General features: G+C 41.1%; 1 pseudogene; it reads left to right on the forward strand.

Annotated features, from left to right (window-relative positions):
- Positions 1-27,246: 27,246 nt before the first annotated feature.
- LOC143326171 (uncharacterized) lies at positions 27,247-59,298 on the forward strand (annotated as a pseudogene).
- The last annotated feature ends 12,791 nt before the right edge of the window (positions 59,299-72,089 follow it).

Genomic DNA, 72,089 nt, shown 5'->3' on the forward strand with positions numbered 1-72,089 from the left:
CTATTCAAGACTTGACACATCTGACAAAGAGACATTAAGATCAGATCCTGCTCCAGCATGAATTTGTTGTGCATGTTTTAGAATTTCATTTTCTTATTGCTGAGGTTTTTTGAAGTGTGCTATACACAATAAAGTGAATAATTTGGTCGTACAAAATGTTTGTTTGTACTGTATGATGGTAGTCCCCCCGTTTATCAAGAGCTACGGTAATCACAAATGGAGGTTGATCATCTGACATAATTCTGTCATTACTCAGTATAACTTGTTTGATTTCGTTCAAAAACGCATCTGCATTGTAGTTGCTTCCTGCGTTGAAGATGCCATACACCTCGCTGGACAGTCATTGAGCTCTCAGCACCACATTTAACAAACTGGCAGGGGTTTCTCCCTTGCTAGCAACATCAACATCTGTTGATTTATGCCTTAACAATGCCAGAACTGTAGTCAAATCATTCACTGAAATGCTGCGCACATCCACGTGCTGTCACTGGACAGGAGCGCATATACCTTGCTGGCAGCATTTTTATGACACAACGTGACAAGCGACATCCAACATGCTCACACATTTTCGGCCACTCTGGTGGCAGAAGAGAATGAAAATGACTACATTTACTTCATTTTCTCTAAGAGAGAAAGATAAAATGATATATGTATATCCTGCCTAGTTGTTAAAGTTGAAAGCAGTGTAATATGATTTACAGTTTGTGTGACTGCAGTGTAATGGTAACATGCCTGTCAACATTGTGATTGAAAATAAGGGACATTTTCCGGATGAACTGTACTGAACTGTAATGGTAACATACACATATACACACACATCATGGTGGTGCAGCAGGTAGTGCGCATGCCTCACAGCAAGAAGGTCGCCTTTCTGTGTGAAATTTGCATGTTCTTCAGAAATCAGAAAAAGCTTTATTGCCAAGTATGATTTTACACATACGAGGAATTTGTTGGGGTGCAATTGGTGTATGACACATCTATTAAAAATAAGAGCATGAAATATAACAGTGCCCTGCAATCGGCTGGCGACCAGTTCAGGGTGTACCCCGCCTCTCGCCCATTGCCAGCTGGGATAGGCTCCAGCCCCCCGCAACCCCGAAAGGGATACGCGGGTGTAGAAGATGAATGAATGAATTAATGAATGAATGAAACAGTATAAATATATATACACAAGTCTGTTTTTTGTTTGTTTGTTTTTTCCGGAAACACAGTCTGTTTTTTCAGAAGGAAGTCCAATCTTAGCGTTAACGTATAGAGTTGTATTTATGTCAATGTGGCAAGTAGAGGCAGAGGTGGAGTGTGAAGAGTGTCCGGGGGGTTCTGGGCCTTGTTGATAAGGCTGACAGCAGACGGGAAAAAACTGTTCTTGTGGCGCGAGGTTTTGGTCTTGATGGACCGCAGCCTCCTGCCAGAGGGGGGTGTCTCAAAGAGTTTGTGTCCGGGGTGGGAGGGATCAGCCACAATCTCTTCTGCACGCCTCAGGGTCCTGGAGCCGTACAGGTCCTGAAGAGATGGGAGATTGCAGCCAATCACCTTCTCTGCAGACCGAATGACACGCTGCAGTCTGCCCTTGTCCTTGGCGGTGGCAGCAGTGTACCAGATGGAGATGGAGGAGGTGAGGATGGACTCAATGATGGCTGTGTAGAAGTGCACCATCATTGTCTTTGGCAGACTGAATTTCTTCAGCTGCCGTAGGAAGTACATCCTCTGCTGTGCCTTCTTGATGAGGGAGCTGATGTTCGACTCCCACTTGAGGTCCTGGGAGATGATAGTTCCCAGGAAGCGGAAAGACTCCACAGTGTCAATGGTGGAGTCACAGAGGGTGATGGGGGCAGGTGAGGCTGAGTTCTTCCTGTTGTCCACAACCATCTCCACTGTCTTTAGAGCATTGAGCTACAGGTTGTTCTGGTTGCACCAGGTCACCAGATGGTCAACCTCCCACCTGTAGGCAGACTCGTCGCCATCAGAGATGAGTCCGATGAGGGTGGTGTCGTCCGCAAACTTCAGGAGCTTGACAGACTGGTGACTGGAGGTGCAGCTGTTTGTGTACAGGGAGAAGAGCAGAGGAGAAAGAATGCAGCCCTGGGGGGATCCGGTGCTGATGGTCTTAGTGTTGGAGATGTGTTTCCCCAGCTTCACGCACTGTTTCCTGTCAGACAGGAAGTCTGTAATTCACCTGCAGGTGGAGTCAGGCACGCTCAGCTGGGCGTCGATCATTGATGGAGTGGGGGGCTTTAGGCTTGTAGTTGGTGATTTGCCTGAGCCCTTTCCAGACAGACGCAGGGTCGTTAGCTGAGAACTGGTGTTGGAGCCTCTTTCACTGCCCTGCTAAACTTGTACTTCGACTCTTTGTATCTGTCTTTGTCCCCATTCGTGCATGCGTGAGTTCACTCCAGCTTCCTCCCACAGACCAAAAACATGCTCATTAATTGGTGACTCTAAAATTGTCCTTAGGTGTGGGTGTGAGCGTGAATGGTTGTCTGTCTCTATATGTTGCCCTGCAATCGACTGGCGACCGGTTCAGGGTGTACCCCGCCACTCGCCCCCCGACAACCCCGAAAGGGATAGGCGGTATAGAAGATGAATGAATGAATGAATATATATATCTATATATATACACACACACATATGTGTGTGTGTGTGTGCGTGTGTGTGTGTGTGTGTGTGTATGTGCGTGTGTATATAAAAGTACATATATATATACTTTTTAAATATTTTCAACCCTGTGCTGAGCCTGTTGCAATCAAAATTTTGTTCGGTGTACACTTGCTGTCTACTGAATGACAATAAAGTTTGTCTAAGTCTAAGTCTAAATCCCAATAGGATTGCTTCTTACACTTAACTCTACAAAAACAGGTCTCGATTTGGTAAAACTGAAATATTTCACAAACGCTGACATGAAAGTTACTAAAGATGCTACACTTGTTTTACAAATGTTAAAAAGAGAGAGAGAAAGAGAGAAGATTTTACTTTGAATCAGGAACACTTCAAAGGATTGGTTAAAACAAGTACCATTCATCATACAACACACAAATCTGCCCCTCCATCAGGAAGACATCAGGTGTTTCACACACTCCCCCCAAAACACCTCTTTCCCACTTCCACCCATGACCCCCACTGCTCTGCGTGCACTGGGCCATTCACTTAGCACTGTTATATGCTACTCATACATATGCAGGTATTTTAGAAAACAGAGTTTTTCCTCCCTCATTGTCAAAAAAATGTGTCCACACAAGCACTATTTTTGAAAGAATCTATCCATATGAAAATGCAAAGACACAACTGAAGCACTGTCAAGAGCAAACCAAACCAATGGGCAGCAATATAACCCTAACAATGTTGGCTGTCACAGTATATTCAGTTCTCTTATCTGCTGCCATTGTGTCCTCATCTGCTCACCGGTGCCTTCAGTACTTTTCCATACTCAACCATGCCTACCTGCCTGCTCACCTGATCACACAACTGAGACTCATAGCAATCAGTGCAGTATTTAAGCTGCTCTGCCACACTCACTCTTTGCCAGACTGTCATTGTGCTCATGCAAGACTCTCCTGCTAAATCTCGTGGACTGATCGCCCGTTGCCGAACCTGCCTGTTTCTGACCACATCTGTTCTCTTGTTCCCCGGTAAATACCATAACATTTTGTCCCTGACCACGAGTCTTGCTTTTTGCTTCCTGGATTTTTGTTTGCCTGAGAGTGTTTAGTGTTCGCCACACCAAACACTTAAAAACAGACTCTAAGACTTTGTATCAATTTTCCAATTTCCTGCATATGTAATGATCTCAAAGATGATGACCATGAGTTGGATAAAAGTTACAAAAAGTTAAGGTTTATCTTAGCAAGGAATGTTATCACGTGTGTGTGTGTGTGTGTGTGTGTGTGTGTGTGTGTGTGTGTGTCACACACCAGTACAAGGTGTGGGTACAGTTTGCCCAGGACACGACATATCACACCCAATCTGTGCTGTGATGCCTGTGTTCCAGAGAAAGCTCTCATCAACTTACTCACTGCCTTCTCACCAACACCAGCTAAATCTCTGCCTGCCATGACACTCTTATTGATTTCATGTATTGCAATATTAATTAAAATCACTTCAGCAAAAACACTGTGAAAACAGATTGATTTATATCAGGGATATTAGCCCAGTTGCTAAAAAGCAGCATGCGATGGACGTTTATATGCTCAAGGGGGAAGGTTCGGCCTGATATTAGGCTGTAATGAACATATGCAGTCACCCAGGACATGGAGGCCAGGCTGAGGAGGGATGAAAGCAGGACCTTGGCGTGGAAATGCTCAGAGGTTACAGGAAAAGGAATGGGGGGGGCAGGCAGTTGGAGGAGGTCAGGAGAGCAGTCAGGCCCTAAGATGGGAGCCACACGCCAGGCGGTGAGGAGGGGTAGTGAAGAGAGTCTCCATCCACTTTAGAAAGCCTGAGGCAGCTGCAGCAGTGGAAGGATTTCCCTGAAGTCTGAATAAAACAAGACTTAACACTGACCTTCAGCCAAGGACAGAGGCACCCCAGACCTGCAGACATCGCCTCCACATACTCCTTAGGGCTTAGAGTGGGAGCATGACCGAAAGACAGAGTGACAGAAACATAGGAGAGAGAGAGGAGAGACAGAGGGGAGAGAGTGTAAGGAGTGGGGGGTGGAAAATATAACACTTTGTTTCCTGCACGAATGCACAGCAGTGCAGCCTGCCGTCTTTCCCTCCGCTCAACTTATACACCAAGAGGCAAAGTCAAAGAGAAGGACTCCAGAGCAAAGTCACAGCAGTCTTAAAAGTCAAGTGGTATATGAAGGGCTGCAGAGGCGAAAGTCAAATCAGACCAACTTGCAGGCACATACACATACACAAACACAGAAACACACACACACACACCAATACACACGCACACACTGCTATCCAGAACATTAACACATGGAGAACATAAGAAAAAGAAAGAACAGCATGCAGACGAACCAGCTAATGTGACAAGTGTGACATAAAACAGACCAACACAGCTAACACTGATACATTTTGTAGAAATACGGCACAAACACAGGCTGCCATAGTTAAATGAATGCATCGCTATGGCACAACAGTTTCATGCGTTTTTGTCAGGCTTTCGCCCTCTTCTTTATGTTGAGTACAGTAACACGTCACTGCGCTCTCTCTCCTGTTAGAAGTCATTGTAGCTCACCCAGTACTCTGATTGCTCTGTTTCTCCCTCTCCTTGCAGTAATCCAGTCAGATCAAACAAAAATGAATTAACAGGCATTAAAATGTCTGTTTTTGTAATGAATTGATGTATTGAGCCACTTGATCCATAGTGAAAATATAGATAACTAGATAAGCTGCGTGTGCCACTTGTAATAAATACAAACTCTCACGGTGAAATAATAAGCTATGGCATTGAAAATGTTTCTTAAAAAGATTTTGAACATGTCATAATCAGCTAGACGTACTAGTCGCCCTCCACAGCACGATACCAGTCATTTTTGTTTAAGTGAGACTACCAGTTGGAAACAGTGTTAACTTTTGTAATTAAGAGGCCCACCCAAAGTAACTGTGGTAATTGATGGAATCAATTACTTTGGAACTGCTCACGGGTCAGTGGTGAAAAGTACAGTACTGTGAAAACAGTTTTGAGGTGTGTGTACCTATAATAATTAAAATGTCCATTTTATGATACTTTATACTCAGATTCTTCTAGATGACACTATTTGACAGCTCCAGCTATTTTGCAGAGTAATGTTTTACATAGAAAATATAAGTAAGAAAATTCTGATTTCTGAAAACCATCAAATTTCTATAGCTGTCAGCAGCCCTCTTTGTTTGGGACCACAGGCAGCCCTCCATCCTGCCTAATGGTTAGGTCTACCCCTGAAGAGGAGTTATTTATTGTTTGGTATAGATGTCAGGGTGTACATTTCTGTTATGTTTTGATGTATTTCTCTGTTTGCAATGAATGTAGAGTTGTAAGTGAAATATTTCACAAAGAAGAAAAGACAAGAAAAAGGATGCTAACAGTGCACGATTTTGTCAGTTGGTACAGAATAAATCAATTTACATTACCGTTTTGTAATACAACAGCAGTAAATTAACATGACAAATGACTTTTGACTGTTGCAAAATTCAGTCTTGAAAATATCGAAATAGTCAGCGAGTCTTTCTTCTAATGACTTAACATTGAAGTTATTAATTGAATTTTCCAGACTTTGCACAACCTGAGTTGATTTATGAGACATCAATGTGTCTCATAACATAGATGTCTGCAATACACAGTCAGTGCATGTTTAACAGACAAAGTGTAATAATAGCAGTTTTGAGTCTAGTTTATGGGTTGTGCCACGATTTACTTTCTTTCCACTCTCTTATGAATTTATCTATTTATTTATTTTCAATCCAGCACTCATCAAGAGGAAATCCATGGCTGTGGTCTGAGCCCTTTGCATATGAGCAGTGTCTGTGTAACATGGGGAAACAAAATGCACAACCACACATGACCTGTCCTGGTTAAGGTTTCTGTTGTTTACCGGTAGGCTAGCAAGCCATTGTATTACACATTAACCCTAGGGCCTTGCTGATGAGCTTATGCCCTGCGCCGCTCTCCAGCCTAATTAAGGAAATTAAGGAAGCACTAACCACTGTGGGATGGCACCTGAGACTGTTAATTAACTCTACCTACCTACTGCCATGCATGCAGCCTACCAGCTAACATACACGCTCCTCCTCAATTATTCAATTAAGACAGTGTGCGAAGGTTAATCAAGTATCTGGAGGAGGTCAGGAGGAGATAAAAAAGACAATTTCCAATCCTGGGTTCAATACCCATCAGGACAAGTAGTTTGCTGTGAGGCAGAGGTGTTACAAGTACCGGATAGTGCTCACATTGGCCACTGCTGACATTGTTAATGCATGTTCCTCATGTTGTGGTTCGCAGTTTAGATGTGCTATGTGCCGTTATGTTCTTAGTAGAGCCCTGGCATCTTCTGGCTCTTTCCTCCAAAACAAACAGCTCTGATTTACTTTGCCTGCCGTCATCTACTTGTACCTGTAGTCTTTATTCATACAGCAATCACCATCTATTACAGCTTCTGTGGCTGCCCTGGCTGTGAAAAAGGAGCTCAGTCCAATAGCTCCAGGGGCTCCTTGCAATACCACTCCTGAGATAAGCTAAGCTATATCGACTGCAGGAGACTATTCACAGAATGCACTATGTTAATCTTTTGGACTTTTTCAGTGGAGGGGATCAAGCTAAGCGGCCTTGGAGACGTAAAAAATGAGCCTGGCATTAGAAATGGCATATACTTCAGAGGTAATGTGTTTGGTAGTTAAGGCGACGACAGTAACTTATTCCCCCTCTGTCTTCAGTGAGCCAAGGCATCTTCCCGCACTGCAAATGGACCATCTGGACTGCCTGTTATAGCTCTCGAACAATACGACTTGACCGTAATTTTTTTTAAAGGGCTTTTGTATTTTTATATGGAGAAAAAGGCAATTTGCTCATTAAGGCTGGAGGAGATGGAAAAGTACAGGGTTATAAACAGACGTAATGGGCGAAATTTAATGAACTTTTGTAATCTGTAAAGACAAAAATCCTCAAAGCCAGGCTGGGCAGCTCTGAGACCAGCAGTGAGGAAGAGGTCCTGATAGCTGTATCGTCCTGTGTAGAAAAATTGCAGTGATTTTAGAAATAATTTAAAATTCTGACAGCCCAGTTGTGAAATATAGATGCAGATATTTTGGAGCTGACTTTTTTTTCTCCCTTCCGTTCCCTTTTTCCTTTCACTCTGCTTCCTTTCAAGGTTTTTGGCATACATGGAAGGTATTTGATTTCATTCTGCATAGCTCCAAATGTGTGCCATCTATTATTAGTATTTGTATTAATTATTTTAAATTAACTGTCAAAGTGCTTAATTAGCATTATTAATGTTGTGTGGCATAAGCACTGAGTAGTGGCTAAAAAATGAGCCAAATACATTACATCCAATTTCATAGTAAGTTGTCAAAGAGTTAATTCCACTAATTAATAAAACTTTGGGGGAGAGACTCATTTAACAAAGACGGAGTGAGGCACAAGTCTGAGTCGCCAGCTGTAATATCTCCATTGTATGGAGTGAGAGGATGCGTCATCAGCATCTTGTGTTTTGTCATTTGCAAGATTTAAATTAGCTTACTCTATAAATACGTGACTCATTTCAAAAATGATTGTTTCATTTGCATTACATGAAATCATATCAAGTAATATTTCACTTGTTAATTGTGAGGAGTTGTAAAGGGTGTTCCTGCTGCATCTTTACAAAACGTTTCTCAAAACACATCTTTGTCATTTTCATTTCAAAACAATTTAAAAAATATGTTTATATATATAATGGTGTCTAGTTAAAACAGGTGTCTACTTATTGTGTCTAAATTATTGGCTGGAGAAACTAAAGCCTCAAAGATGAACTGTGCAGCCTAAATCAAACAAAAGCAATGGACAACCCATTCAATGGCCACTTGTATCACAGTCAAACTCTCCTCACCTATCAGGATTTAGCCAATGTCTTTTTGCCTACATTTATCCTATAGTGTGCTTTCTGTAATTTAACCTTTTGCTATGATCATTTTCTATCATATTTGATTGTAATTATATTGATTTACATGTTAGCAGCATAACTCTAGGAATGGCAAAGTCAGCCAGTCAATCACTTGGTCAACTGGTTTGGTTCAGAGTCAGCAAATTATGGACGGATTGACATGAAACTTCATACATATATTCACGATGGCCAGGGGAAGCTAATCCTGCTGATCCTCATGACTTTTTTGATCACATAACTTTTAATGTAGCACCACCATGAGGTTGACAGTTCAAATCAAACTTTATTTATATAGCACTTTTCATACAAATAAAATGCATCACAAAGTGCTTTACAACAGTTAAAAACATTGTAAAGGAAAAACAGAGAAAACCCATCCCCCCCACCCTCAATACACACACACACACACACACACACACACACACGCACACGCACACACACACACACACACACACACACACACACGCACACGCACACACACACACACACACACACACACATTCTCACCACCCTGTTCCCGCATGACTCCAGGAGGCTGAAGAGGTCTTTAAAATCCCTCTTTGTTAACTCAGACTGTTGCTGAGCTGTGTCGTAGCTGGTGGCAGGAGAGGCGGCAGTGCCGGCCCCTTCAGAGGCAGCCTCCCAGGCAGGGCAGCAGTGACTCTCCTCTCAGGACTTCACTGTAATGGTCTAAAATGTTTTATCCTTCAAGATCAGGAGGGGTCTGAGGTGGCCAGGGCCAGTTCAACTGGGATGACGTGAAAGCCGAGAGAAAATTATCTTGGTAAGTCTACATGTACATGATGCCATCTGAATACTGCTGTTGCTACTCTCTTGGGCTAGTTTTGGTTTTGAGTGAAATACCTCAACCACCACGGGATGAATTATCATGAACTTACAGACATCCAAGTTCAACAGAATATGAACTTTTCTGATGCACTGACTTTTAGTCTGGTGCCAGCAGAAGGTAAGTTTTCACTTATCCAGTAAAATATCCCCATATCCTCTGGGATGGATTGGCTCAAAACTTTGTACAGACCCATCCCAGAGGATGACTCCTTATGTCTTTGGTGGTCTTTTGACATTTTCCCGAGCAGGTTGACACATTTGGTTTAAAATGAAATGCCTCCATAACGAGAAGATGAATTGCCATGAAATTTACTTTCAGACATTCATGTTCATCTCAGGATCAATGTAATAAACTTTACTGATCCTGACTTACTTTTTTTTTTAATACTTTGGTTTATTACCTAATACCTGTAAAACTAATAATATTCATATTTACCTTAGCTGTACTTTAGGTTTGGTGAAGAACCTTATACAATATTCTTTGACATATACAGTGTGTGAGACTTTCTGATGTATGATGTTATTCTATTCTATTCTATACACATAATGAAACAAAGGCATGTAATAGTAGTAAAGAAGCTGCCACACACAGTGATAAGCAGGTGAAGCTGGCAGCCACAGTGCAGGAAAATCATGGCAAGGATGACGAGGAATACAGTAAATAAAAGAAAAGTAAAAACAGAGTAAGTAAAAGTTGAAAAGCATATTGAATGTCAGCTTTGCTTTTCTTAATTGCAGATCCGTTCCACTCACCGTCTGCTGTTTGAGCCGCACAGATGCTGTTAGTTCAGCCTCAGAGTAGATGACAGCTCATCAAGATGAGTGTCAGGTGTTGGAATGCATACATGGCGAAATGAGGGAGAAGAGGTCGAGACTGACAATAAGCTTCCTTCTTCAAGGAGAAAAGATGCATATTGTCACTTTATAATAACTTCCCATATTTGCATGTTTATTCCATAAATTATTTGCCACAATACTGATCTCAGAGTGACCACAGAAGCTGCTCACAGCAGGCAAATACAGCATCCTCCAAATCAGTGCTGACATGTTTGTCACTTCTCATGTCATCCTCAGGTTCCTTACATTTGTTCTCCAAGTCCAAACATCTTGACTCCTATTCATTAAAAAGTAATGTTGAGTTGATTAGTTGCTGCAGAGAATAGAGTCAGAACGACATGCTCCCATGAGTTGGACCCCCACATGGTCTGATGAGGTGGGGCAGAGGGGGCCATCACCATTCAGAGGCTGGATTCACTTATTCACTCTCTAAAGCGCTAATAACTTTCTATCTTTAGTTTGAGCGGCAAAACACTCTTAGATAACATTGCTGCAATAATATTCCTAGAGGAAGATTTAAATACTTGACAGCCTATGTTGTATTTGTACTCATTCCTACTGATAGAGCAAAAACAAAAGATAAAACTGAAAAGGATAAGACTAACAAACATCAACTTACATTCTTAGGATGCTGATGCGCTGGGGTACATGTTTTCATAGCTTGCACAAACCCTAAAGAACAATGCTGACATTTTAGCATAGTGGACAGACTTGGCATTGCAGGATCACATTATGCACGCTGGCAAATAAGATTACAAAAGAATGATCTGCTTCACTGTAAATAATGTTTTTTACAAAGTGTGTCACAAAAAACAAAAATTACTCTAATAACAAGAAATTGATCAATCATAGTCTAGAAGAGCCATATCACTAAATTATTTATGCAATATACCACATTCATTTTTTTTTTATCCAAAGTGACAATAAATACATTTAATATGTAGATACAACCCCCAAAGAGGAAGAATCATGCAAGTACATCAACTTTATTAAATATGTTAAACTGCTACTACATTTAGACACAGAGGAAGAGGTTTTTCTCTGGGTCAAAGTGCAGTCTGAACAGATAAGTTTCAATTTCTGCTGTCCAGATATTAATGGAATAGTCGAACAACAACTGGCTGCTGGAGCTGCAGAGGTCACATGGCACATGCAGGCACACAAGCCAGCAGTGAGTTGCAGTCATCTCTGTGGGAGATGACAAAAGCCTGGACCAGAGCCTGTGACAACTCCTAAGGAACAGACACATCCTCCTGGGTGTCACAACCAAATTCCTACAGTCCAAGGGGACACCACAGAGTGCTCAGTGGTAATGGAGAGGTCATGAACAGCAGATTCATCCTGTGGAAGGAAGAGCAGCTCATACTTGCTGAGGCTGAGCTTCATGTGGTGTGCAGACAACCACTGAGAGATATCAGCCAGACAAGCAGAGATTCATGCTGCCACTTGGGTTTCAGACTGGGAAGAAAAGACATAATTAGTTGAGTGTCATCTGTGTGTCTGTGGTAGGAAAAGCTGTGTGAGTGTACAGAGCCAAGTGACAGAGTGCAGAGCTGGAGACTTATACTTCCTTTTGGAATGATTAGGGCACTGTCAGGAGCACAGTTTCCGGTTCAACTTAATACATCCGTGGTTTGTCTCAGCTGTTACTGTTTCTGTCAAGTTTTCAGTGGGATTTTCAGTTGGACTCTAGAGTTGAATCTAATCAATAAATCTGCCACATTTTTCCCTCCAAAAATGTTAGGTACAATTATTGCGACATAATGTGTCTGAAATGCAAAGTGCTGTTTAGCTGTGCAACAAGTGATGATGACAGGTGAGAGGGAGGTATTTTGGGGCGGAGGAGCATACTGTTTTTTTAGGAGCTGAAAATAAACTTTTCCACAAATGCATGCAGGCTGTTGAATAAGACTTAGTACAGTTTACATTTGTTGACAAAAATTGAAATAGAGTTTGTCATGATTTTCATTTTAAAAGACTGCTTTTCATTTATATGGTAACAGTTTACAAGATGCAACACTAAAATGTGAGTAGTTACTCAGGGACAAATAAGGGATGAATCAGAAATGACCTAATAATTAATGAAGCATTACTGAGTAATTCCTGACTACCTGTAATTCAAGGACTACATAGTAGATAATGATGAGTTACTGGAGAAAGGACTTGCAGATGCTGTATTAATGAATCATCAGATAATGATTAGTTCATAAATATCCGTGAATCGCCATACTGACCACCTTCTTCATGAGTAATTCCTGGTTAGCTCTGAACCAGTGGCGCAATCTAGTGACAATTCAATCTACCAGTTACTTACAGATTAATCATGGATGATCGGCAAATCAATAACGACTCAGATTTCCTTGGTCCTCTGTTTTGCTAATACCTCAGTAAAACTGTCCTCCACACAACACATATCCTCATAATGGTTGCCTGCAGACTGTACAAGGGAAGAGAGATTACATTGTGCATTTCAGTTGTCCCTCTAGACTTACTGTACACTACTTGTTGCATTGCACCTTAGGACTTTCACAGTTCACATCATGGAGATGAATTTCATGTAAATTTTTTAAGTGCTTGAAGAAGAAGAAGAAGAAGAAGAAGAAGAAGAAGAAGAAGAAGAAGAAGAAGAAGATCCAATCATCTAAAGTGTGCACCATGCAAGAGAGCCAATACAAACAAATGGAATGGTCAAAGTTTTCATATTGACATTTAAGGTGTATGTATTGATTCACACCATTAAAATCATGCACTGAGTAACGAAAACATCCTTTGCTGTTGGCAGCTGCTGGTGGCCTTTGAGTAGCACAGTGAATTCAATTTTCTCTCTCCAGTCTAAATCTAATATTAATTAGTAAAGATGAAATGACAGAAAAAACATCCTTTCACTTATCATTCACTCTTCTGATGGTTTCTTTATTTGTAGTGCACTTGGAAAGAAAAATTAAAAAACCAGCTTTTCACAGTGCCCGCAGGAAATGAAAGCTTACTTAGCTATGTCACAGCAACATAGAGCAGCTACATAGCCAATTAGATGAGCTTGATCTCTGCCTGCACTGCAACTTTTCCACAGAATGCATACTCAAAAGGACCTCAGTCTCCGAGCAGGTGCAGATGACTTTGGCCCCTCCTGTACAAGGCGTCTGTGTTATATGTCCAGTCCAATTTGTTGTTGAGGTGAACACCTTGGTATTTGTAATCCCCCACGATCTCAATGTCCAAGCCCCGGATGTTCACTGGTGTAGTCTGTGGTACATTCCTTAGGAAATCAATTACCATCGCCTTCGTCTCGCTGGCATTTATGTGCAGGTGGTTCAGTCCACACCAGTTGACGAAGTTGGTTACAACCCCCCTGTATTCCAATTGTTCCCCTGTGATACACATCCAATGATGGCTGTATCATCGGAGAACTTTTGGATGTTGCAGCTGTTGGTGTTGTGTCTGAAGTCCGATGTGTAGAGGGTGAAGAGGACAGGAGAGAGCACTGTCCCCTGTGGAGCACCCTAGCAGCAAATAACCACATTGGACACGCAGTCGTGAAGCCTCACATACTGTGGTCTGTTGGTGAGGTAATCGATGGTCCACGCAGCCAGGTGGCCGTCAACGGCAGCTACTTTCAGCTTTCCCCTGAGCAGTGATGGTTGGATCATGTTGAAAGCATTGGAGAAGTCGAAGAACATGACCCTCACCATGCTTCCAGTATGCTCCAAATGGGAAAGAGATCGATGGAGCAGGTAGATGACTGTGTCCTCCACACCAATGTTTGGATGATATGCAAAGTGTAAGGGGTCAAGCCCACCAGGTGACAGAGGTGGTTCAATATAATCCTCTCCAGGGTCTTCATCAGGTGGGAGGTTAAAGCTACTGGCCTGAAGTGGTTGGGCTCCCTGGGAGGCGCAGTCTTTGGGACAGGAGACACACAGGAAGTTTTCCAAAGGGCTGGAACTCTCTCCAGACTGAGGCTCATATTGAAGATGTGTAGCAGGACGCCACAGAGCTGATCTGCACAGTCCCTGAGCAGTCTGGAGCTGATGTCATCTCCTGTTTCAGCTCCCTCTGCACCCTCCTCAGCTCATCTTTTTCCCCTGATCGAAAAATCCTGTTCTTCACGTTCAGTAGGGCTTTCAGTTCAGGGGACACCCAGGATTTGTTGTTTAGGAAACACCCCACCTTATTTGTAGACACAATGTTTTCCACACAGAGGTTAATGTAGTCCATAATGCAAGTAGTTAAACTGTCAATGTCCTCCTCGTGTGGACTGCACAACGCATCCCAGTCAGTGATGTCAAAACAGTCCCTGAGTGCCATACTGGACTCCTCTGACCATCTTCTCACATGCCTGATGGTTGGTGGCTGTTTGTTCACCAAAGGAATGTATGCAGGGAGCAGATAAACCAGATTGTGGTCGAACATCCCAGCGTGGGGAGAAGTGATGAGCTGTAAGCATCTTTAGTGTTTGCATACAGTAAGTCCAGTGCTCTATTGTCTCTGGTGGAGCACTGTACATATTGTGGGAAAGTGGGGAGAGTGGTGGACAGGGAAGCGTGATTGAAATCTATAAAGACAGGTTGATCATATGTAATAAAGAAGAGCCATTTAAGGATGAAACTTCTTTAAACAGTCAAGTCAGGATGGGGTCAAAAATACAAGTTGATGATTTTGATGACAAAATGATTGAAATTGGTGAAGGTCAACAGGAGTAAACGGTCTAAAAATACGATAGGTTTAATAACCATTGCCATGGTTTTTGTGTTTGAAAATAAATACCTGAATCCTCACCCTTTTATGGCATGGATACAATTGTAGCAGATTTGTCAGCTAAACGTTCATTCTGTGAACTCTTGTCCTGTATAGTGTAACAAAAGTAGGCCCGAAATTGTCCTACCCTACCTGCTTTATTACTTTAAAGACTTTTTTTTTTATGTGGCTGGAGTAAAAATTAGTCAACCTCAACATCTGTTGTGTTGATGATATCACAGTTTCTATCATCATCTATCTATCCTGTCTACCCAAATGATGTAGAGATTTTCAGGCAGTGTATGGATTCAAAAATACTGCATATAGCTGTCATAAACATGAAGAAAAAAAAAAAAAAGCCCATAAATCATGCTGTGAACCATCAAGATTTAGGTTAAGCTTTGAATGTTTACCATGTCTGGCTCCACCCCAGCCTTTCACCTACTGTGCGATGTAAGACTCATCACCAGTTAAACTTATATACCCTTGCTATCATAAGTCTTCATTGTCTACAACTTTAACCGCCATTTCTTTGTATCCATTTAGTTAGGTGTGTGTACAGCAGGGGTGGGGAATTTTCTTCTCTCAAAAGCCATTTCAAGGTTTCCATGCTAAATTTGTCATGATCTGGTGTATTCAGTTTTGTCACTTCCTGTTTTAGTTTGAAGTCTTGCCTTGTGTCAGATTTTACTTGTTATTGTCTGATTCGTTTCACCTGTGTCTAATTAGTTCTCCTCCCGTCTATATAAGTCAGCATGTTCCCCACTGTCTTTGTTGGTTCATCCGTTGGTTTATGTTTCCTTTCTGTTTGTAAGTATTTCCTGATTACCTGCTTGTTGGATCTGTGCCTTGTTGTTCCCCTGTATCTTGCTTTGGTTTTTGGATATTTGGACTCTGTTCCCATTTTCAGTGGTTTTTTCTTTTGTTTTATGGACATCTTGCTTTGTTTTTGACTCTCACCAGCTTTACCTACCTGTAAGTCCTTGGTTGCCTTATTTCGTTATAAATTATTTGCACTGCATCCGCGCTGCCTTTTGTTTAGTCTGCAGTCTCCTGTTTTTCCCTGGTCCCCATTATAATAGAATGAACCGACCACACATGAACCCAGCAGACATTTATCCCCGTTTGGAAGAGATTAAGGACTCAGAATCATTTTTTCAATACTTGTTTTTCTGTATGGACGATTCTCAGGACATTCAGAGGTGGCTACAAGCCTTAACCTTCTTAGAATCCGTCATTTATTCTCAATTTTGGTTTTAGTTTATTCCTGAAGTACAGACAATACTTTGGGCGATACAATCCATACAGCAAAGCTGGAGAAGCAATCAGTTGGTCATCCTTCAGTCCCAGCTCCCCAGCCATCAGACTCACTGTCTGCTAGTCTCCTGTCAGCTCTACCCCCCGAGCTGGCTAGCCTAGCCACAGCTCTGCAAGCCTCCAGTCATGTCCCATCCCTGATTTGACCCCTACAAGAAAGAAGTGGGGCTCCCGACAACGACGTCATGCCACACTGCCGCCCAGCTCTACGTCCTCATCATTGCCCAGCATCCTTGAGGCCAAATAACCCAGACTCTTGCTGTCACTGAGTTTCCACATCAGATTTTTCCTTCATCTCTACTTTCATCTCTACTACTTTACTTTGGCGCTGGCAGTTCTGCAGGTGCAACAAGGCAGTCTTTCACAAATTCTCCTTCTGAATAATGTTTCATCTTCTTAGCTATTGGCTCTCTCACCACAGAACTTGCCTGCATAACACTGTCTCTGTCAGAATGGGCATCCAAACTCCACTGAGAACCTTAGCTTTATCCAAGCTATACATGGCAGCTCATCCAGTTTAGCATGTTTCAAGCTGTAATGGTGCTTGACATTTGCCTTTTTCATCACTGGAGGTACATCTCCACAAACCTGCTTGGGCACACTGGCTTGCCCTTTACTTAAAGAATAACTCTGTCCATTTCTCTTGGAAAGTACAACACTCAACCACTAATTTACATTGAAAAGTTACTCAGAAGGATGCGTTAGTCTATTATTTTGTTATTGTCTTTTATCACTTAAAAGTGAAGTATTATATATAGATATGTAGATATGAATTGCCTCATTGGCCAGAACATGCGGTCCTGCTTATACACACGGCGGAGGTTCCTCGTCTCAAAATTATTTTGAAAACTATTTGTCATTGGGGGGAACAGGGCCTCCTAGGTGGCCCCGTTCAGCTTTTTCCATTATACCCCACAATCCTAACCTCAAGGGATCCAATGATTTCCCTTGATTTCCAGTCCTTTTTTCATATGAGTCTCCAAGAGTCTCTTCTATTTTCCATGAGTCTGACGTGTGAGGACAGGCAGCTCAGCAGCTGTTTGGACCTGTGTGGCACTGAGGAGACAGCAACACAGCCTCTCTGGCTTCATGCCATTTGTCTTATCGCACACATTTTTCTATTTACCTTCAATACATTTCAAGTCAAATTTCATTTCAACATTTTAAAAAAAGAAGAGCAACGTGGAGGCAATCATATTGGGGCACACAACGGCTCTTTCACATGCAACTTATGCTTGGCTCTGTTCTCTGAGTGACTGCAGGCCACAGGTACTGGCTCTGAATGTGTGTGCCTATGTGTATGAATGTATACAAGCGTGTGCCTGTGTGTGTATGTGTGTGTGTGTGTGTGTGTGTGTGTGTGTGTGTGTGTGTGTGTGTGAGAAAACACTCAGTGATACAATGCAAATCTGACATATCCACACACCTTCAAACTTATGATGTCAGTGAGTGTTTTTATTTGTATGTTGGGCTGCCGGGACATGTAGGCAAGAGGTAGAAGGGACTGACAAAGGACTGAAAGCAATCACTTTAACCTTTGCACACACAATGTGGTGTTTTTGAATCAGATGGGAATAATAGGCTTACAAGCTCTAAACCCATGTCCAAATAGATTTAGGTCTATGCCCCTGGGGTTATACATGGCGATCATTTAGCAAACAGCCTTCCCTCACTAATTCCAGACTGCTTAAGCTCTTAATGACAAATATCCAAATGAATGAAAAATAATTTCAAAAAAGCATCAGCTAACAGTTCAGAAATGTGCTGATAACACCACAGAGGAAGCAGAACAATAACACAGGGAGAGGATGAATACTAGAAAGGGCCCGGCTTTGTGTGATTTGTCTGCTTGGCAGGAATCTGACTCTGCATCCCTCCTACAAGGTCCTGTCTCCAGAGACTCAGCTGGTTCAATGACTTGGAATATGCAATTAATATCCAGATAACACTCTCTGCACCCCAAATCAACTCGCCAGTGTTCACCTATTGTGAGAGCAGCTTGTTTGTGCTGGTTAAACAGGAAAAAACTTGTTTTCAACCTCACAGCCTGCGATGCCAATTCAATTGACTTACTCTCAGAGTCTGAGTTTTGAGAACTGAAGTCCTTCCTTGTCATAAAAAGGTAAAAGAAAAGTGCACATCTTTGGAAGCAAAAATAAATAACTCGATAGAAACAAAAATGCTGCTTTCATGACTTCTTTTCAGTTATTTGCTTGGCATAGCTTATATTATTGCATTTCTTTCTTATGATTCGCCTCACATCTTGCATGGTAGTGTCAGGGAACTTCGCCTGGGCATGGACTGTGAGTGAACAAACACAAACAAAACAAAACATTACTTTAATGTTATTTTTATTCACTATCCACAATTAACACACGTCAAAGAGGCATGAAGGATGGTTTATCAGGTACATTTCTGAACTTAAATGCAATCAGCAAAAACTTCTATAGAGGGATTGCACTGCTATAGAGGGTACATTGCACCCCAATCAGCTAGACTGAATAGGACAGAGTGGTAACTGAGAGGCAAAACAATTGGCAGCGTGTCGGCGGTGACATCACGTGCAAACCCTCTATAATTTACGACAACTGAAAACATTATCTACTCTTTATCATCACATAGAAGCATTAATATTTGTTGTTTTTTAGAATTATTTTATTTGTAGAACTGATAGTGTGTGAGTGAGTGAGTGTGTGTCATTATAACTGTATGTTCCATATTAAAAGTGACAGTAATTGAATCAATATGGTCTCCAACATTACAGTGCATGGAACATTACAGTCATTTGCTAATAAAAGAAGGGGGAAAACAATATGTATGGATCTATTTTAGAATGAGTTTTGTCTTAAATTAAATGCACTCACCAAGTATGGCATCAAGCTTTGTGTTATCCAGTTGTGGCTTTGACTCCACATCTTTGTGAGCCCCTGACTGCCTCCCGGTCAAACTTGTATTGGACAGTGTTTCTCTACTGTAGATGAGCACCGCGAGATCCCCAATGTACAATGTTGAACTTGCAGTCCGCAGAGACTTCAGCTTTCGTCTTGGGACTTTTACATCATAGTCTGGCACAAGAGGCACCTACAAAACATTTGAATGTTACTCACCAAATAATGATTAAACAATTACATACAGTATTCTTTGGAAATCTACTGCATCTATTCATCTGTGCAGTGAATATGCATAGGCCTATAGTCTATAGACTAACTCCATAACATGAGAAACCTGGGGGCGTCATCATACCATTTCCTAATCCATCATTAATGGTATACGTCCAGCACAAAGTTGATGAATATGCTTTCTTTCCAGTGTAGGGGAATCAGTTTATTAAACCTCTAAGTTAATGTTGCATTCGTTAATAAGATACAGGGCACCAACCTTCCTCAGCTCAGAAGGATTTTATTTATCATTTTTTGTAATGCTGATGTAATGATAACAAATGAACCAACAGTAGATCAGTCTGATAATCTCAAGCGTAAATTCTCGACACAGGGATACTTATATACGGCTCAAAAGGACACCGTCTGACCATGACTTGTATGAAAAGTATTATTTATTAAGCACAATAATGGGAATGAATATGAATAATGGATAATACGACAAATGATATGGATGACACGTAGTAACACAACTGCAGAGAGAAACTTATGGCAAAACAATGGCAAAATGAGTTTGGCGATAGAAGTAGTTTTAAAGGAAAAATGGGGACGCAAATGTGACGTTAATTTCTTGAATGAATGGTTGAGAGAATTTAAGCAAACTGGAAAAACAAATATCATAACCTCATGGACCAACTCTTATTCAAACCCGCGTAAGCATGCCTACTTTGCCAGCGATGCTCCTGTTGAAGTCTGCTCCGAACTGACACAAAGGACTCCAAACTTTCGTCCATGGCTCCGCTCTGCGCTGCGGTCTGCCGGACGAATCAAGCAAACCACGGTTGAGAGCTGATGTTGGACAGGAATGTTCAGGAGCTGGAAGATCTCCAGTGTCGGTCACAGACATCAAGCTACTCGGCATGACTATGAGCAGCAATAAAACACTGAGAAAACGATGGAACGGGAAAAATAACTGAACAAGACTAAAGACAAAAGAGAAGACTAGAAGGAAACTCAGCGGAAGCAACTGTAAGAGGCAAAAGAAAAATTCAAACTGGACGTCTGCTGGGTTCTACAGACAATATCATTGCTCCAGGCATGTCTAATCAATAGGCCATCACGCATGTGGGATGGTTCGCGGGCGCGCAACGTGGTTTCAGTTTTGTGGTATCGCAGATCATCATTTGTTGTTCATACAGTTACACTGGTTATAGTCGATACTCCCTGCAGAGGTAATTATTAGCCCTTGGGTGTTAATAAGTTGAGTTGACAGCCATGTAAATTATGTTGCAGTACCTGAGAGTCCAGCAGAGGGCGGACTGAGAGTGTTAGAGCTGTTAAGGTCAATGCTTTCGTGCATGCAGAAGTAGTGTGTGTAAGTTAACATGTGAAAGGCTGCAAGATGGTTCAGTAAAAAGACCCCGAAACCCAAGTTCAGCGTGTGGACAGTGAATTATTTTATTAAAGATGCAACAACCTTGTAGAGCGAGAATTAATCAATGATTCATTCGAGGGGCTCATCTGCTTCTCACTATGGTCAATCAGATGTCCGTGTGCTAGAAACTTAATGGCAGCTAACAAGTACTTGTGCTACTTTCAAGACACTCTCCTTGATGTGCTTGCTTGTGTAGCCTTGACCGCTAGCCCTTGGAGTCACACGAACGGTGCACGAGGAGGCACTTCCCTTTACCGCGTGTGGCCAGCAGCTATCTTCGTCCACTGGGAGTCTTCACCGATGCAGAAGTGTTCTACTATGCCACCCATTGATTGGATGCGAGACTCTGGTTCCTTTAACAGATGTTTATTAACACCAACACCGTAGAACTAAATGTTCAAGTAGACAAAATAAAAGACAACATCAGTTATTGCAATTATTACAGAAATAACATGGCTTAGCACCATAGCTAATACCGATAACAATACATGGAGCAATATTAACCACTTTAGACTGCTCCTCAAGTGGCAGTCTTCACGGTCAAAATACATTCTTCATGAGAAACCTCTCATAAACCCCTTTCACGCAGTTCACGAAGCATGGAGTGATAAACAAAAAAGAGGGAGACGAACTGGCGGACATCACCGCTACCGGTGCTCCTCGGTCTCTGTGTGAAGCTTACGGAGCTAACAGACGCTACTTCCTGTTTGTTTTTGTTTTTTTTTTTAAACTAATTTCAGAATAAAAGCATGCATTTCAATATAAATTCAAAAACGACGGCATCTAAAGTGCCTGACCGCACACCCACAGTGTTTGTCTGACCACAGTCTTTAAAAGCTGGTGTTTTATAATTTGCTTTACTTGAATTAATAAACAGAAAATACCTCTCATGGCATCTAGTATCTCTTTCACATGGTCTTCTTTCAGGCTCCTGTTTTCTCTCTGAAGCTCTTTCATTTTCTGCTGTGCCACACTCCAGTTTCTGGGCATCTGCTCCTCGTCTGATGACTCCTCATTTGAGTTAGTTAACTACACCAAACACATGAAATCAAAGAATCAGCCCTCTCTGTGGCAGCAAAATTCACACCATAATTATTGCATCGACTCAAAGTACCACAATTAAAATATAGTCAAATATTTTACCTCTGAAGATGCATTGTTTGCCAGCTGCTTCTTCAGCTCTTCTATCATTTGGTTTGCCGACTCTTTCTGTGCAGGTTGCTCTTTTTCTCTTCTGTCAAAGTTCTAATCCAGTTTTGTATTTTTATATCAGGCATATGTAATAACATGCATGTTAATGATGATTTAGTACTAGTTACAGAATCGACTGCACCACTGATGGATCATACCTACATTCAGAAATGTGTAAATAATCAAAACAAAAATCATTTAACTGTGGACTTGGACAATTGTCAAATGTATTTAATTATCTGCTGATACTAATCAGGCTTAAAGAGACTCAGAGGGTCTTAGCATTTTGCCAAATTTATATAATTGATAACAATATTCTTTAATGAAGGATTTACAAAAAAAAAAAAGAAAAAGAAATAACTAAGATTCACACATTTAAGTAACTGTGGGTAAAAACAGGAGAGGCACTACCGTTTTAAACAAGTGCATTTCTAGACAAGTTTTATGCACACCAGAAATGATAAAGAAATGTCACTTCTGTTCTGAATTACAATCAACTGGTGTCATACGGTGTTATTTATCCAGGCAACTACCTTTTTTGGTGGAACTTCATGATCCTCCTCTTCCACATCTTTCCACTTGCTGTTTGGCTTACTCTTCCTCTTGGGTGCTTCTTGCCAGATGTCTTCACCCTTTATGAATTCGTGTCTCTTCTTGCAGAGATCACTGTAGTTGTCTGTGCAAGAAATGTGATCAAATTAAAAGCTTGACTGTGGGATCTCTTCAGATATATATCCAAACCACATAAGCCTATTAAAACGTGGAAAAACCTGGAGAGAAACTACCACAGTCTAAGCATGTAGGTCAACTATTATTGAAATGGGGTTTAAGAGTGCTAAATTAAATTTACACTTATATGCTGAATTACTTATCTATACTTATTCTGCCAATTTTACTACCTATTTTACTATCTATTTTGCCATGGACTAACCTCTTTTTGAAAAAAGCAGACAGTCAAACTTGCATGAAGCATTGCCATGTGTTGTGAGCTTGTAGATTAGCTTTTTTCCAATATATAGGGTATAGATGTATACCTCCAGGCCCCACTTTGGGCTATGACAAAGTGACAGATTAAATCAATGCTATGAAGGTAACTAGGAAGCAATAAAATCCAATAACTTACCACCAAACATTAAAACTTTTGCTGGGAAAAAGGCTGGACCATCTGACTTGTTTCTGCCTTTAATTTACCTCCATCCATCCATCTTCATCTTCCAGATTAGGGCACTGGGTGATTAGTTTTGGACATTGTTGCTGGTCGTCAGTACTCATCCATGAAATCTTCCCAACTTCCACAGTCTTGTCCTTGAAATAAAAAATTTTTTCTTCTTCTTCTTTTTTGGAGAACAAGACCATTAACTGCATAACTGGGCTGGCTCCCATTGGCAGCCAGGTAGGGAGGTGGGAACATCGGTGGGAAGTGCAATGCGCGACCATACAGTCTACATGCGTGACACTGTGACAGTAGCGAGAGCTGGGAGAAGCCCTCTGAATTAGCTCATTAGAGCTAACATGGCGAAACCTCGTGGACCTTATAAAAGATATTTGGAGGATTATACAGCAGAGATTCCAAGGACTACCAAGTACATATGGAAAGTAAACTCAAGTAACAGATAATGTATTAAGACTGCTATGATTTCATGTTTGATGTCTAAGATCAGAACACAGCAGCTAGCTTGCTGTGCAGCTAGCTTGCTGCTTACAATGCAGGAGAGCTTTATTTTAAATGCAGTTGGCAGAATATTCCATTCCATTACTTTCCACAGGCTGCTGGCGATGTGAGGTTAGCGTTCCAAAATTTTCATGTGTCTAGCTTTACATTAAATGGCCATTTCCAGTTGTATTTATGTTGTGGACTGGTTTGTTATGGTTACAAAAACACTGGTTAAAAAATATCATCGGTTGAAAATGTCAGACTAAAATGCAATGTTTTATTTTAGTTTACCATATTTTCCGCACTATAGGGCACACTGGATTATAAGGCACACTGTCAATGAATGGTCTATTTTCGAACTTTTTTCATATATAAAGCGCTTTGGACTATAAAGCGCATTAAGCGAAACAAAACAGTCAGATAAGTCAGTCAGTCAAACTTTATTAAACGCGTTCACAATAACTCTCAACATTGTTCAAACGTTAATGAGCGTATTCACAATAACTCCAAACCTTGTTCAGTTGTAACACGTAAAAAAAAAACACAGTCTGATACCGCTAAATCAAACGTTAGCGTATTCACAAAAACTCTCAAAATTGTTCAGTTATAACACGTAAAATACAACACAGTCTGATACCGCTAAATCAAACGTTAGCGTATTCACAATAACTCTCAAAATTGTTCAGTTATAACACGTAAAATACAACACAATACACTAATTTTTTCAGTTCATTCCTCGTCCACAAATCCCTCAAATTCTTCATCTTCAGTGTCCGAGTTAAACAGTTGGGCGATTACGGCATCCAGCATTCCCGGATCCCTCTTGCCATTATCCGAGTCAGTGTCGTTGCTGTTACCTGGCAGTTCAGTGATGAACAGTATGTATTACTCCGCGACGCTCCTGACTACAGTAGCCGTAATGCTGCAAGCGGTGCGGCTTTGTAGTTTACCAAAGTCGTACTAAAACATTTTGACAGAGCTCCGTGAGCGCCGTGTACCACACAAAATCGCTTCGAGGTCAGTAAGCACAACCAGAATTAATCCATATATAAGGCGCTCCAGATTATAAGGCGCACTGTGGTTTTTTGAGAAAATTAAAGGCTTTTAAGTGCGCCTTATAGTCCGAAAAATACGGTATATGGGGACTATATAAATTACTAGTGGCATTAAATTATGATACATTTAGTTGAGCAACTTTAGCCCCTTTTAAGCCCCCTTTTGGACAGCCTGTTCAGCGCGGGTTTAATGCGCCAGGGGTTCAGGGCTCCGAGTTGCACCGCCACTGACCCGCCTTTGGAGGTAGTATCAGAGCCGAGTCAGAATTGACCGCGGGACCAGCAACGTCTGTGTGAACGGGGACCCGGTAGCGCAGGTCAGGGTCAGGCATTTACTGACAGAGGAGAGTTAAACTCAAAGGATTAAACAGAATTATGGGCGTTTTTTTTTAACTGTTTTTACACCATGTAATCACTTCTTTAATTGTTTGTGGTCGGGGTTTGTGTTCAGGGGACATCAGAGCATAAACGTTCAGGAGAAACGGAATTTAAGTATGGAGTCCGCAAGTAAAAGAAAATGTAAAAAAAAAAAAAAAAAAAGGTAAAAGTCCGGTACAGACAGCAGCCTGCTGATCTGTGAAAAACTCACCGTCACCGTCTTTGTTCAATCATACAACCCACTGTAAACATGTAACCTAGAGATTTTTGTACACATGACCTTACACACAATTGTGGCGCATATCATGCGATTTTAAGCTTGGGGGAAATCATATTAGATAGATTTAATGACAGTGTTACGTTATTATTGTCAGCGTTTTCTGACCGCTTTTTAGGCAGTTTAATCACTTAATTAACTGTTCGGTGCACATGGCAGGCGGTTTTCTTAACAGAGGAGTGATGCTTTTTTTTATACAAACTTTATTGAAGACATCAGCGTGTAGATTACACGGAACAATACAGAGACAAGAGCAACACATTACAGAGAAGACAGACTAAGAAACAAGGAAAAGAAATAGAAGGTGCAAATAAATAAATAAGTAAATAAAAAATAGTATCCTGCGATCGGCTGGCGACCGGTTCAGGGTGTACCCCGCCTCTCGCCCATTGCTAGCTGGGATAGGCTCCAGCCCCCCGCAACCCCGAAATGGGATGCGCGGGTAAAGAAGATGAATGAATGAATGAATGAAAATAGTATGCGAGAGCATGTTTTATGTAAACAAGTTGAGTGTGTTACAAATGTTAAAGTTATAGTCTTTCAAGCTTTTTTTTTGTTCGGTGAAGAGATTGTCTTTATATATTGTTTTTTCAATACAAAAAAACAGGCTTTTTGCTGGTAAATTTGCATTTATGTATGTGAAACTTTGCCAAGAGTAAGAACAGATTAATAAAGAAGAATGCATCACCATCTTTGTGATTAAAGTGATAGAAGCCAAACACAACATTCTTAAAATAAAAGTGAAAATCAGAATAAACATTGTCCACTATAAATTTGGGGATGTCCCTCCAGAATTCATAGGTGTAACGACACGACCAGAATAAATGGACACACGTTTCAGGATGCTCTTGACAGAAAGAACAATTAACATCTACATCATTTTTAAATTTTGACAGATTTTGGATAAAATCTGTGAATCAGTTTAACTGAGATCTCTTTGACCTTGTTTGTTAAAGTAAATTTTTGCGGTAAGGACCAAACCTTCTTTCAATCAATATCATTCACAAATTTATTCCAATAAGTAGTTGCAGATGGAATGGAAACTAGGCTATCCTGAAACATGGCTCTTATTTTGGGGTTCAGACACTTAACAAAAGAGAAACAAATGGTACCAAGAGGAGAGTTTGACACGTCAGGAAGACTGGCTGATAAAGGAGGAGAGCTGTTAGAGCCTCTGAATAACATGCACAAGCCAGAAGGAATAGCATCAAATACCACTGAAAATTCATTAGGTGTTATTGGTACATTATATCTTAAAAGAAATTCTGAGTAATTGTATAGCAATCCGTCTTTTTTGAACAATTGAGTGACTAAAACAAGTCTGTTGTTAAACCATTTATCCAAAAACAAAGTTTTGTTTTTATAAACAATATTACAATTGTTCCGGATGAAGCATCTCTGCAGAGAAAAATTATGCTTGTAAATTAAAATCCAGGCTAAGAGAACCTGCTGATGAAAGTGAGAAAGTTTCAGTGGTAATTTTGGAATGCTATAATTACAGAGCAACAAGAAATTAAGGCCGCCTAATTTTGAGAACACATGATCTGAGATGAAGTTCCAGATGGAAGTGTTTTTTTTTTTAAATAGCTTTTGATCCAATTTATCTTGAAGGTATTATTGAGTGAGCCAAAATCAATAAAATTCAAACCACCTTTGTCATAGGTATTCAAACAGGAAAGTGACACTGATGCTGTTAAATGTCACACCGGTGACATCTCCTTTGAATCTGCAAGAAACTCCTCCACACCTAGGCTTTTGGTTACTGCCCTTCAACAGGTAAATATGCAATGACACAGTTTTAGTCTAAGTGGAATTGTTTTATGTTCAAGTTATAACAGGCATCAAATCTTGAAATATGCCAGGACATCTTCTGTTGCCAGGATACATTCCCCCCTGTATCTGGGTAACTTTCTTATCCTGCTTGATTCAATTTTAAGAATCTTCCCTAAACTGTGGTATCAGCTCCCCAAGTAGGCATAATCATTAGCACATGTCATATGCCACGTCACTGATTTATTTTTCTCCCATTACACTACAAGCAGTTGAGGTCTAAATCACTTTTAAGTTGTCTGAAAATGACAGTGTACACCTACTCTGTTTATGATTTGGTGATTGGACTTGACATAAAGGGAGTTCATTCATTCAATTGTTAATTGTCTTTCTCTTGTTAACCTGTAGAATGCCAATCATGATGGCGACGTCATCACAGATGGTCACATGAGTTACACTTCGACCCATGGAGAGGAAGAACTCAACAATTCCAGCAGTGAAGACGAACTCAATAATGAGAACTCTTCCACAGCCAGCCTGTTGGATATGGACATTCAAGAGGTACACTTGTAATAACAGTTTTAGCCTCATTTGCATGTTTTGTTTTGGGCGGGGGGGGGGCGGATACACTAGGCCAACTTTGTTAGCATAGTAATACTCATCAGAGGGCTTCCAGTGACACCCTCACCAAAGTGTCAACAGTGCACACATTTTACAGTACATGTAGTTAGAGGTTTGCTGTAATAGTTGAGTGCATTCATACCACCTGATGGACAATTTAGCTTAATTGTGCTACATTTTGACATATCCTCTAGCCTAACTTAAGCGTAGACGAAGGACAACATTGTCAGCAAAAACCAAAAGCTACAGCAAACTGCCTGCACAATTTCAATCATTGTTTTATTAACGACATTTTTTCATTGTCTTGCCTTTGTTCACATGTAGAATGATAATAAAGAAAACCAAACCAACACAGAAGAACACTGGGGTAACACTTCCAACAGTGAAGATGAACCCTACCACAAGCCAATTGGATTTCAGAGGTAAATGCACCATTCCATGTGGTAGCTTATATACGTTGTCTTTATATAAGTGTCTGCTCTTTTAATTAATTACTTCAAGTAATCTTTTTCCCTTGTCAACCTGTAGAATGAGGAAGCCCTGTCACATTCTGAAGAGGACTTGATTGATGCTGCCAGTAATGAAGGTGAAAACCATGCTGACGATGAAGACGTGATGGAGGGGAATAGTACTAGAGAAAGGACACCTGAATTTCCAGTGGTATGTAGACAGTGGTTCAGTAACACATTGCTAGTAGTTACTGTAAGCCCATTACATAAAATTAGAGAGAACGTTTCTCACACAGACAACTACAGTGACCTCTGCAAGATGAGACAGGAAACAATAGTACGTAATAATAATAATACATATACTGTATGTGCTAACTGTAGCAGTTGTTCCCATCCAGTCAGCAGATATATTTCTACTGTGCCTAGATCACCTGGGGAAGCTGCAGTGTGTTGCCTAAGAATGTTAGTTTTTGTCAAGGCGTGACATTTTATAATTGCATGATGTGGAGTTGAGGAAGCACATAGTGAGGCAGGCTGTTTCCAAAATAACAGCATCTGTAGAAGTAAAAAATAGACAATCAAGCTATTTAGACCTGAGGCTGATTCTAAAAACGCTTTCTACATCTAATGCCTGGTTTATACTTCACCGTGTGATGTATCCTATGCTGGGAATAGCAAGTCTGCAAGCTTGCAGATTTACTGTTTTCACTATCCATCTCCATCATGTTGAAGTATAAATGGGGTGTAAGATTTTCAAGGATTGAATTCTCACAATTGTGTGTTGGGCTGCCGGGTCAGCAGCCCAACACACAATTGTGAGAATTTCTGAGTACACTATTTAGTGCACAAATATCGCATTTTGAAGTTGGACACAATTATGGGCATTTACCAGGCATAAGTGGTCTAACCAAACATGCCATTAAATAGTACTATGGGTTGTTGGGTTGGCAGTTGTTTTTGAGGTTTGACCCATGCAAGGGACAAAAAGTCAGGATTTCTCAAACGCAGTTTCAAGAAGTTGTTTTTTTTCCCCATAGAAAATTTCACATTTATTGGCAGTTGCCTGGCAGCATAATTGCTCACTAATGTAGAAACTCATCTTGTACCATCTGAAATGTCCTAAGGGTAGGGAAGGGATTGACAACTTTGTAATCTTAAAATTAGTTAGTCCCTGTTGTGCTATTGTCATTATGTTGAAATGGTGTCCAGGAAAATCAGAATTTGAACCCAAAATGCAGACCAAACAAAAAGGTGGAGCTGGAGCAGACACAGAGTGACATAGACTTAAAAGGCAAAGTGAAACAAATTAAACATTTAAGTCATTTATCAAGCAACAATGCACAACATCTCTATTTTCTCTAATGTAAAGATGGGATGCTTTACCACTTTTTATTCCACAGTTTATTTATCACAACGTCCTGCAACGTCCCAACCAGCAGGGTCCACAAACGTTAAATCTCCATCCTTCAAATGCCACTATGATGGACATGCCAGCAGCTCAGTCCACAGTACAATATAGATGATATATCGATCTCAAAAAAATGTTCTGTCATCTTTCTTAGCAGTTCAGAAACATCTTGCCAACATCACACCGTACAAATTGCCAAGCTTCAAAATGTTTGTTTAGGTGCAGCTGAATGACTAATCAATCTACAGCTCTCTCTATCATCAAAAGTATTCACTGCAAAGCTGTGTGGAAAATCCCCCTCAGACATGATTTGCTCCGCTGGAGCACAGGTCACATATTCAATGCATCACATTACTTATCCCGTGATGTTGTGATTTCCTTTTTTATAGTTTACGTATCTTCCTTTAACTAACCTCATGTACAATATTTAATGACCTCCTGTATGTCCCTGAATGTGTTTTGACAATTCCCAGAGAATAAGCATGTGCTTGTTACTGTCAAAACATTTGGATGTGTGTGTATTTACAATAAAAAAGATACATTAGCCAACAGGTAAATATTCAAAATGTCAAGGAAACAAGGTAATTTATTTCTCATTTTGCGCAACAGAGTTTGTCAAGGTGACATAAATTGTATCATGGAGTGGATGTGACTTAATTTAAAATAGAATAAAATAAAATCAAACTAGACACAGTTATTTAAATACATATACAAATACACACTCAGAAAGTAATAATTCTGTTGTGATTTTTTTTTTTTATTTGAATCTGGGGAACATAAAAAAGCAGCAACAAGACTCTGTTGATAGTATGTTTGGTATCTTAACATTAAATTCATATCTGAGAAGCACTGTCCATCAACTTTGTCTCAGTTTGAGCACCAAGCATCATTGACGTAAATACACTCCTCCCCTTGTCTTGCTGGAGACTTGTGCTCTGTCGATATCCAACATGGTTTGCCTATTGAGTGCAGCAACTTGATGCTGGGATGTTGAAATGGATCTCTGTAAAGAAGTGGACACAACAGTTTCTAATTTCTGGGACAGCCAGACTTTCATTTCATCCTTTCGTTTTTCCTTTGACAGGATATTCACAATCACCACCACGGTTATTATTATAGTCATGACAGACATATTGTTCATCCCAACTGTTTTTGCGTCACAGTGCCGCGGATACCCATCATGCAGCCTAATGACGAGGACGCAATAAGGTTGTGGATTGCATGTTGGACAGAAAACACGATCTGGAGTTGGAGGTCTTATGAATGGAGCTGCTTTTTCAATGCTCATGGAGAGTGGTTACTTGTTCTATTGTTTTTTCTGCACATCTACCTATAAATACACATTTGCATTGCAAGAACGCTGTGTTAGTGTTTTGTTGTGTGTTGATCTGTGCTATATGCCATATGTTTGCTTTGGGAGATGTCTGTTTGAGGGCTTATGATGACTGCAACTGCTGCCACACAGCTGTCATTTACCTTCCTACACTCATCTCGTTTTCTTTACATTTAATTATTCATTAAGTTGATCCCATAACCTCCACATCGCACATACAGTCAGCAAACATATAAAGGATGACACATAGCTTTTGTAGCGCGCACATTTAGTTATCTTTTGTATAGTCAAACTGAACTGCCGGTTTTCTTCAGTTCTAATAGTTTTTTTTTTTTTTTTTTTTTTTGAGTTACCAATGTGAGGGTAGTGATTTGTCGTACCGTGCCGACGCGTCTATGCTTCGGAGCGTGTGTCGAGAAATCCCGGAAGTGTTTAGTGAAGCGCGTATCGATGCTTGTGTCGTTTAGGGAGAATGACGTCAGTGATGACTTTCGAAGCCTCGCTGGTTCAGGAATTGGTTCGAGTATCGGCGCAATTTATATACCGCAATGGATCCGCTCACACTTTGTGGGTTAGTGTTGGCGATTTGTAGGTTTATGTATGACATAGAGGTGCATTTTGTTACACTGCTGCTTATTTTGATGGAGCCTGTGAGAAAGAGAAAGTTTTCTCATGTGTGGGATTTTGATCTGATGTCTCCCAATAAAATAAATACACTTTCAGTAACAGTATTATGTGTTTTATGTTTGTTATGCAACAAACTATATTTTTCCACTCTCTTTTCTTTTAATCCAACGTGAAGTGTTTGTTGTGTGCAAAAGAGTTGGGGTGCAACAACAACAACACCTCATCCATGCTGAGGCATTTTCGCGCTTTGCATGAAAATAATGAGGGGAATGTGGCTGGACCCAGCCCATATTTAGTTTCTGAATAAAAATGAAGTCCTTAAGTTGCACAATCAAATTCACGGCCCTCTTCATGTTCACAAGCTCGTCCACCGCCCCTTACCTTGTTAAAACAATTGTTCCCCTGTCATTATGAGTTATTCATATGTTGACAAATTATTAATTGACATTAACATTTGACAAGTAATATTAGATTCCATTGTACTGTCATGTTACATACCCATAATACACTAAACAAAAACATACATTTTTTTGTATGAATGAATGCATGAACGATACATGAAATGCATTTATTAAAATGAATTGATTTCTTTTACTTGGCAGCCATTCCCATGGCTTCACTGTTGCAGGACAGTCTTCAGTGCATTGCAAATTGATAAAATTACAATTACAGTTACCTATAATTTATAGGTTCCGCTCCAAAGTGTCGGCACGGTATGACCCATCACCACCTATAATATGTCTGGCTGTTTAAGAGTCTTTGACCAGCAAGGGGGTTTGTGTGCACATGAAGCCTCTAGAAATGAACGTTTTTGTGAACCATTTGGCTGGAAAGCTTCAAGGCTTCAAAAAGCTTCATCTCGCCATTACTAATTGGGGGTTCGGCTGCTGCTGAAGGACATCTTGCCAGGCCTGCGCAAAGGATGCGGCTGAGGAAACACAGCTGTTAAATACAGGAAATGGCCAATTGGGCTATGCCAAGTGCCTGCAGCATCAGGGGGATTAGTCTTTATTATTGAAATATTCCTTCTGACCAACTAGTTGTCTTGTTTTGGGTTATTTGTCGTTCAGTTGGTAATGTTTGTTTTGTTATTCCCTTTGTTGTCCAAATGGTCTGATCAGCCAGTATATATGTACCCCTTTGTGTGTAGTTTGTTGGGTAGGTTTTGTCTTTGTTAAGTTTGTTTTGTTTTGTCTTGGATTGGTCAGTTCAGTTCAGTTCAGCCTGTTTAAGTTATAATTGCCTGACTTCAGTTCTGTTTAGTTGACCTCTTTCATGAGCCCAGAACTTTTATGTATTGATTAATTTTTGTCCAAATAAATCTCTTTTTGTTAAAATCCACCCTGACTCCTCATGCCTGTTTGCTTGGTCCCTCACAGGGTTCAAGGTAAGAGTGTGTTTTTTCACTGTTATATGCATGTGTCCTGTGTGTAGTTGACTATGACCATGTGACTCACAAATTGTTAGGCACTGACCTAACTGGCACCCCAAGCATCCAGTCATACCATTACAACATGTCTGTTTTGGAGGTGCCTTCTGACTCTATGCTTATCCAGGTGAATACAACTTACACAGTGGCTGCATGTCATCAATGACATGATACATCAATACTGCCAAGAACAGAAAAGTACATGTGGAATATCATGCTTCCAAAGACAAATGGATAAACAATTATCTTTTTGCTGAAGAAAAAGGTAGGCCAGTGTGCCTCGTTTGTTGCGATTTGTTTGCAGTGATGAAAAAGGCCAATCTCTAGTGTCATTAGAACTTGAAATATGCTAAATTGGATGAGTTTCAGGGACAAATGCACTTGGATAAAGTTTCAGCTGAATTTGGGTACATGCATCACAACTTAAAATATGAAGTAACAAAGGTGCTAAGCAATGACAAACTCAAAGCTAGGTACAACAACCTCTCTCTACTTGAGTTCTATAAAGCTGTACAATTGCATGAAACAGCTTGAGCACTCCTGGGGGGTATTCCAGAAAGCAGGTTATGTGAAAACTCAGAGTAACCCTGAGATGAAGAAAACTCTGAGTTATCCGTTCCAGAAAGAGAAACTCTGAGTCAGTCACCATGGTAACAGACTCTGTGAACATAACCTGCTCGCTGGCAGGTTTACGATAAGAAAGCCTGAGTTTCTACCTGTCTCCTCCCAAATGAAGAAAGCTGTCAGACATGGATTGCCCATTCATTCCCAATCTGACTGATATCGAAGCCCATCTGATGCTTTACGTCGCAAGGGAATCTTTCGACGCAGATTAGATGTCCTGTCATTTCCAGAGGAATATCTATTTGAACGCTACCACTTTTCATCAAACAGTATAATTTATCTCCATAGCATTCTCCGGCCATACATCACCAACCTCACACATCACGGACATGCACTCATATCACAGCAAATTTCATGCATAGCGCTACGTTTTATTGCAAACGGTAGCTTTTGTACAACATTGGGGATGCAGAGCACTTCAGAAAGGCAACAGTGTGTAGAGCTGTGAGGAAAGTAACCCTCACACTGAAACGCCTGTTACCAATGATGGTAGTGTTCTCCGGACACAAACCTGTTAGAAACATCAAAGAGGAATTCCACAGGATTTCAGGTGACTGATGTAGAAATCATATATTCTATTATTTTAAATTATGATATACATTCTGCTGCGACCTCAGAGTGGGTTCAGTAGCTTAATTAGCTGTCATTTTGCAGGGCTTCCAAATGTGACAGGATGCATAGATGGGACACAAATTCCTATTACTGCAGAAAACGAAGGGGACTATGTGAATAGAAAATCCTTTCACAGCATCAATGTCCAGGTTTATGACCTACCATCTTAAAAATTATGTACATGAAAATGTATACATTACAATACACTATAACTCATGTCATTCTCTGCGCTGTGAAGATCATATGTGCTGCAGCCTACATCATTACAAATGTAGAAGCCAAGTGACCTGGCTCTGTACATGATTCCCGGATCACCGGGAGTGTAGTCTGAGCAACAGATTTGCTCGTGGTAAGGAAGCTAAAACTTTGTACAAATGTTCTTTGTCTCCCTTTTAATGCACTCTAATGTGTCCTCTATAATTACAGGAGAGTTTGATGGCTACTTACTGGGGGATTGAGGCTATCCATGCCAGCCCACTCTGTTGACCCCTTACCCTGACCCTGAGCTGGGGCCCCAACAACGTTTTAATGTGGCCCACTGCAGGACTAGAGCCTAGGTTGAGATGGCCATAGACATACTCAAGTCCTGGTTCCAGTGCCTGTGTAAGCTCAGGGTCACCCCAGAGAGGGGATGTGACATCATTGTGGCATGTGTTGTTCTCCATAATATTGCAACTATTAGAGGAGAGCAACACCCTGCCGTACAAATGAATGACCCTGAGGATGACCATCCCATCCACCCTGCAGACATCCAGGATGATTTTGATTGAAACAGTCAAATAAAGACAAATTCACATGTGATTTGGTCTTCTTTATTCCCTAAAAGTACAAAAGCAGTAGTTAGGATTTGTAATATAGTTCCAACCATTAACATATTTCACCTGTGAAGTGCACCCACCTCAACTGGCATTCCAGTAATAGAATTTCAAGGTCTGTTTTTCTAATCTGGTGATCCAGATAGACCATTTCCTCTTTCACTTTTCTCTATACTCTTAATGAGGTGGACTGTACACAACTCCTTCACTGGTAACTGGGAAACATATGAACGACATTTAAATCCTACAGTTCTACATACAGATTTAACATAGTAAAAAAAGATTAAAATCAAAGTGAGGTACAATCATAGCCTAGCAAAATATGCCTGACCTCTTTGAATGATGTTTTTATATTTCATTTTTAGCTGCTTCCAAGTTCATTTCTCCCCTGTTGGATTGCACCTAAATGAAAATCAGATTTTATTCCTATTTATATTCATAACTGTATGCTATGATCTTAAGTACGGTTAAATGTTAACTCAATGGAATAGTACATTCAAACTTACGCGTTGACTTGGGTAGCAATTTTCTCCCAAGGCCTTTCTCTCTCCTTTGCTGCTGTAGCGGTGTTACATTTACGCCAAAATATGTGCTCATACTCCGCATAGGACTGCAATAAGACCTCCAACTCCATCGGGGTAAAATGGAGTGTCATTCAAAAGTTTGGGCACCTCAAGACATTTAAGGTATCTTTTACCAAGGTCTCTGACCTCAATTAACTTGTGAGAGCTATGGCTTGATCACAGGCATCATTAAGTAAAACCAAGTATGCAAATAAGTAGTGACTCCTAAAACCATTTCCAAAGAAAAAGCAACTACAGCCTCCTCAAAGCAGCTACCTAGCTCTCTGAAAAATAAAATAATTGATGCTCACAATGCAGGAGAAGGCTATAAGAAGCATTTTCATGTAGCTGTTTCCCAAGTTCGAAGTGTAATTTAGAGATTGCAGTTACCACGAACAGTGGAGGTCAAGTTGAAGTCTGGAAGACCTCAACCGAAATTTTCAGAGTTGACTGCTTGTAAGATAGAAAGGTGGATCACGACCTCTGTTTGTCATCACCGCGAGGATTGAGCAGACACTGGAAAGGTGGTGTACTGTTGTACTATGCAGCAACATCTGCACAAATGTGACCTTCATGGAACAGTCATCAGAAGAAAACATTTCTTCCGCCCTCACTACACAAGTCAATATCAGAAGTTTGGCTGATGTGGAATGATGAACTGTGGACCAGGGTACCAGGGGTACCCAAACTTTTGCATGCCTTTGTGTGTATATCCTGAGTAATTTCCCATTCTGAGGAGATGTGCACTGAAGTTTGCATCTCTGTTTGGGACAACCTACTACAATTTTTTTTATTTATTTTTACTTTTTTTTTGTAAATCTCACCCTTGTAGAGATTCGGTTCTACTAAAGTCTTACTGCAAGTAGTATCATTATCACTACCATTTGATATCAGACAACACAAGTCTACATTCACCCATTCACACACACTCACACAGTGATGGCACGGCATCAGGGGCAATTTGGAGTTCAGAATCAGTATTCTAAGGATACTTTCACATGCAGACCACTGAGACCAGGGATCAAACTACCGACCTTTTAATAAATAATAAATGATAAACCCCTTTACCTCCTGAGCTCAGCCACCCTATGGTGACAATGTAATAAACAAGTTAACATTTTCACAAAATGGGTTGGCATGAAGTCAAAATTGTTTCATCATTTAATCTTAAGGAAGTAGGTTAATAACAATAATAATAATGCATTATACTTATATAGTGCTCCTCAGGGCACTCAAAGACACTTCACAAAAATAAATAAAAAAGACAATAAAATAATAAGGACAAAAAAAGAATAAATAGGACATGAGTAGAAGAGACTGTCAGAGATGGAAAGCAGTGTTGAACAGGTGAGTCTTCAGTGATTTTTTGAAAATGGAGAGTGAGGAGGTGTCTCTGATGGCTTTAGTAAGTGAGTTCCAGAAGGTAGGAGCAGGAGAATATTGAGGTTTCCGGCATCAGAAGAGAGGAGGAGGTCATTGGTGATTTTAAGGAGGGCAGTTACAGTTACAGTTACATGGCGGCATGGTGGCGCAGCAGGTAGTGCGTGTGCCTCACAGCAAGAAGATCGCTGGTTCGATCCCCGGGTCGAGGAGGGCCTTTCTGTGTGAAGTTTGCATGTTCTTCCTGTGCATGCATGGGTTCTCTCGGGGCTAAAAAATGCTTTGTATGTTCTTAAAACACTTGGCCACTGTAGTTTTTAACAAACATTACTCAAACTAAATAGTAATTGTTGGGGATTACTTTCACAGGATGATTAATACACATTTTTCTCTCTAATGAGTATTTGGGGCAGCAGAATGGTGTATGAGGGTAAGCCAAAAAACTACAATCTGTGTGTTCATTGAAGGAACATGTGACCTACTGCAACAGTGTGCCTCACTGATGTGTTTTGAATAGTTGTTGGACAACAATGGAGCTCTATGAGAGAAAAGGATAAGACATACAGTATCGGTCACAAATCCCTCCAGATCTCTTTTATTCTGCCTGCTTTTTCGAAGTTACGAACTCTTCTGCCATTACAGACCCAGCCACATCCTCCTGCTCTAAGTTAACCCCAGTCCTGCCATTTTCATCATCTGACTTGTTCCACCCACTCTTTCACCTGCTCCCCATTCCCTCCAATTATCTCAGTAATCTATACTAGCTTTCCTCCACTAGTCCTCTGGCAGACTGTCTTTTATATTTTGCAGGCATACCAGCATTCATTGTTTCCTGTTTCCCTGCCTGATTGCCAGACTGACTTTTCACCTGCCCCTTACCTAGTTAAGTTTGCCTTCCTGTTTGTCTACTATGTTTTGACCTATGCGTGTTTAGGATTCAAATGTTGGAAATCAGACATTGCTTTTAACCTGTATTGTGTCATGCTTTTTGGTTCCTGCTCGTTGTGGGCCAGCGGCGTTCCAGTACAATGGTAAATGACCATGGACTGTATTTAAATAATGCTTTTTCTAATCTGACGACAACTCAAAGTGCTCTTTACAACATAAGTCTGCATTCACTAAGTGGACAGACGCTCTACCTCCTGAGCCACAGTAGCCACCCTGGCCACAATCTGGCCAGAGTGAACCCATTTGACTGAGTTAATCAGACAAGAGCTTTCTTCCTAAAATGGAGCCATTCAGCAACACAGGCAGCAACTCACCTAACTCACAGGGGTTCTCTAAGGGATGGTTGCTCAACAAGCCAAATGTGTGGATGCCATTTGTGAAAAACTTCAGCTGCAGTCATTTGCCAGCTAGCCACCAGCAGCACCAGTGCAACTCAGCAGTCCTTTGAGCTACTTCCATGTTCCAGCACTACAGCTCAGATAACCAGAGGGATTCTCCGGGGTTCCAAGTACCTGTTGAACACCCAGGGTTCCCTGATCTCTGAACCTCAGCCTCTCTCTTTCCTTTCCAAGAGATCCCAGATGGTGTAGCTAATCATCCAACATAAGCAAGATGGGGGAACCACTGAAATGGAGAAGCTGTTACCCATCAACTCCTCAGCATTCCAACTATCATGATTTCCTGTTTACTTTTTTTTTTCTTTTTTTTTGCCTGCTCCTTACCTGGTTAAATTTGCCTTCCTGCCTACGAAGTTTTGACTTTTGCTCAGTTTGGATTAAAGAATTTGGATTTTTCTCTTAATCTGTACTGTCTTGTGTTGAACTTGTTGGTTTCTGTCTGTTCTGAGCAAGCACCATTATAATATCAGGCTTTGAGTACACACACAGTACTTGTTTTTTTAGTAGAATGGCTGACTCTACAATATTTTATGAATGGATAAATAATAATAATAATAATAATAATAATAATAATAATAATAATAATAATAATAATAATAATAATAAATAAAGATGACTTGACTAATCACTAGGCTGAGCTACTACATCAAATTATTCATATAAATTTGAAAGAAAAAACAAGCACTGCTAAATATAGATTTTAATCAAATGATCCTAATTGACACAATGTACAGTAAAGTATAAACTTCTGGTAAGAAAATATCATAAAAGACAGTATTCATGTTGTTAAAAGGCTGGATGCTGCTGGCTGAGTTATTTTAAACAGACGAGAGTCATGTTAAATAGACAAACTTTCAACTAATAGCTGAAATAGAGAAAACACATGTACACAGTATTGGGAATGCACTTTATTGAGAAATAATTAATTAGATGTATAAGATATATAAGTGTGTGTGTGTGTGTGTGTGTGTGTGTGTGTGTGTGTGTGTGTGTTCGTGTGTGTGTGTGTGTGTGTGTGTGTGTGTGTGTGTGTGTGTATGACATATAAATCTTTGTGTTACTGAATAGAAAAGCTCAGATCTAAATAGCCTGCAGTTCAGCATAAGAGTAAACTGTAAAAAGGATGAGAAAGTCGATATCCAAAATGCTTCATGTCTGATAAGGTCAGAGTTAATATGATTTAGCTGCTAGATTTTGTGTCATATCTCCCGGCGTTACTTCTAGATCAAGAAAGTGGTATGTGTGGATGCAACAGCCTATTTCTGTCCCGACCATAATGTTTTTACATGTGTAAATCGTTGTGTTAGTCTTAGTCAAGACAGTTTCTGCTAGACAGCAGAATGACATATGACAACTTTGAAATCACACAAGCTGAGAAACTTTGGGGCCTTAGATTGCTTCACCCGCCCACAGCATCATCGGCTTTAACTGTTGTTCCCCATCTGGAGAGGAGGCAACACAAGCAGAATGAGAGGAAGCAAAAGAAGGGTGAGCATAAAGGTATCAGGCTAGGCTAGCAGGCAATCCAAACAGGTCGGCTATCGCAACCATTCTCCTTGCAAATGTATGCTCCATGGATGATATTTATCCTGACACTTTTTTGTATGTCTTAGTACTTTCCAGTAATTTTGTACCCCTGTATTTATTTTTAAACACCTGTTTTAACTTTTTTGTTGTGTTGTTGTTGTTTGTGTGTCTACACACACTGTGGGACTATGAGAAACAATATTTTGATCCATCTGTATGTTCTGTACATATGGCGTAATTGACAATATAGTTGACTTTGACTTGAATTTGACTGTGACTGTGTTTTCACTTGGAATTTGAACCCTCAACGATTCAGCCCACCTTGTGAAACTGAGAACTACTGCATTCAGCAGTCTTGCATGCTGTTCCTTTCTGCCTCGTAAATACCCACCTCTGCTGTGTGACTCATGTGTGGTGTTTAATTACCATGAGAGCTGAATCAGTAACTGTAGCTTTCACTGACTCACTTATTGACACTATCATGTATGCGCAACAAGTGTGCAGATGAATATATAAATGTCTCTGGCTTGAAGACAGTGTTTCATCTATGTTTCAATTCAGTATGTCTGTTCAATGTTCAGAATGCTTCATACACAACATTGGAGGGGCAGGAATAGTATTTTTTAAGCCTATCAGAGTTGAAAGAGAGTCCTAATTTGCAACTGAAATCACATTTAGTCATCCTTTTTTGTAGCCAAAAATAATGTTATGTCAACATGTGTTTTTTTAAAGGTAATATTTTTTAATTTTAGCTGTAGCTTACATGTCATGGATAGTCAGCATGATGGACTTGAAGAAATCAGATGTACTGTAGTTGACAAAACAATTTCACCACAGGGTCCATTTGGTAGTTATTTGGGAACTGCCAAAGTTTTCTTGAGCTCCGTAACAGGTGTCTTTTGGTGAGATTGCTTTGTCAACTTCTGTTTTCAAGGTCAAGAATGAACTTTTAATCTCAACATATTCAACTATTTTTCCTTTTCAATTTGTAGCAACATATACCTAAGATCAATTAGGCTGCCACTAATACATTAATGTTCCTGTATTCTGGGGCAATAAATGGACATTGGGGATCTATCTTGAATATTTGAGTTTTGTTAATCAGTTTAGTTACCTCTAAATGCTAAAAGCAATACCAAGTTAGAAAATTATGATTCTATTAGTGGATTTGATACAATGCTATTAAACTCCATTCATAGATGGACACCCAACCTAGCACGATTCCTCAGAGTGATTCAGAGACATTTCATACATGCTGGCACAGGCCTTTGTATACGGTGACTTTTTGTACTGTATTCATGTTTTCTTGTCAATTCTTGAAAAATTGTTCATCAATTGCTGGCAGTATGTTGCCACTCCGGGCTAACTGCCTTCATCCACTGCTGAGCACTAAGTGCCAAATGTCCCATGTGTTGGATGTTCCAGCCGTGCCATGTTCCAACTCACAAATAACCAATAATAATCCACTGATTTACACATAGTACAAACACAATCTGCACAGTTCAACTGTCACAACCATTTTGTCACACACTGACTGGGATTGCCAGTGGTCAGGGTATGTTGTTCTGTAGTTTTAGTCTCCTTTATGCCTGAATGTATTATAGGCAGGGTTGCAGTCAGATCTCAGCAGATATGAGTGGTTGAGGCCCATTAGTGATGCCTTAGAACTTAAGTCACCAGTAATTGGATCTATACCTCAAAAGGCATTAGAAATTTTAGTGTATCATATTGAGGGAAAAGTGATGTGAGCCAGGATGACAAATCTGACAAGCATAAGTATGACAAGGATGTGCAGAACCATGCTCCACCAATACTGCATTTATAGTATTTCTGCTGTCCATTTTCATAATCACCTCTCCTACCAATTGTCACTCTTGCTAGTAGCCTCCCCAAAAATCATAACTGAAGCATAATGTTTCAGTGATGTGTACATATCCTTCAAGTGATACATAAAGAAATTAAGTGCTTAAGTGTTTTCATTTAATAATGGAGAGATGCTCACAATCACTTTCAACCAGGTACCTGAGTTTGACCACCTCACTGTAGTCTCTTACTTAATATAGGAACAAGTTAACCTAATCCTTGTTACTCTGATACATTAAAGCAACTGGTTATCTAGTGGCAAGTATTACAAAGAGCAAGCACAGTGGCATAAAGAGGCCAAAATAAAAAGTACTACAGTGCTACATTGCATGATGCTGGAGTTAAACAGTCTGACACCCGTTGGGATGAAGGAACTGTGGTAACATTCTTTCTTACAGATTGGATGCAGCAGTCTGTTACTGAAGGAGCTGCTTAAGCCCCCTACTGTCTTATGCAGTGGGTGGGATGGGTTGTCCATGATCGATGTCAGCCTGGTTAACATCCTCCTCTGACCCACCTCCTCGATGGTGTCCAGAGGGCAGTCCAGGACAGAGCCAGCTCTCTTGATTAGTTTGTTTAGTCTTTTTCTGTCCCTCTCTGAGCTTCCATAGCCTCAGCAGACCACTGCATAGAAAACTGCAGATGCCACCACAGACTCCTAAAAAACGTCCTATGTATTCACCTCAGTCTTCTTAGCCGGTGGAGACGACTTTGGACCCTCCTATACGGGGCATTTGTGTTATTTGTTTCATCCAATTTGCTGTTGAGGTGAACACCTTAGAATTTACTGTGTGTACCCGTGTCTAAAGATGAGGGGTATGTGGACAGTGGTAAAGGTGGTAGGATGGCCTAGGGCAGGGAGCCGGAAAATTTCCATCTTCAAATCTTAAAATGCAAGTGTTGGCAGCTATATATAAAAGTGCAATGCTAAACTGATAGCAATGCACAATAAAATTTTAATGGTTTTAACCCATTAGTATATTTATTGTGTATTACTGTCATACTGTATTGCTGGTGGAAACCCCTTTTTTCTTTGTCTCTGTTTGTAGCGACTTCAAAACACAAATAGTCATTTGAGAGGCTGAGGCCGGGGCCTTCCTTTGTCTGACACGCTTAACGGAAAAAATCACTGAGATACGGAAAAATAGTTTTAACCTGTTATTAACGAAAAACAATAACCAACTCATTGTTCTGTGCACAAACTCAAATAATCAAAGTGATCAAAAAGAAAACGGCGTTTCAAAACAGAGTTCAACACAGCAGTCAACAAAATTACGGCAACCCCACTCACCCTCTCTCTCTCCCTCACCACACAGGCAAGCAGGTGCCTATATTAACCTATATCAATGTCACCACCCACATTCATGTGACCTATCACAATCATCATAATTATCAAATAAACAATCACAAATAACCAAAATAGCAAATATATAAACCATAACAAAATTATCTATTTACACTCATCCATTCATGGCTCCTACACTGTTTGTCTAATTCACTTTTTTTAACTGCTAAAAAGAATGTCAGACATTTGACGAGAGAGGTGTTTCCGAGATTTCCTGTTAAGAAAGAGCAACTGCTTTCACATTACATAAGCTTTCTGATGCAAAAAAAAAAAAAAAAACTTCCTTTGTAGAAAGACAGCCACTGTTATGTTGAAAAGCTGCCAGCCAGCCTTTAGGCACTTAAAGACAATTCAGTGAGTTCACGTCTTTCTGCTGTCACTGTTTAAAAGAGCATCAGCTGCTCCAGCTGTAATCAATTCCAACTATGACCCCATTCATCACTTTTTCAGCCAAAAAGGTTTTCTTTCTCTCTCCTTCCTTCATTTCTCATAGAGGAGTCTTACGCACAGTACTATTTTCAATACTTTTGTTTGCTGCACATTAAACACACTTCATAGGAACTTTTTTGTCATTAAATCTGAGTCAGAGAAGATTTAATTATTAGCAGATATTAAGACAGTTATTGGTATCAATAACTATATTAATATAAAAAAATATATAAATAAAAGTAACAGAGCACCACCTGGAGATGAGAGACCAATAACCAAACCATGGATGCAATCTCACAAAAGGGCTGCTCATTAAAATTTGCACTCAAAGCAAAACAAAAAGAGATCTAAATTGCTGTCTGATAATTTTAATAACCGTCTCTTTATCACACATACAACTCAGTAAGGCTTATACAACAGTGAAGCTTATAGCAACACACCAGCATTAACTGTCTCTGCACAGACAAAAACATCTCACTTGAGATCAGCGATTAACGTGTGTTTCATTCTGTCCTATGCATCAGGCATTTCCTCAAGATCAGATGGTGATGAGGCTGATGTCACTTCTGTGGTTTAATGGCAGGCTGGCCCTCGTTGGCATTTGAGGAAACAGCAGACAGTTGATTTTGTTGAAAGAAAGTGGGGCTTAGAAGTTATCCTTCTTTTTCTTGACGAAAACAGTTAATCCATGTCTTCCTTCTGCAGGTATAGTGAAATGACCGGATAGGCGAACAGTCATTGTATTTGAGGATCCAAATGTGTTCAGTGTGCACTAACTCACTGGACAAGTAACAGACTTTTTCAGGACCACTGACTAGGCTAATTACAGTACAAAGATTTGATTAGGAAGGATACACCTACTGTAGCAACTTGATGTTATGGTAGAAAGGTGAGGTGAGGTGGGCACATTGATTCTTATATACTTGAGGATGTCATGGTCATGTCTTGAGGACTTCCTTGAGTCCCAATGGATCTCATCCAATGGGAAACTGATGAGTCTGTGTGATTTGCAAGGCCTGATGGGATTTTAGGGGTAATCCCTTGTTCTTGTACATCCAAAACCTTTCCTTTGCTCCTTATATTTTGTTTGTATAGTGTTGCATAGTATTTTGGCTGTGTTGTTTTGGAAGACATTTGGACAGCCTCTTTCCTCGATAAAACACAAAATTTCAAATGATGTCAACCAAGAGCACCACTTTTTTTTAGCATAAATAAGGCTACTCTGAAATGCTTATTATGTCATGCTCGGATTTAAGAACTGAACCATGTTGATGAGATAAACAATTTGAAAGAAATTACATGGTTTGGAAGACCATTAATGTTTTTTTTTTGTTGTTTGTTTTTTGTTTTTTTCATATTTTGGGTACTCCAAACAGATTGTATAATTTGTGCATGAAAGTTAATTCTTGAGTTCAGAGAGCTGATGATCTGTTTCTGGTGTTCTTTCAGACTCTTGTCTGGTGTCCTTGTAGTGCTTCCAACCACTGACACATGTTATGATGATGTTATACGCTACTCCAATCTCTGGCAGCAGAGGTCTTAAGGTTTTGAACGATTTGTGGTAAATGTAGCCATGGAGTCATTTAGCTGCAGAATACAAGAGTCAAGTTATTCGTCACCTATACTGTTCACATTTTGCTGAATAAGCACTATTAAAACTCCTGTTACAGTAGCTTATAGCTGTTTGTGATTGCATTGTAACTATGGATTTCACCAGACTTATGAAGAAAAACATTAACAAAATGCAACAAGTGCAGCATGTTTAGCATATCTCTGTGTTTAATGTTTTGGAGCAAATTTGTGCCAATTGAATTCCAAGGGAGAATGTTGGCATAATACAAATAGCTGAAGAAGAACTTTTGCCTTCTTAAAAATAAGATATAAATGAGGAAATATCCCAGATTAAATATTGGGAACTTTTCACAAGTGGCTGCTAAAACAAAATCCAGTCAAGACTCAGAGAATATGAGGTTTCATACATTTGATAAGGAATCTAGACCGAGCATCTGAAATCATGTTCCCCCTTCTTGTCCCCATTTAGACTCTGTATAAACGTATTGTCCTGGTGATTGATAACAGCCACTGCAGAGCAGGCCCCTTTTGTTTCCACATGGAGAATTTCCCTAACTACCAATTTTAATATGTAAACGTCAGCAAGGATGGATTTTTAATCCAGAGATGGTGGGGTGGCTGATCAGAAAGGAGGGAGGTCCAAGCATCAATCATGTCAAGACTTGGAGCAGAGCAAGCGTGACAAATGACCAGGCCTGCCATCAGCTTTCAAGCTCTGAATCTTCCATTACAGAATGAGAGGAGCCAGTCATTTATATACTGCAAGCTAGCAGGGAAGGGACAGGGCCCCACACATCCATCCCTCTTATTATGAATGCTTCTGTGAATTATTTTTGCTGAGCTGTGTATACATTTGAAGATTGTGACACACATGAAACTCAGTCTGTAACTTACATCAGCATGCTGTGCTAGCTTGTCTCCTGAAGCCACCAATAAATGCATCAATGTTCCATTTATTTTTACGTTTCTGTTTCTGCAGCTACTGCAAGATAGTGTTTTCTATATCTAAAGGGAGGGTGGAAAACACAGAAAACAAGAAAATAAAAAGCTCTTTCAGAACAGATGATGTACAGGTGGTAGATATTTTCTAGTCAAACTGTTATCAGTGTCTTCAAATGCAGATCCACGCTCCCTGCATGAAAACAGAGAAAAGTTTCTCCAGTATGAAAGGATAACACAAAGGGAGCCTGACTAGACACAGGTGATGCTCTGATATTCAACAGCAGGTTGGTGAGGACATGGCATTGTCTGAGAGGTACATACAGTATAACAAGGGAGCCAGGGGTGTGTCCTCCACCATGCCTTCGGTGCCTGCTGCTCGAGGAAAAGGGCCTCTCTGTGTGGAGTTTGCATGTTCTCCCCGTGTTCACCTGGGGTATCCTCCATTAAATACCCCCACTAAAAACATGCAAGAAGATCACCACCTGACCAATGGTGACAAAAAAGAACTGGGTCCCCGGGCGCTGCTTGGATGGCAGCCCACCGCTCCTGGTCTGCCACGGAGGAAGGATGACCAGGATGGGTTAAAGGCGGAAGACAAATTTCACCAGTGCATGGCGTGTGTGTGCATGAATGTATCTGTGTGACAAATAAAGGGGATTGTCCCTCTGATTCTTCTTTTTCTTCTTTAAGAATTTTACTATGATGTGTGGGTGTCAGGAGTGTTTTCTTATTTAAACGTACCCTGTTTTTGACTACTAGTAGCACTATGTAGTAATGTGTTAATGAGTGATGTACATGGGAACAGAGCACTACGCATTCGTGCACTGGTTATTCTGCTTATTAACAGTTGGTTCCACCTGCACACAAAGAAATGTAGCCCTTTTTTTAAATTTATTTATTTTTTAAGTCAGCTTGCAAGTCTTTTTTGAGTAATGAAATGCATTCAGCATGTCTATTAGACATCAAGGATGCATAAAATTACTTCTGGTAAGAAACACTGAGTGTGAATATATGTAAATATGCTCTACAGGCCACTATGAACATATGCACACAAATTAGCAATTTGTATTTTCAAATTTATAGGTTGTATGAACAAATTAGTTATGCGTGTTCTTAAACTAACTAACTAACTTGTGTTTCAAATTAGAAATGTGTCCTCTTGAATTTGTACTAATCGCTTAGTACATGCTTTGTTAAAAACATATATAAACAATTTTAATCTCTAATTATCATCTGTTTATATGTGTGAAAAATGTAGTTATTTAGGTGTTAATTACTGATTTGAAAGCATTAATCAATTCATGCACTGCTAATATGCTCCATCCAAAAACACAACTGTCACAAAATTTAAATCCACAATATGTCCTCAAGTTTCTTTAAGTAAAGATCTCAAATTTACTGCTGCAGAAAAATAGTACAGACTGAAGTAGGCAGCTTTCTATGTATAAAGGGTGGCCTGTATTTTCACACTAAACACCTGCACATTATCTTTATTGTGGCCACTGAAGAAAACCTTGCATTACCATTAGCCTGTTTTTTTTTTTTTTAAGCTTGGCATTAGGATGGAATAGAGACTGCAGTTTCTAAACTATTATTTTGAAATTCATAGCTATTCCCTTTGCGCCTCTACAGTACATACCTGCCTGTCCAGAGTCCTAAACAAACACTCACTCAGCACACCACACCAACACAATCACTGTGACGAGAATTTTGTTTTTAGTTATGCAGAGTTAATACTATAACCAACTAGGTTCATTGCAACCATATTGCACAGTAGGTATACCAACCACTCCAACTGCTACAGTATTTATAGTAATATAATACTGTATGTTGTTGTGTTTATTATAATGCAGACATGATTGTGTTTACTGTTGATGTACAGCTACCTGCTATCCAGTACTAGTCCGCACTCTACCAATGACCAAGGGAATAATGTTAATCTTCCTGGTTGAATTTAAGCTGAATTTCATTTTCGAATAAGGAGACAAAATGATCAAGCAATAAGTGAGGTAAGTAAGTGTGCTTCAAGAATCTAGACCATGACTTGAGATTGCTTTGTCATCTGCGTAAAGCATCACGCTCAACCAATACACAGCATTTACTCTTTTTGATCAGTGAAAAGAGGCTGTTGTGTTGTGCATTATTTCTATAACCACACAGCTCATCATGGACTATGCATTAAACAACTTCCTCATGAACTTATTTGAAAAATACACCAAAAAAATCATATCAATCTCAAACCTACCTAAAGAACTTGCACATGTGTATGTTTTTAATAAATCCTTTATTACACACTGTAAATCTGTGTTAAGCAATAACATGGATTTGTGAAAGAAATATCACCACAACACCATTTATTAGATGTTCTGGAAGTTGTGATCATACCAGATGGTCTTCATCAGCTGTCATGGCATCGTATATATTCAAATTTCCATTTTTTCTGTGCACTGTGAGGACTTATTAGCCATATTTGCTGAAAAGATGAAAGTGAAAAAAACAAAATAAATGTTTTTTAGTAAACACTCTCAATTCTAGGTCCATTTATTTATTCATGTATTAGTAGAGCTTTTCAGTCATATTAGATGATGTGGTATTATGATGCTGTTGCCAAGATCAAGAATGAACTTTGAACCTAAACTCTATTTTTATTGAGATAGAAGCAATCCAAACCCCAAAAAGGCATGTGAAAATGATGTATTATCCATTTGGTAATGATTTCCAACTTGCTATGAAGTCAATGTAAACAAAAATCAGGACCTAAATCTCAATACAGCCAAACAAATAAACATCAAAAAAGTACACAGTAGAATAAAAGCTATATTTGGAGTACGGAATTTAACTCAAGTGGAAACAGAAAGCCAAGTCTGTGCTGTCTGATCATCAGTGTGTTTGTCCTGCTGAGGGTCATTTGCGGACCACAACATATCATGCACAGGTGGAGCCTCTCCTGGGGCCCACACAACATCTCATTACGTCATATCCATACCATGCTGTCCATAGACACACACACACACACACACACACACACACACACTGTTATTTGAGAACACAATGATATGAAGCTCCCATCCTGTTTCGTTTATCTCTGTGTGAAACCAAGCTGAGGGCATCTATCTCCACGTCTGTCCTTCTGTCTGTAGCACTAAGTTTAATTCTGCACAATGCTGCCAAAATTACTTTTACTGGTTTCAGCTGGGTCAACCTTTTGTCTTTGAAAGGAAAATTGATGCACAAATGCCTGAGTAATTACCAATTTTTTACTTTTATTTGTTTTTCCCTCCCTGTTTTCTCAAGACCAATCAACTCTGTGGTGGCTTGCTTTGAGAATGAGGCCAAGTGTTCTGGCAGCTAAAAAGAGGCTCAGCACATACACACACACAAGCAAAGTCTTTGGATGTGTCGGTGAATTGAAAGCAGGAGACCTAAAGGACAAGAAAGCTGCCATAACCTATTTGCAAGGTAAATGCAGACTTATTACAAGGGGAAGCATGAAAAGTAGTGCCTCCACCACACATCACATGAAAAGCCTCCACTGCTCTGCCACTACATGAAGACACTCTGTCTTTCCATTGTGGAAATAATAGAGAACCCTTGTTCTCTGAGCCTTTCATTTCAACAAAAGACAAACAGTGTCTGATTCAATGTCTTTTTCATCCAAGCCATTCCACACAAAGGGAAAGAGTAGAGAAACACATCACCTGCTGAAATATGTGATGCAGCTTTGAACTGATCCGGTAAAGGAAATCTTTTGAATTTGGCGCATCATGCGATACGCTTTTCACAGGGAACAACGTGTCAGACAAATTCATACAGCAGATAGTACCAGAGCTGCCTTGAAGAGGGATGAGATAGATAAAGCACTTCTTTATTATTTTGACATTATGTTTGGCTTGTACGGGTAATTATCTACATTATAGACCTGTGTTGCCGTCTGTCAGAGAGTGCCATGGTAATTATAGACCTTCCATCAGCCAACTGAGTAAGTAAGACATGGGAATCTGAAGTTTTAAGGTCTTTTATTTATGTGACAAACAGAAATGCAAAAGTTGGATCAGCCACTAACTCCTGGCTGATGATGTTTGACCACTTCCCTGTGGATGCTGTTAGTGGTTTTGGTCTGGTGACACCAGACACCAGACAACCACACCACTCTGTTTACACTGGACCAAAACTGGTCACAGCATCAAGGAAGATAATGAAACTATTACAACCAGGGCAACAACTCCTTTACTGATGAATCATGAGATGAGGTATAAGGATGAGGATGAGATAAGGCAGAAAAAAGCTGGTAGGTGGACCTTAAATTAATATCATTATAACAAAAAAAAAAAAAAGAAAAGAAAACATAAAAAGCATACACTACCACAGAATATGGAATAATTCACCACTTACCAAATCAAAGTCAAAGAAATACTTCTTCTAGCTCTTCAAAATGCTACACACAAGAGCACATATGGAGGATTTTTAAGGGCTAGAAGCTGTGACATTTTGCATGACTTCTATTTTTATGAACTTTGAATATACTGTCACTAGCAATAGATTGTGCTCACTTAGAATGACGCTTGATGCAGCTGTTTGTCCTATTTTGCTTGTGCAACAATAAGCCAGCAGGCCATCAATAGAATACTAATGACAAACATACCAGATACCAGACATTGTGGCTATATGTGATTGCAGTGACTGCACTCCACTCTTCTGGTTTCAGACTTTCCACTAGATTTTAGAATGTGGGTGCAGTGACATGGTCCCATTCAGCCACATAAGCATTAGCGAGGTCCATGTTGGGTCATAGGGTCTGGCACGGAGCCAGCATTTCATCTGAGGTTGAGATCAGGGCTCTGTACAGGCCAGTCAGTTCATCCACACAGAACTGGTATTGTCATGGTGAAACTTTAAAAAGAAAATTACAAACTTTTGACACAGTCGTTGCCTAAAATATCAATGTTCCGCAACACAAAGATACATTGTTTTTATTGGGACAAAGTGGATGAGACCAAACCAGAGAAAAAAAAGAAAACACAGACTAAGAACAGATGTTTTGACCAATCGATCTATCCAAAGGTGTGTCTGGATTAATCAATTCAAGATGAATCATTTCATGTCACTGTCTTGTGATGGGTCTATCAATATTATTTTGCTTATAGGCATGTGTGGCGAGTGCGACTACTTGGCAGCCTAATGATGTGACAACACCACCTGGGGGAATTTCGCCCCCAGGAAATTATTAGACTCAACCCTTTAAACACAAGGATCCACAGATTCAACTAAACAATGACAGAGACTGATCCACAGTATACAAAAAGTTTATTAAATAATTGTTATGTTCTTTTTTTCTTTTAAAAAATGACAGTCACAAAAGGACTAGCGACTGTAATTAAATGTCACTGTGTGAGTTACCTAGAGGCATGTGGAGCCAGGCTGGGGGTCTACCAGGGAGGACTCACCAAACCAAAAGGGGGCGGGGCAGGGTCCAAAACAAAACAAACTCCACACCACACGTGAGGTAAAAGAAATCAAGAAAAACACGGCACACAAAGGGATGAGTGAAGGGACACCACCACCAGGAGGTCCGCCTACCACCGGCTCGCACCCCACCGCTCCTGCCCAGAAAGAGACTCAGTTCATACAAAAGAAAATATACAAAATACGAAATGATATAATAAGGAAAATAAAATCAGAACTAAACTCATCAGATATAGTAAAATAACGGGAAACCAAACTGTCAAAAGACTACAAAGGAAACACTTACATTAATCCTATAAACCAGCAAAATATTACAATGAACAGTGCGCGAGTAAATGTCAATTATAGTCAGCTTGATCGATAAAATCAGACACTAGGCTCCAGGCATCCCAATGCTATAGAAACGGAACGGTCTTGTTCTGGTCACAGGGTCCGGAGCGGTCACAGAACAGCAGCGCGCACCAGAGGCTGATCACTCACACTCTCACACACACACACACACACACCTTGGCCCAACATCCTACGAAGTAAAATATAAAAACAATATTATTTACAATTTGGAGAAAAGTACAGAAATACACTGTGGTGTCGCCGCAGGTATACGTACCACAAAGCGAGCACGGATTCCACCCAGCGTGGATGAGAAGAGGGAAGACACACGGCCGCTGCGCATGTTGCCAGCTCAACACAGGGTTTTGGTGAAGCGCAGGCTTGGAGCGAGCCCTGCCACCATATGGCTCAGCGTTCAAAGCCGCCAGAGAAAGTCGGCGCTACAGAGCGAGGAAACCAGCAGGTAAAGCAACAATAACGCATAACCTGAAGCACCAAGAAATAACCAAGTGCCCACCTTGTGCTACAGGGAGATCAGCAAACGTCACATGCCAAACCGCCGCACGCTAGATACCAGGACACCAGGCTCTGGAGGAGGTCAAGGAGAGTGCTCAGAGCAGCAGCACTCCACCTGAATATAAGAGTGACGGTGCCGCCCCGCAATCAAAGAGCAGCGGGATAATTGAACACAGCCTGCGGACAATTAAGCAGGCTGGAGGAGGGGAGAGTGAAACTCAACCTGCCACACATGATTACGAGGATTAGGTGATTAGAGGATGAGTATTCAAATACCTTGAAGGATGGTGGCACTTTTCCATGATTAAATATACAACAGGATTTGATTGACTGACTAGAATGGGGACAGTTTCATGTCACAGGTCATAAACCATGGCAAGACTGAGTACAGCGACAAGACACAAGGGAGTTATCCTGACTCACCAACATCTCTCCCAGACAAAGATTTCACAGCAGACCGGGGTTTCAAGATACGCTGTTCAAGCTCTTCTGAAGAAGCACACGGAAACAGGCAATGTTGAGGATTGTAGACGTGGTGGTTGGCCAAGGAAACTTCGTGCGATTTGGAAATTTGGTCAGGATGAATGATGTCCTCAGTGCTGAGAAATACAGGTAGTGTTATGATCAGCTAACTGTGTGCCTGGCACTCACCTGGCTCCACACTGTCAGCAGCGCACCTGGCGCACATCAGCCTGGTTAGGGCACAGGATAAAAGGGAGATGCTCCTTGTTACCTGTTGCCAGATTGTCCTGAATCGTTTGCGGCTTCCTTGTTTGTTCCCATGTGTGAGTACTTAGTCCTAGTCATTTTTCTCCTTGATCTTTCAACAGTTGTTGGTGTTCTTTTGTTTGGACTGCCACTTAATGTGTGCTTTTTCTTTCAGTGCCTACCTGCCTCGTCAGTGTTTGTGCCTTGCCTCAACCCGTGTTACAGAGCTCCTTTTGTTTGTTAGTTTCCCACTTGGTTTTGAATGCATTTTATTTTCACATTCGCGCTTTGTGTTTATTTATTATTATACCAAACCTTAACAGATATTTATCTATCGTGCAATACCTTCAGGGAGGCATATGATTGGCCCCAAATGTATAGTCACACCAAATATTGATTTGATTTAGATTTCTCTTCTATCATTCACTAAATTTTGGTAATTGATGAAAATAAACTATTAACACTTACATTTTTGAAAGCATTCTTAGTTTACAGCATTTTTTCACACTTGCCTAAAACTTTTGCACAGTACTGTATGTGTATACTACTTATGAAGATGACATTTATATAAGACAGTTTAATTAGACAATTTTTTCAAAACTATTTCCATATTTTTGTTATAGTGAGATATTTTCTTCTTATATTTTGTCCCATTGTGTTTTTGTCATGTTAAACATGAAAGTTTTGTTGGTCTAATGACAAAATTGAGAAATGTTCTTAAGAACAATGTAGACCTGCTCTAGGCCTGTCCTATAGGTCAATTCTGTTCCTGTGATTAATGTGATGGAGGCTCAAGACAGGCTGCTGTATGTTCTCTAACATGTTTTTTGGTCCATCTTTTTACTCGGGCCAACTGCCAACGCTGGCGATCATTTTTGTGTGTGTGTGACAGCTGCTCCTTGCGTTCCATACTTGATGTTCACAATGTTATTGTAAACTGTGTGGGTGTGTTTGTGTATGTGTCCTCTATCCCACACATGCACACATTGTATAGTCAACTCGGGAGGGAAATATAACTAAAGGCATACCAGCATGGACATTGCCCAGATTAACAAGGTCTATGTCAGTTGTTGGGGGACCAGGACATGCTAATGAGAAGTGGGCTGCTGGAGCAAAACATACTTGTCCAGATGCCACCATAAAAGTAGGGTCAAGGAGTGGTGTTACATGCAATGTATGTGGGAACTAGGGATGAGCACAAGATCAACATCCACACTGACCAAGAAGCAGCCGGTAGCTCAGGGTTCTAACATCAACAGAAGGGAGTCACAGCTGGAGAGTGAGAGGCTCTAACAAAATGGGAACACCAGTGAACAGTATGGAGAGAGAGAGAGAAGGAGCTGACCCCAATAAAGGGGAGCAGTGTTAAAGAACCAGATGATACCCCACCATCAGTAATGGCAGCTGAATCCACTGAGCTGACGATGAAGGTTGTGGCCAGAGTGAACTTAGCCAATCCCCAGATGCGACTCCCCCATCCCAAAGTCTACCTTGCAGATGTCAACACAGCTCTACTTACTATCCCTACCACCACCATCATGGATCCAACGAACTGCATGCCACTGCAACAGCAGTCCTAGAGATACTTGAGTGTAAGATCAAGAACACAACTTGCAAACAGAGAAATGAAGAAGAAGGTTTGAAGCCCTCGGCTGATCTTGGCTTCCAGTACAACAATATGTTTATAAGTGAAGCTCTAGAGACACACAAAGACTCACAGCTCTGGCTGAAAAGCTGAGACTAAGAGAATAAATGGTCTGCTCTCTGAAGATCCATTCAGGGTGTACTCCCAGCTGCAAGGGAATAACAGCACAAGGAAAGACCCACCCATAAGTAAGACAGAAATATTGGAACAGCATATAGGAGAAAGAAGCATCACACCAAGTGGCTGGTGGACCTAAGAGCAGACCACAGCAACTTCCCAGAACAAGAACCAGTCAACATCACAAAGGCAGACATCCAATAGAGTCTCAGGCATGAATGAAAAAATAATTTGTTATTTGTTTTACAACAAATGTCTTTGAATTCATGTGACTAGCAGTAAAATGTTGATATCTCTTGCCTTGGGACAGCCCTGTGTAATCTTCATGGGTGTGATTTCAATGCACCGAAGGTCCTGAAAGTGTGTGGATGCAAGGCCAGTTTGCCAGGAGGTAATGTTTCAGTAGAGCAGCTTCACTGGCTTGGATGAAGCTGCAGAATTTGTGCTACATTCATTAACCTTATGTTTAAGACACAGGTCTTAAAGGGGATTTATTAGGTACAGAAGTTTAAAGTGTGCAGTTGTTGGGCACCCACTGTTGTTCTTGAGAGTTTGGGTCGAGCTATGCTGACTAGTTGCTCCTCAGGAGTTGTGGATCAACATCCCTCAAAACTTTACAAGGGGAGGGTTCTGCATTTCATTCGGAGAAATGCTGGGGATGAAGATAGGTTTGTTCTAAAATGTAAGTTTTTGCGTGTGTATGTGTATGTGTTTGTGTTTGTGTTTGTGTTCGTGTTGGGATGGAGGAGAGTCACCTGCACCATCTTTATTATTTTGTTATTTCTACAGTTTAGGAATTCAATGGTATTGACATGAATGTTTATGGAGAGTCATAAGGAAGGTTTAGATACTAAAGTTGTGAGCTGGAATGTCAGAGGAATGAGAAAATTGGCTAAAGTGAAACAGGTATTTAACAGGATAAGATACCTCAAATCTAAAATAGTCTTTCTAGAGGAGACCCATTTGGTCACTTCAGATATACAATTTGAGTAAGAGATGGCCTGGCCAAGTACTTTATGTTTCACACAGCATTCACGCTAGAGGTGTAGCTATCCTTGTACACAAAACAATACAATTCCAACTTGTAAAAACTATCCAAGATCAAACTGGAAGGTATATTATTGTTCAGGGCAATATTTTATCTCAAAAGATAAACCTTATAAGTATCTATGGCCCTAATGAAGATAACCCATTGTTTTTTGAGAGATTTTTCTTGACCTTGTCTGCTTTGGAAGGGCTTAATATTATAGGTGGGACTTTAACTGTGTTCCTGACCCACACTTGGATAGATCTACTCAAGTTGATGTAACTCATGTACAAACTAGGAAAACCGTCTCCAAATACATAGACGATTTAAGATTAAGTGAAGTTTGGAGGTACCAGAACCCAAATAAAAAGGAATTTTCATGTTACTCCTGTTACAACCCCCAAAGAAATGGCTCACAAAAGAGATCTAACATAAAATGAGTAGTTTTTCAGTAGAAAAGGATTAAGTTTATTAATACAAATGAACCAATCAACCTAAAAAAGGGAAGGGGGAAGGAAAGAGCTCCAGACCAGCCCACACAGGGCCGTAGAATCTGGCATCTTTCCTCTGCCCTGAAAATATCACAACTAAACCCTAAAGGAAATAAAGCCACAAAAACAAGACTACTGGATCCATTAGAGAAAACCAACAGAAACACAACATAAGCAGTACAACAGAAACAAACTGCTGCAGCTCCTGTTGCTTCCCAGGAAGGAGAGAGAGAGAGAGAGAGAGAGCAGTCCATCAGTGCCCTTAAGACCTGCCCGATCAGGAACCCACCGTCTCCATCTTAAAAGGGGCAGTGTCACAGGGCGTGTGTGTGTGTGTGTGCGCGTGTGTGCGTGCGTGCCGGTGGCTGGGTTGCGGGTCTGCTCCTGCTCCCCAGTTGTTACTAAGGGCACCGATTGAATTGCAGTGATTAGGTGCACCTGTCCACAAAAACGGCAGCGACTGCGATTGGTGCACGGGGGGTGGTTAGTTTTTCCCTTAAAAGACACAGGTGTGTTGCATTAAAAGGAAGGGAGTCAGACCACAGGGCGATAGGCAGCCGCGGAGTCAAGAAGGAGCGCACCGGGGCGAGAGAAACGGAGCTGAACGGTGGCAGCGGGAGGACACAGTGACGACACACCGCAGGTAGAGGGACCAGCGCGTGGTGGACCCAAAAGATCCGTGCGGCAGGACCCGAAAGAGGAACCGGCGAGAGAGAGAGGGAGAGAGAGAAAGGAGGCGCCGTAAGAATGGTGGAGGAGTGAGGCTCCTTGCTGCCATACCTGTGGATGCAGCCACAGGGCTAGCTGTCTTGCAAGACGAGGCTCCCCAGGACCCTGAACTCCTAGCGGCCGGTGAACTGTGGGCTTTTCGGGAGGCTCTAGCCCTGGACTATTTTAACAATTTTTTTATGTGTTTTAATTTAAATAAATGTTCCTACTAAGGCTTCCTCTGTGTGCTGATTAGCAGATTGCTCCCCAGTAGAGCTGTAAAGAAAACAATTAGGGGTTTCAACCCCGTTACAGCAGAGCTAGTAAGAAGGGTCAGTCACATCACAGAGCACCACCAGCAGGCTGAGGAGCACTTAACATTCTAGCTCTAACAAAACACATTGATTACTTCTTGATTTCTGTGGAACATCTATCTAAAGTCAAAACTTGTGGATATAGTAGTATAGTAATCAGTGACCATGCAACAGTATTCATGGAAATCAATTTGGGAAGATTTGAACATTGCTTGAGATGGAGATTACAGGTGTATTTGTTTCAAGATCCGAACTTTGTCAAATTTGTGGAAAATTGCATTAACAAATATTTTGAACTAAACAAATATGAAACCACAGCAAGCATTAGATGGGAGGCATGTAAAGCTTATATAAGAGGAGAAGTTATCAGTTATACAAGTTCTAAAACTAAACAGCACAACCGCGAATTACAGTCATTAGAGAGTCAAATTAAGAAAGCAGAGATGGAACTTTACAGTCACAATGACCCTAAAAAATTGTAGGATCTACTAACTATAAGAGCCAGTTACGATAAGCTGACAACTGACAAAGTGGCTAAGAGTCTAATGTGGACCAAACAAGCATACTATGACCAAGGGGAAAAAGCGGGTAAATTATTGGCATGGAGGGTTAAGAAACTGCAACCAGAAAGAACAATCAATAGTGTTAAATTGATATCTGGCAATCTCGTTGCTGACCTAAAAGAGATAAATAATACTTTCAGGGATTTCTATGAATTGGTATACAAGTCAGAACACAAAATATGGAGGCTCAGAATATTTTTCTTGACCTCCTGAAGTCCTACACTGTCGAATGATGGAAAGCTACAACTGAATAGCTCACTGACAATAGAAGATCTTTGTGATGCTATGAAAGATATCAATGGTGGTAAAGCACCCGGACCAGATGGGTTACTAATTGAATTTTATAAAACTTTTAAAAAACAACTTGTAAGACCACTCCTTGATATGTATGAAGACCCATTTATTAAGGGACTGCTCCCAGATTCATTAAGATTAGCTTTAATAACTCTAATATTAAAACCAAATAAAACACCAACAGAATGCTCATCCTGTAGACTTATAGTTTAATGGGATGTGATATCAAAATACTTTGCAAATTACTCTCTAAATGATTGGACAGATACCTTCCATAATTGATAGGAGGTGATCAACAAGGTTTTGTACAGAAAAGAGTTTATTTGGTGAGTTCGAGGCGAGGCTTAGTGAATTGGAAGCACGGCTCCGCACCATGGAAACCAAACCAAACCATTAGCAGTAGTTAGCCAGGCTCCCGTAGCCGGTGTGGACCAACGAAGTGCAGCTCCGGCTAGCCGTCCCTCAACAGCTCCCGAGCAGCTGGGCAACGAGGGAGGCTGGGTGACTGTTTGAAGGAAGCATAGTCCCGGGCTGAAGCCCATGGGTCACCACCAACCACTTCATGTTTCAAACAGGTTCTCCCCACTTAGTGACACACCCGCCGAGAAACCAACTCTGATTATTGGCAGTTCCATTTTGAGAAACGTCAAGTTAGCCACACCAGCAACGATAGTCAAATGCCAGAGCAGGCGACATCAAATCAAATTTGAAACTGCTGGCTAAGGATAAGCGTAAATATAGTAAGATTGTTATTCACGTCGGCGGTAATGACACCTGGTTACACCAATCAGAGGTCACCAAAATTAATGTGGAATCCTTGTGTACATATGCAAAGACGATGTCGAACTTCGTAGTTTTCTCTGGACCCCTGCGAAATCTCACCAGTGATTACATGTTTAGCTGCATGTCATCATTCAATCGCTGGCTGTTGAGGTGGTGCCCAGCAAACGGTGTGGGCTTCATTGATAATTGGCAGACGTTCTGGGGAACACCTGGACAACATCCATCCCACTTCGGATGAAGCAGCTCTCATCTCTAGAAATCTGACCGATTTTATTTATGAACCTAACCCCTGACAACTCAGAGTTGAGACCATGAGGCAGAGCTGTGGTCCTACATGCTTCTCTGTACTTCCATTAGAGCAGTGACCCCCAACACTGCATAGTGTCCAGTGGCTTTGCCAGAGTCTCTTGGGGCTCCAAGCAAGAAATGCCTGGGGCCCCCAGCCCACCCCTGCACGCTACAAAAATGTGTTTTTTGCACGCATAAATGCACAACTTCTGGGACGTTTGAGATGAATACTGACAAAATGTGATGGGATCTGGGAAAACCCGTCAGATGTTGCGCTGGCACTTTTCCAGGAAAACGTGAAAATAGGTCAAAAGTCAAAATATTGGTGAAATTGGGTTTTCATTAAATTATTATTTTACAACATCTTGGCTATCATTCCTGAAAATATCTCATTATATTTCACTTGTTTAATATGTTAAAAACGTTATTTAAATCAGGCACGCTGTTTGTTGTTACGTCCTACGAATGAAAAACGAACAGCGCATGAAATCCACCCCTAACGTGTCTACATAGCCTACGAAGTCGGTTTATCTATCATAGTTAAGGTGACTAGATGTCCCACTATTATTGACAGTGTCGCTAACAATTCGCGACAGCGTCACAATTTGTGGGACGTGTGAAAAGTAATGGAAATGCGTGACTGTCTCGCACAAAGTGGGACATCTGGTCACCTTAATCATCAAAACATTATTTTGTCACCTCAGTCAGATGCTACAAGATACACAGAGAGAGATGTCAAATCTTCAGAGATGGAGAGAGTTCAAGGTAGCTGGTCGTGTTCTGATTTAGAATGCTGGCAACTACCAGTGACAGAATTGTATAAATGTTAACTGGGACGGGATATATAACAATTTTTATGACTGCATAGGATAACTATGTTAATGTAGTCTATAAATGGTAGATACAACACCCTATCCCACCGGTCACAATTATGACTGAACATAAAACACACTTTTTCACCTACTTAAACCGGTTAATGTTGGCCAACGTGAACATTAATTTAAACAGTACTATACTCCCGAACACTGTATGGAAGTGACCACAATTTCACAAGTTAGCAATTAATAGCTTAAGAATTAGTGTAGGTGCCAGCTAATGCCATTTGTAGTTTTTGTGGTATTTATATGGGTGCATGCTCTTATGAGTTTATTATTAGTCACATACAGGGATATGCGTCACGTGGTGTGGGTGGTACATCAGAAGTAGTAATATCAGCTGTTCTTCACCTGGCGGGTTCTTTTGAATGAACTGAGAGGGTGAGAGGGGAACGTCCTACTTTGCTGACCGCTTTGCTACGCTTGGCTTTTGATCCCATTATTTGTGTTTGATCTACAATAAATATAGCCTACAAACGTAACATATTTTTGGAGCCATGACTTATCATCAACCAGTGCGTCTGGCAGGTAAAAGTTTTTCCCTTTCTTAGCCTCTCTGTGACTATATACTTTTTGATCCTTTGGATAGTCGCCCAACATTGTCAGCCAATCAAGACAAAATAGAGGAGCCACGGCTTTGAACGCGGAGTAAATGAATGGAATCTGACTTATGGATCTCACGCAAGGACGCCTCACAGCGCAGCAGCCGGGTAACATCGCATATGTGCCTTCACCAGCGGTATGTAAACTGATTTAGTTCTGTTGTTATGTTGGTATGTTAGAAACAGTTTGAGCTGGTTGCTACCGAGTGGAAATTGGCGTGTTGTCTCGGAGTCATGCTCGTTGCTGATGAGTGGTGTTTTGATGCTGTGTTTGGAGGTTTGGACTGCTGCGTTAGCGTCTGTTACGATCCTCTGATTGATAAAGCTAGGGATAAAGGGAAGCAACACGGTGCCGTGATGTTAAAAAGCAGAATGCCATTTATTGTTTAATGAATCAAACCACAACAAAAAAATAACACCAACAACAAACAAACCAAATATAGGAATAACCAAGGGAGAGGGCAGCGGGTGGCAGCAAATCATAAAACAAACAAAAACAAACAAAACCCAGCTACGCCTATCCCCAATTCCACCCCAAAATTAACTACCTTACAAAGAACAACAAAAGAAGAAATTTACTTGCCTACTCTGTTTCTTACCTCAACAAAAAATACACAGGAACCACCACCCATAAACCTAATGTGCGAACAGAAAAGTTGCTGGTGGTGTGGTGCACGGTGACGTGTGAAAAACAAAATAAACTAACTACAGCCCAGCTCCCCAAACCTAGTGCCTCAGTGCAATTAACCGAACAGAACTAACTGGTAGACCTACAAACCAACACGGATCTACACAGGACTCGCTAGCAATAGCAATATTAATACTCTTTCGAAGAGGCACGACGAGGCGAACTGACCAATGAAAATAACAGCCGCGCCGGGCGTCGACGGCACACACTTTTTATAATGTGCGTGCGTGCCCGGATTGGAGAGAGTGCTGATGAATGGAGGGAGGAGAGACCAGCTGGAGCCACCGGATTGGTCGGGTACACTCATCGAGGGGACGGTTCTGGGACTGGTGAGAGGCATCTCCAAATCAGGAGCCCCCGCGAAAGGGAATCCCCGATGATGTCATGGTTCCCACGCTGCTGAACTGGAGATGCTCATGAATGAACAAGTTACAAGGATCAAACATGTAACGCCCGTAACATGTCTGACAACTGTTTGATTTACTGCAGCGCTGGATTTCATGAATTATGATGTCGCGCGACTCTTGTGGCTCTTGTTACTGTTAGCTTTGCATTGGATTCTCATTGTGAATTTTTGTGTACATGCAAAATGAGTACTGCACATGCTGGTACAACTGTTGGCAAATCTGAGGAGAAAAGAAAAATAACTCACGGAAAAGGCCATGGTGAATAAAATTGAATCAATTTAAAAGGAGCGTAAAAGGAAAGTGGATGAAATAAACCCCCCGATTTCATCTCTCAAAGAGCTCATGGGGATGAGAAAAATGTTTTACTGGTCAAATCACAGCTGGATGATTTAATGCAACAGTCTGAGAGTGCTATTGCTTTACATGAATCTCTGATGCCATTAATTTCCAATGAGGAACAAAAAAGACAAAATCAATGGTTTGCAAAGGTTAATAAACATACAGAAGGATGCATTAAGGATGCTGAAGCATGGTTTAAAATAACCAACATACCTGTATTGGAAAGTCACCTACCTGGAAGGCCCCAGCAGGAGGATGTGGAAAAGGAAACACAGGAGGATGTGGGAAAAGGAAAAGAGCCTCAATTTTACCAAAATCTTCAAAATGATGATCAGGATGAAATAGCACCATTTGACAGCATTTCAAATCAAGGCAGTGTCAAATATGGCACAAAGTCTAATGTGTCATCCACTTCATCTGCGCATCTCAGGGCTGAGGCTGATGTGGCTGCTTTGCAGGCTCGTCAAAGGTTGCCCAAGGAAAAACATGCTCTTGAAGAGCAGGAAGAGAACATAAGAAAACGAAAGGAAAAGCTCCAACTTGAAGCAGAGATAGCTGCATCTGTGGCAAAAATAAACGTTTTGAGAAAGATCAAATGTGATGAGTGCTGCTTTTAAGAAACTGGATGGCATGGAGTCTTATTTTGAAAAGGGACTTAATTTTCATCCAGAGAATTTTTTACCACATAAAGTTGGAAAGGATGGAGGAGGACCACTTGAAGCTGAGACTTTAAATCCACACTTTGGTGGTGCAAGGTCAAAGCAACAGGTTGGGGTTAAATATCTCCAGCAGAGGTCCTCGGTGCCAACAAAACCACAGAGCACAACTCCAAATGATGCAACACCACCAGTGTCTCATCTTTTAGGAAATCAGCAGTGAAAATTACAGGATGTCTGTGATGGAAAAACAAAATGAAATAACATCAATACTGGTGCACCAACAATGTCTATCATCACTGCCAAAAAGAGACATTCACATATTTGACGGCAACCCACTGCAATATCATGCCTTCATACAGTCATTTGTACAAACAATAGAACAAAAGGCCAACAATGAGATGGACTGCCTTCATTACCTGGAGCAATACACCAGAGGGCAGCCTCAACAGCTAGTTAGAAGCTATCAACACGTGACTGATGGAAATGGATATGCTACAGCAAAGACTTTTTTTTTTAGAAGAAGAATCAGAGGGACAATCCCCTTTATTCGTCACACAGATACACAGATACATGCATCATGCCCACACACGCCATGCACTGGTGAAATTTATCTTCCGCCTTTAACCCATCCTGGTCGTCCTTCCTCCGCGGCAGACCAGGAGCGGTGGGCTGCCATCCAACCGGCGCCCGGGGACCCAGTTCCTTGCGTCACCATTGGTCAGGTGGTGATCTTCTTGCATGTTTTTAGTGGGGGTATATTTTATGGAGGATACCCCAGGTGAACACGGGGAGAACATGCAAACTCCACACAGAAAGGCCTTTTTTCCTCAAGCAGCAGGCACCGAAGGCATGGTGGAGGACACACCCCCGGTGCCCGCAGCGAGAATCGAACCCGGGACCTTCTTGCTGTGAGGCGACAGTGTTGCCACCGTCCCACCGTGTTGCTCCATGAACATTTTGGAAATGATCATGTAATCGCATCTACTTACATGGATAAAATATTTTCATGGCCATCAATTAAATCAGAAGATACAAAGGCTTTACAAGCGTACAGTTTGTTCTTACGTGGATTTTGTAATGCCATGAAGGATGTATATAATCTATGTGATCTGAATACAGCAGCAAACATGCTTAATGTGATCAGAAAGTTACCATACAAGCTAAGGGACAAGTGGCATACAACAGCTTGTGACAGACAAGAAAGGTGTGGGCGCAGAGCTATGTTTGTTGATACTGTAAACTTCATTGAATGGCAAGTAAAAATTGAAATGGACCCTGTATTTGCAGGCATACAAGATGCTCCAACACTGGTGACAATCAAGGAAGGTGCCTGAACAAAATCCATGCCTCGTTCAAAGGTTAGGGGGAGCAGTTTCGCCACAAATGTTACAACGTTTAAAAGATGGACGCAACCAGACAACAAAAAGGATGGATCTGAGAAGTCTTGCCTGTACTGTAAGAACTATGGACACAGGATGGAGTCGTGTACTCTATTGGAGAGGAAAGCACACAATGAAAAGAAGAATTTCCTGCACTTTGGCTGCTTGTGCACTGGGCACATCAGCAAGGAGTGCAGGACGCGTCTTTCTTCTAAAATATGTAGCTCACAACACCCTAGCATGCTGTACATACATCAAAAAGAAAATGAAGTGGAAATGGAGAAGGACAGGAGCATTTCAGAAAATTCAGCAGACAGTGGTATGGTTGAAGTGTGAACTAGTGGTCTCACTGTGGCCGGTGATCAAGATTGTAAACTTGCCATCGTACCAGTCAGGATCAAATCAAGTAAGGGGCAAAGGGCAGTGGAAAGGTACGCCTTTTTGGATCCAGGGAGTACTGCATCTTTCTGCACAGTGGGTCTAATGGACAAGCTGGGTCTCCCAGAGAGAAAAACATGAATTCTTTTGCACACCATGGGACAACAGAAAGTTGTTGACAGCTGTGTTACATCTCATTTGGAAGTTGCTGGATTGGAAAGTGATGTGTATTGTGAAATACCAAAGCTCTTTGTACAACAAAGGATGCCTGTTGACAGAAGCAACATCCCACGGCAGGAAATGGCCTCACTTGAATATGTTTGCTTGCCAGAAATTGATGCAAATGTGGAGATTCTGATAGGCACAAATGTTCCTCGTGCTTTGGAGCCTCTGGAAGTTATTAGGAGCATGGATGGAGGGCCATATACTGTCAAGACAGTGTTGGTTTGGACAGTAAATGGACCACTTGGTGGATGTGATGATAGTTCTGGGTGTCAGTCAACAGTTTTCTATCAACAGAATTTCGGCTGTCGTTCTTGATGAGCTCTGGAATAAGCAGTTTCAGAGACTTTCCTTAGAACAACTAAGATGAATTGGTGGGGATGTCAGGGGAGGACTGCAAGTTTCTGGAAATGGCTGATAGATCTGCAAAACTGGTTGATGGACATTACAGCATTGCTCTGCCTCTTAAAGACAGAAACTCCAGCATGCCTAACAGCCCCATAATTGCTGAGCAACGTGTTCTTAACTTGAAGAGGAGGTTGGTTAAGTAGTCATCATTCCACAAAGACTATGTTGAATTCATAAATAACCTCATAGAGAGTGGATTTGCAGAGAGAGTGCCAGACACAGATTTGGAGCGTAGTGATGGCAAGGTTTGGTATATCCCACATCATGGGGTGTACCATCCTCAAAAAAGGAAGATGTGTATTGTTTTTGATTGTGGAGCATCATTCAAAGAGGCCTCACTCAATGCACATCTCCTGCAAGGACCGGACCTCACAAGTATGTTAATTGGGGTTTTAACTAGGTTCAGAGAGGAGCCTATTGTTCTGATGTCTGACATTGAGGCAATGTTTCATCAGGTTCAAGTGCCTGAGGAAGATGCGGACCTGTTACGATTCCTGTGGTGGCCCAATGGAGGCCTTAGCCAGCGTATGGTGGAGTACAGGATGGTTGTCCATAAGTTTGGGTCTACATCTTCCCCAAGCTGTGCTAATGCTAAGAGTTCTGTAGCCAGCATGTGTTTGAAACCATCATGCACAGTTTTTATTTTGATAACCTCCTTGCCTCTGTGGCCTCAGAACAGGAAGCCATTTGTTTGTATGAGGACATAAAGAAGATATGTGCTAAGGGAGGCTTCGATTTAACCAAGTGGATAAGTAATAGCCACAGTATGCTGGCAGCAATACCAGAGGAGGAAAGAGCAATGGAAGTTAAGGATCTGGATTTGGATTAGGATATCCTTCCAGTGGAGAGAGCAATGGGAGTGTGATGGTGTGCGCAGTCTGATACCTTTGGGTTCAGTATAACCTTTCCAGACAGGCCGTTGACCCGTAGAGGAATCCTCTCAACTGTTGGCTCATTTTATGATCCTCATGGAATCTTGTCTCCTGTGATTTTCACAGGTAAAATGATGCTTTAAGACCTCTGCCACAAAGGGCTGGGATGGGATGACACTATACCTGAATCTGCAGCCCAGGAATGGAGAGGCTGGGTTAAAGAGCTACAAACATTGGATGGCTTCAGGAGCAGCAGATGTTTAAAAGCTCCCAATTTTGGAGAAATAACCTCTGCCCAGTTACATCACTTTGCGGATGCAAGGGAAGAGGGATATGGGACTGTCACTTATGCTTCATTGCAAGACGAGGACAAGTTAGGAAGCTCCGCTCAGACAATGGCACAAATTTTATTGGTGCAGAGCGTGAGTTGAAACAAGCCATTGAAGGATGGAACCTGGAACAGATCAATGACACACTCTCACTGAAAGGAATTAAGTGGATCTTTAATCCTCCTGCTGGATCACATCATGGCGGAGCATGGGAGAGGTTAATTCGTTCCATCAGAGGGGTTCTTAATTCTACTTTGACAGCACAAAGTTTGGATGAGGATCCATTCTTAATAGCAAACCTCTCACCAAGGAATCCACAGACCTAAATGACTTGGAAGCACTTACACCCAACCATCTGTTGCTTCTCCAAGCCCAACCCTATTGCACAATGAGAACAGTTATGTTCCAATACATTTCTGATTTGTTTTGGAAAAGGTGGATTAAGGAGTATTTGCCACAACTGCAGGAACGCCAGAAGTGGACAAAGGTCAAGAGGAATTTTGTTCCTGGGGACATTGTGCTAATAGTGGACAATTCTGCACCTAGGAATTCCTGGATCATTGGAAGGATCACTGAGACACTTCCAGGCAGAAAAAGACTAATGCGGCAGGTCCAGATTAAGACCCAGACCAGTACTCTCTGCAGACCCGTGATCAAGATCTGCCTTCTTCAGGAGTCTGCACAGTCTTGAAGACTGTTTTGACTTGTTTTTGACTCAGACTTGACGTCAGTGGTGATTCACACAGGACAATTGCTAGCAACCTCTGTCCTAGACATGACTTGACTTCGTTCAAGAGGACTGAAATCAAGATCTATCATGAACTTTATACATGATGGACTATGGACTCTTATCTCGTGAGAAAAAAAAAACACAAAGATGTAAAGGTGTTAAGCATATTTGTTATAGGGCAAAGCCATGTTAAGCAGCATCCAATTAGAAGTGTGTGGCGTGGTGACGTCAGTGCCCACGCGCACCACCACTACGCAGTTTGTTTATTTTGAATAAAACGGCTGAGAGAGTGTTGTGCCAGCCAACGGAGAAGATGGTTGTCGAGTGTTTCTCTTAGCAACGCTAGTTCATAAAGTTGTTCACTGTGTAACCTAAGTAAAACGCAAGTACTGCTGCGCAGGGATGTCGAATATCCCCACAAAAGGGCCCAAGAAATTGCATGATTTTTTACGTATGTTATGTATTTGTAATTATTACTGTGGTAATTGTAATAATTATGGGGCTGATATGTAGGTGCCAGCTAATGCCATTTGTAGTTTTTGTGGTATTTATATGGATGCATGCTCTTATGAATTTATTATTAGTCACATACAGGGATATGCGTCACATGATGTGGGTGGTACGTCAGAAGTAGTGTAGCCGGAGGCTGTCTCCCTCCTGGCCACTGTTTGGCACTGTGCCAACCGGCCAGCCACTGATTGCTGGGCGGCACCATGCGCACCCTTATATACAGGTGTGTGTGGCCACGCCCGGTCTCTGTTCCGCTCCTCGCTGCTCCCGTGGTGGCTGTGGCCTGTCGAGCCAGCATTGTGTGTTCAGCGTGGCAGCTTGATCCCTCGCTGCAACCGTTATCGGTGTGCCTGTCTGGTGTCTGCAACAGCCGTTGAGGCACCCAGATCTCCCTTACCCCGGTAAGCGCTAAGCGGTCTTCCCCATTTGATTAGCTGTGTGCGTAAAAGCACCATTGGTAACGGTCTCCGCTCCTTGCAGCGCGCCTGACTGCTTGGTCCAGGGGAGGCGAGAGTGGCCTGCTGGAGCCCTGCGGTGTCCAGCTTACCTGTCCGCTCTGGTACGTTTGTCCGCACGTTGTCTACCTGTTTTGTTTATTTGCTGCTCAGCGCCCAACTGATTTGCCCGTAATGCGTAATTTTCAGGCGGTGCATTAGAGCCGCGCCTGTGAGGCTTGCATCCTGTCCTCCGGGTTGCTGCATAGGCTGAACTATTGTGGTATGTATTAATCTACTTTCTCAAGTTGGCATCAATTCATTTAATTAATTTATTTAACATCAGGTTTTGATTTTTTCCTTTTTTGTTTAGCGGCCCTGTAAGCGGCCGGCCACAGTCATCACACCTGGAGGCGGTGCTGCTGTTATGAGTTTCTTTTCTTTGTTTTGGTTTTGCGTTATCTGTTTTGGTTTCCGTTCCTTTGTGTTAGTTTTCGTTCTTTTGTGTTGGTTTCCGTTTCTTCGTTTTGGTTTTCTTTTCTTGGCTTTGGTTTTCTTTATTTCGGTTCTTTTCCCTTTTGTTTATTTTGCATTGTCCGGCGGAGCAGACTACGTTTTGGGGCCTGACGCTGACCGTCGCCTTGTCCTGCTCCGAGACTGAGTTCCCGGGCTGTTATGGGGCCTAATTGATGACCCAAGCCACGTGATGGATATATTTTAAATCCTTTATTCATTTGTCTCTTTTGTTTTCTGTAGTTGCTATTGTTTGATTAGTTTAAGTAATCTCTTTTCTTGTGTCCTTTATTGTGTTAGATTGATTTAGTTATTTCTGTTTCTTTCCAGATTGTTTAATTACTCATTAAATTCATTCTTTGTCATTTCTTTCATTCTGTTGCACCTACACCACTGTTGTGAAGCCCCTGGGCATGTTTTATTAATTCTGTCTTGTTTTGTTTCAGGTGCTGGCTGCTGACAGCGGCAGTTTAACCCCTGGTGGTGGTGCGTTCCTCACAGTCCCCTCCCGTTTTGCTTTTGTGTATGTGTGTGCAGTGTCACGGGTGGTTCATTTTGGATCCCTTCTCCCTTTTTGGTTTCCTGCTGCATGGTAAGCGTCAGCCCTGACCTTATCTCCCCCCCTTCTTGCCCAGGTGCCTGTTTTATTGTGTGGTGTGTGCCATTTTGTTCTTTTCCTTTAATTTGGTTAATAAAGTTTGTTTCCTTTTAAATGATAAACCGTCTCGCCCCGTGGTATCTCTGAACCTGTGTGACCTTGTCTGGTTAAAATCCTAGCTTAGCATTTCCTGGGGTGCAATTCCCCAGGTGGCGTTGTCGGACAGTCTGGTGATACACCAACCAACCCCCTCCTCGCGCCACAGTAGTAATATCAGCTGTTCCGGCGGGTTCTTTTGAATGTACTGAGAGGGTGAGAGGGGAACATCCTACTTTGCTGACTGCTTTGCTACGCTTGGCTTTTGATACTCACACAAGATGCATGGAATGTTCAAGATCACGAAATCGTCCCATTGTTTGTGTTTGATCTACAGTAAATATAGCCTACAAACGTAACATGTTTTTGGAGCCATGACTTATCATCAACCAGCACGTCTGGCAGGTAAAAGTTTTTCCCTTTCTTAGCCTCTCTGTGACTATATATTTTTTGATCCTTTGGATAGTCGCTCAACAGTTAGTGCTAGGGTGCTTCTGTTGTAACAGGTGGGACGTCGACCCAGCTACCTCTGTAGCTAAAACTGTAATGACAAGTTAGTTTAATACTGCAAAAACTTCAAGTGACAAACATCAACTTGGATTGGCTTTCCCGCATTTCATAACAAAGGCACAAGAGTTACCAGATCCTTCGCCCCTTGTATTGAGTTGCAATTGAAAGATACAAGAAGTAAAGTAAACAGAGAGCCCTTTCTAACAAACATATTAGAAAAGACTGGTGACATGTCTTTGATAAGGGCTCTGTTTATTGGAGGTATTTTGCTTTGATTCACATCTTAGTGAGATTGGTGGATTAAAAAGCTTCATGAGACATGAGCATTTGACACAACAAACATGCATATTAGTGAGCTTGATTTGAGTCTTGCAAAAACAAAGAAACAAAACGTTGCTGTTTTGTTGATCTTATAGTGTTATACTACTACAGATGACAAGATGACTGTGATCGCTCGGTGTCGTGTGACGATTCATTGATGAATAAGTGGTCTGCAGTGTTTTCACTCCACCTTTTAGTTTTGACAAGGTGCTATCAAAAAATTACAACCATAACACACAAGAAAAATCTATTTGAGCTGAGCTGTGCCGCGCATTGGAAATTAGGTATAAACAATGGAAGGACCTCTCAGGAATGGCAACACAAATGTGTGTGTGGGAGTGTAACACACATATAACGACTGCAATGGCATGCCAAGTCTCCAGGTCAGGAGGTCAGTTGTAGTCTCTACAATATAGAGCTACTGGTGTGGTATCTCACTGATCGATCTTGCAACTGCCACATTTACAAAGAGCACCATCATCTCCCAGTCTGCCTGACATACATATTAAGTTTGTACAAGTTTACTTATATTCCCCACGCACAACCACCACACAATATATCCACCCAGGACCGCATTTATATGCTAATGGGCTACCGCTGCTAATGCACCACAGTGTAACCACCACTGCAGCAGTGTGTGCTTGAAAATCTCACAAATCTATCAATTTGTTTGTATGTGTATGAGTGTAAGAGAAAGGTATAGTAATATGTGCATGAACCACCATAGAACCCACCAATAAACAGTAGGAGGCAGCCATTACAATCAGTGTCTTGTATTTAACACACAGGACAATAATTCAGGTACAATGAAAAGCAGCGGTGTCGCGGATAACTCTGCAGGAATATTACAATACAATCATATTCCCATGCTGGAGGAAAGGGAGGGCAGCTCCGTTTGTTATCTCCATGCTGATTGTCACTGTGTCTCTGTGTCTCGCAGAGCTGGAAAACAGATTATAAATGTGGTCTTTCACATATCACTGACTGAACTCTTCAAAGATATGCTCCGTGATTATATAATAGAGCCCAACAGAGCCTATATATATTAAGAAAAAAATTTCTATCAGCTCATTGGTATTTTCAGTTTTTAAAGGGTTAGTTCACCCAAATTAGTCTAGCTTGGCATAACAGAAAAAGAAGGATAAATAGACTGGGTCCACTTACTCAATACACTTACTTAATACACTTAACACCTCGACAGCTACAGCTCACTGACCATATCTGTCAACTTGCAGAATAGCCAGAGAAACTGCACCAAAGTTCTGAGTAGATGAATACACTGTCATTCGACAATTGTAAATAGTTCAAGCATGTAACTTTCACATTTCGATATGTGAAAATGTTAAACAATCAAGGCACAACATGTTTAATCAGTCAGCTTTAGAGTTGTTGGTAGGTGTATTTTTTAACTTTGGACAGAGACAGGCCAGAGCCAGGTTCAGACCCTGCATTATGGTTGCAACTTGGTTGGTTGTCTTTGTTAGGAAAGCCTTTTATGTCTCCAAAGGGAGCTGTGTGAAGTTTGATAAATGTCTTCAAGTGATATCACTTGAGCCAACAGTGATTGGGTCTGAATGAAGATTGAAAATGGAAAAAAAAAAAATCTGGGGGTGTGGAGAAGAGAGCTAACCAAACATGTGTAGCCTGCTCCTCAGCTCTGCTGCAAGCTACCATTTTGAGGCTACATTGCCTACTACTACCATGTTGGTGGTCGAGTTGCATTATGGGTAATATCGGTGCCAGGTTTTGACAAGGAAATAGAATGTATGGAATAAAAAAGAAAAAGGCTGCTGCATTGATTTTCATTGTCAGTCTGACAATGTTACAGGAGCGCAAAAAAAGTAAAAGTTAAAAAAAATATAAAAATTAAACTTGTGTCAAATTATCAACAGTCAAATCAGCAATTATTTTCAAGGCCGTAATTTC

The sequence above is a fragment of the Chaetodon auriga genome, chromosome 9 (genome assembly GCF_051107435.1).
Source record: "Chaetodon auriga isolate fChaAug3 chromosome 9, fChaAug3.hap1, whole genome shotgun sequence".
Lineage (NCBI taxonomy): Eukaryota > Metazoa > Chordata > Actinopteri > Chaetodontiformes > Chaetodontidae > Chaetodon > Chaetodon auriga.